Source organism: Castor canadensis, chromosome 10, assembly GCF_047511655.1.
Source record: "Castor canadensis chromosome 10, mCasCan1.hap1v2, whole genome shotgun sequence".
In the NCBI taxonomy this organism is placed as follows: domain Eukaryota; kingdom Metazoa; phylum Chordata; class Mammalia; order Rodentia; family Castoridae; genus Castor; species Castor canadensis.
Window position 1 is genome coordinate 58941974 of NC_133395.1, and position 72089 is coordinate 59014062.

General features: G+C 42.6%; 1 protein-coding gene across 1 annotated transcript; it reads right to left on the reverse strand.

The window, feature by feature from the left end:
- Nucleotides 1-891: 891 nt before the first annotated feature.
- On the reverse strand, nucleotides 892-38951 carry Erich6b (glutamate rich 6B). Its single transcript, XM_074042848.1, has 9 exons — nucleotides 38606-38951; nucleotides 18106-18194; nucleotides 12867-13003; nucleotides 10638-10696; nucleotides 6704-6852; nucleotides 5211-5296; nucleotides 4346-4498; nucleotides 3647-3872; nucleotides 892-1203 (listed from the first exon to the last, which is right to left on the reverse strand). Exons 1-9 carry the CDS (start codon nucleotides 38949-38951, stop codon nucleotides 892-894), a joined length of 1557 nt encoding a protein of 518 aa, XP_073898949.1.
- Between the last annotated feature and the right edge of the window lie 33138 nt (nucleotides 38952-72089).

Here is a 72089-nt window from a genome sequence, read left to right on the forward strand (position 1 = left end):
TAAGGGCAGTAGCTTGTGGGGTGGTCTTGAGCCTTTGAGATACCTTGGGGTTGGGAGTCATGGAAAAACAAAACAAAACAAAATAATCCATGTGTCACTGGAATGATGTCACTTTGTAGCCAGGTAGACTTCACTGCCACTTATTAACATGATCCTGGGTAAGTCATCGAACCTCTCTGAGCTCCAGTGTCCTTGAGAAAAAATGCTATCTGTTTAGAACTTGTGCAGTGCTTAGCACAGGCCTGCCTGGTCCGTGGTCTGTGCTTGGGTGATGGCAATGAGTGTCATGGTGAGAAAGGCCTGAGAAAGCCAGTGGAGCTGTTCTTGTAAGCCAAGGGAAATGCACACCCCCAGCCTTACCTAAGAGGTGTACATTTGACAAATACCCGCCAGGAGTCACCCAGGTGTGAAAGAAGGGACCAAGCTAACAGTATTGGCATGTCACTCACCCAGTGGTTTCTACTGGCCATACTCTGCTCCAGAGATGCATACACTTATCCAAAACTCCCAGCTCTGTCATGGAAGGTACTGTTCTAGGCCCATTTTACAGATGTAGAAACTGAGGCATAGAGCTGCTTACCCAAGGGCACAAGGCCTACAAAGGGCAGAGAGAGCCAGTCTGTGTCCCCAGTGAAGGCAGGTACTGAAAGCTGAAAAAACTTTAGCACAGCAGTGACCAGGAACAGCAAGCAGACCAGCTATGGATGTGAATTACTTACTGAAATGACAATGTACCTCCAAAACTGTTAGGGCGGGGCTGGCCACCAACTCCTCTGTGCCTGGCCACAGATTCTGTCAGCCTAGAAAAACTTGCTTTTTTTTTTTTTTTTTTCATCCAAGGAGCTTGGACATATCCAAAATCACAAACCAGCCTTCAAAGATTGCACATGTCTATGGGGTTTTCCCCGGAGCTCTGGAGGACTTCACCTTCCCTAGACGCTCAGCAGGTGCTCGATAAGGCATGGGACAGTATGGTGACCGGTCCTCTGAAATATGACTTGAGATTTCATGTACTTTGGATGTCTTTTTCATTAGCAATGTCTTGGCGTTCTCTGTGAAGTTTTCCAAATCAGGAATGGTCAGGAATTTCACCATCCTACTAATTTTTCCCAGAAGGACCTGGAGTTTCCAAACTGCCTGGCCAGGTTCCACCTCCAGGACTGCTTTGCTCTTCATACTATCCAACGTCTCAGTATTTATGAACTGTGGGGTTCATAGAAGGCCAGGTAAGCTTCCACACTCCTGGGAACAGCCCTCCTACCCCAGAATGGGGCGACTGGTGGCCATAACCAGTCATGGAACCTCTCACCCTCAAGAACAGACCTATTTTCCCAGCCCTGGTATCTGTTGCCTGCCTGCCACTTCCCCAAACATACCCACTTGGCCTGTGCCTGTGGCCACGTGCCCGCCTGACTCCAAATTAGAAAGGAACCAGCCCTTGTTCCCACCTCCCAGTGTCACAATTTCACCTTGGGCTCCCTGGGAGTATGTCTGGGTTTTGTAGGGATGAGGCCTTGTCTCAGCGAGACCACCTCAGTGTCAAGTCCTGCTTTGGTTTATGGCTTGTAAGAGGCTGATAGTTTCCTAGAGGGGGAAATAATAAAGGATAATACCAATATGTTCTAGTTCTGTGAGCTTCTAGCTTATGAAATGTCTTCATACTTACTTAAGCCAGTGTTCCTCCTAGAGAAGACTGTGGCTGGGACAATGGACAGGCACCACCCAGGAAGTGGAGAGGTAGACTTGGAGGAACATGTTCTTCCCTGTCTCCTTCCTTTCACTCTGACAGACACGTCTGTGCTGACCTCTCCACTGGCATGGCTCCTCAGGTACCCAGCTGCCCGTGGTATGTATCTGCAGCCTTCCTGCCACTTCCCCAAACACACCCACTTGGCCTGTGCCTGTGGCCACATGGACTGTGGAGATGTGGCTGAGGCTCTTCAACTCTCTGCCCATGGTGTCTTTTCTGGGCCTGGTCTTTTTTTCCTGGCCCTCTTCCCTGAGGGAAACTCACTGCTGTTCAAAGGCTAGTGGCCCAGGTCCTTGTGCCCCATCTAGTCCCAACTGCCTCCTCTTCAGCTTGTCACTACTGTGGCAGGAGTGTGAATGGGTAAATCAGGGCAGTAGTGCCCCTCTTTATGGGGGCAGCTGCTAGGGGAAGTCCAGGGAAGACAAGGATGTCAGGATACCATTATTTAGCCTGCAAAATGGCGGCTCTGCCAGGAAGGGAACCCAGGGTGATCATCCGGCCAGGCCAATTTTAGCCCTCAAAGTCCCATGTCCTGGGAAACCCTTTGGTTATGGGCAAACTGGAGTAGCTGGTCACCCTAAACCTACCACTTCACTGCCTTTCCTCTCAAATAACATTGCTACAGCTCAGTTTGGCCAGAGTCTGCTGTTTGGCTGCTTCCTTCAACTATTTCACCTCCCAGGAGACCTGCCCATCTGTCTGTCTCCTCTGAGGTTGGGCATGCAGAGGCCTGTATGCCTCTCTGGTAGGGTCTGTGAATAGAACCTTCCATGTGGAATGGGAAGGATATGCTGGAGCAAGAACAGGGTCTTGTTTAAGACTAAATGGAATGCTAAGGACACCTTTATTCTCCTCTTTGTCTCTGGTCCTCAGGGAGGGTCTGAAGAGTCTACCTTCTTCTCCTACAACAGAGGGTTCAGCCTTACCATCTCTAGTGGGTTGAATTATGTTTTCCCAAAAGTTATGTCCAAGTCCTAACCCTCAGTATCTATGACTGAGACCTTATTTGGAAATAGGATCTTTTCTTACTATATTCTAGATAATTAAGAATATCAGCATGAGGGCTGGAGGCATGGCTCAAGAGGTAGAACATTTTCCTAGCAAACACAAGGCCCTGAGTTCAAACTCTAACACCTCCAAAAAAAAAATCTCAGGATGAGATTGTCCTGGTTGTAGGGTGAGCTCTGAATCAAATGATGAATGTTCTTATAAGAGAAAGGAGAAGGGATTTAGCACAGAGACACACAGAAGACATGGCCATGTGACAAACAGAGGCAGAGAATAGAGTGCCACTGCCACAAGCCAAGGAATGCCTGGAGTCACCAGCAGCTGAGAGAGCCAAGGAAAGGTCTTCCGTCAGAGCCTTTGGAGGATGTGGCACCACTAACCCTTAATTTCAAACTTTAGCTCCCAGAACTGTGAGAGAGTAAGCTCCTGTTGTGTTAAGCCACCTGGTTGGTGCAATTTGTTATTGCTGTCCAGGGAAATGAGCCCACAGTTGCGACTTTCCTGCCTGGCCTGGTGGAGCACACCAAAGTTCCAGTTGGCCATTTGTTTTGGGGCGAGTGCACGAGGAGAGGTGGGAAGAGGACAGGTCCCCCCTTGTATTTGGCCCTGCCCTCTCACAGGGCTGCTCAGAGTCGAGTGAGGCAATTCATTGGCGTCTTCTTTTTCCTGCAGCTCATAGTGAGCGCGTGGGGTTGTTGTGCTGTCTCATGGCACTGGGAGTTACATGGGTGAATGTGCATCTGGTTAAGCATCAGGGAAAGGAAGGTGGCCTTTTTGTTCTAGGTTGGCCTGGTACAAGAGCTAGCCCTGTAGCATGGACCAGGCTAAGCCAGTGCTGCCTGTGTACAGGTAGGTACCCAGCAGAGGATGGGGAAGTCAAATACTTACCTTATACCTGGTACCCAGGTTTAAATAAATCTTCTTCTTTTTGTGGAAGAAGCAGAAGATGATCTTATCCTGGCTCTTTATTTCTACCTGGATGTGCTGGTTGATTTTCAGGGAGATACACTTGATAGGAGGTGCGTGGACATGGATACTCAGGTTCCACCAGTTCCAGGCCTTCTGATGTTTGTCTTTGGGGAAGTAGTAGCCCAGGTTGATGCCCGAATTGGCCCTAGAAAGAGAAGGCATGATAGGGAGCTGCAGTGCTGAGCTGTCCAAAAAGTCAGGACCTGGATACAGGAATCACAGGGTGGGCAGTGGTGCAAGGAACTCAGTTAATGATCTTAAATCAGATCTGGTACCGGCATGGCCCCTTCCCCCTAATGACACTTGAGGCAGTGCAGAAGTGAGGGTCTAGGCCCTCAGGGAGAGAGATGCCTCTGAGAACAAAGAGTCAATCAGGAAATTGTGTTTATAAGACCCAGAGTGGAGAAAATAATCTTAAAAACCAAGGCTTGGAGGGTACCCAAGCCCACTCTAGCATAGGGTGGTCTTACTGTTCCCTCAAGGTACCACTTCTGCTGTTTCTACCACGTACCAGTCGAAAGACAGGGAAGGAAGAAGACGGTGGGGCCTGGGAATCAAACCTCCACCATGCTGCTCCTCTGTGGCCAGGGGTTCTGGGGACTCATGACTCAAGCTTACCAGATATCCCCATTGTCATCATAGAACGTTGCGTGGCCAGAGTTGTTGATGAGGGCCCGGACTCTCACTTCTGCCCTGTCTTCCAGAACAATGTATGTAAATGTTGTAGCATCTGTGCAGAAGATGAGCATAGCCAGATTTCCTGATGGGTAACTGGGAGATAGTTAAGGCACAAGTCGTCTCTTGGGAACCCATGGAAAAGGTGGGGCTGCAAAAGACCAAAAATCGTATGTTCTCCCTCATATGTGGACATTAGATCAAGGGCAAACACAACAAGGGGATTGGACTATGAGCACATGATAAAAGCGAGAGCACACAAGGGAGGGGTGAGGATAGGTAAGACACCTAAAAAACTAGCTAGCATTTGTTGCCCTTAACGCAGAGAAACTAAAGCAGATACCTTAAAGCAACTGAGGCCAATAGGAAAAGGGGAACAGGAACTAGAGAAAAAGTTAGATCAAAAAGAATTAACCTAGAAGGTAACACACACGCACAGGAAATCAATGTGAGTCAATGCCCTGTATAGCTATCCTTATCTCAACCAGCAAAAACCCTTGTACCTTCCTAGTATTGCTTATACTCTCTCTACAACAAAATTAGAAATAAGGGCAAAATAGTTTCTGCTGGGTATTGAGGGGGTGGGGGGAGAGGAAGGGGGCGGAGTGGGTGGTAAGGGAGGGGGTGGGGGCAGGGGGGAGAAATGAACCAAGCCTTGTATGCATATATGAATAATAAAAGAAAAATGAAAAAAAAAAAAAGGTGGGGCTGTGCAGCGGATGTAGTCCTCGGTGAGGACCCATACCCCAGCCTTGAATCATAGACTTTTATGTGTCGATATGGGTGTCCCTTCTGCTCCAGAGGATACTGGATCTGGCCTGTCCCATCAGGAAAGAAAACATGGAAGACACGGTCATTGGGGTAGAGAATTAATTTTCCATCACCTTGATGTACCTGGGAAGAAAGGACAAACCCATGAAAAGTGTACAGGGCCAACTGTCCTGCAGAGAAGGGTGTGGTCACGAGAACACTTGGATGCTGCAGGTACCTGCCCTCTGAGGGCCCACACCCCAACTTGTTGAGAACTCCCAGGGCCTCCCTCTACTTGCCTATTACAATTAGGAGGTTGAACTGGATCTATGGGGTGTGTGTGTGTGTGTGTGTGTGTGTGTGGTGTGTATGTAGATTTTAAGCTATCATTTCAATCACCCCAATGCTTATTGGTTGTATTCATTTTCTAGGGTTGTAGTAACAAAGTACCACAAGCTGGGTAGGTTAGTTCTACATAAATAAAACTGGCTCACCATTGTGGAGGTGTCAGGTGCCTTGTTTTGGTTGATGGAATTCAAGCATGGGCCCTGGCTTCACTTACTGTCCAGGCAACTGGACACAAAGAACTCCATGATGGTGGAGACCCTTCACAAAAGGTTCCATATCACTGAGACCCAATGGCTTGGAGAAAAGCCATTCAAAAGAGCTACAATACTGAAAACAGTACACATAATGTGAGCAAGAAACACAAAGTTCAGTGCTTATTAAGCCACTTAACTTTGGGAAAGAACGTTTATTTCCAAAACTCATAAGCACTGTCCTGATTAATACAAGTTTTGCTTTGTGTCCTCGAGACCAGCGCTCTGTCCAATTAGCTGGTTCTATGATGTGGATCTTAAGGTTGTTTTTTGGTTTTTTTTTGTTTTGCTTTGTTTTTGCGATACTGGGGTTCAAACTCAGGCCTTTGCTCTTGCCAGGCCCACATTCTACTGCTTGAGAATTCAGCATTATGATTTGGACCTTAAATATTCCCCAAAAGCCTGGGTGTTGAAGGCTTGGTCCCCAGCTGATGGTGATATTGGGAGGTGGTGGAAACTAGGAGATGGGGCCCAGCTGGAGGAAGTAAGTCATTGCAGGTGTGCCCTTGAAGGTCTGTGGGGACCCTGGATCCTTCCTCGCCCTTTTTCTTCTTCCTGGCTGCCCTGAGGTTCATGGTTTGCTCAACCATGTACTCTCTTACCATAGGCCCAAAGCACCAGTTTATCTATTCGCTGTGTAATTGATTCTAATTTATTAGGGGAGGAACCTAGGTATTATAATATATATTTTCTTTATTCCACCCCCCCAGGCATCCAATTGCATTGTACAGATGTGTAGGGAAAAAAAAATCTCCATAAATCCCAGTAAAAACTCTTGTCAACCTGCTGATAACCCGCATACTGAGGTGGGCCTTCACATATGAGATACACTTTTCTTGTTTGTGTTCACATTGTGTATTGGTTCTGACAGCTCTCTGGTGGTGTGTGTGTCATACTTGAGCCAAAAGAAAAACAAGCAAAAAACCTGTGCAAAGTGCACTGTCATTTTTACCTTTGTCCTCTTCTGTATCCATTCTGTATCTAGTTCTAATCCCATCTTAAAAGTAGAATACTGTTTTCCCATTTCATACTCATACTCTTTGAATTTTGGTTCATCTGAGAGACGAAATGAACAACCAGCCAGCTCCTTTGACCTTTGACCTGCCAATGATCGAATAATTGCATTCAGTTCAATGATTGGATGGAACCTGATTTTGGTGGGAAAGAGAGAGGAAACAGATCTATCTGTCAAGGTGCTAAAGGGAGCTTGAGGGTTTGGGGGATCACTTTCCAAGTAAGGAAAGCAGTAAGAAGAGCAAGGCTTTGGAAGCAAGAAAGGTAGGGGCTGAAATTCCAGCTTCGTCTGTTTTCTTTATTCTTTTGTTCAACACATTTTTCTAAGGGCCTAATGTGTACCAGGCCAGTGCTAGGTGATGTTATGAGACCACCCAGTCCAGACATGGGCACCTGTGGAGTGACACAGCAATATGCCTACTAGGAGCAATGAGTGGAACCTCATCGAGCAAAAGGTGTGGCTGCTAAATGACAAAATAGGTGACAGTGAAGAGCCAGTTAAAAAAAGGGAGGAGAAGGAAAACGTACCTTATACATACCATTTTATCTTAAAACATAAATGCATATTGACATGCATTTCAAATCCTCCCTCCCTCTCTCCCTCATGCTTCCTAAGCACGTGCTCTACCACTTGAGCCATGCCCCCAGCCCTTTTGGCTTTTCAGATAGATCTGGAGCTTTCGCTTGGGCTGGTCTTGGATGGCGATCCTCCTACCTCCACATCCCAAATAGCTGGGATTACAGGTGTCTGTACCATTGTGCCTGACCCCAAAAGCTATTCTCTTACTGAGATTTTTAAAAAGTGTTCTACTTAGCTTTATAGCAATACATTTTTAATATTAACTTTGGTTCATTTTTATAACAATTGAAATTTGTGTGTGTGTGTGTGTGTGTGTGTGTGTGTGTGTGTGTGTGTGCTAGGGAAGCACTCTATTACTGAGTTACACCCTCAGTCCATAGCAATTGAATTTTGGAACCAAACTAGTAAGGACAACCATGGACAATCTCCACTCCCCATGCCTCTTGACAGCCGTTTAACACAGTGGAGCCGCTGTGGGCAGAGCTGCAGAGAGGAGCTGCTATCTGTGGTTTTGGCCAGATGCTCTTGGTGAGAGTGAAGAGCCCAGCTCACTCAGCATCTGGATTAGGGAGAGGTCAGTTAAGAGAGCCCAGGGTGTCCACCACTGGGGCCAACATAGGAATGTCACCAGTACTCACTGGGGGATCCGAACCAGGGTTTGAAGCTGAGGTCACTTTTGGCAGAAGGTAAGTCCCTACCATGCAAGAGGGTGTCCTAGCATTCATTGTGTGGTTGAATCTCTGAGGAATGGGTTACTGGTGACAGGTGATTCAAGAGAGGCAAGCAGGTGTAGATCGTTGGTTCATTTGCTCATCCAATAAATATTGTGACCCTGTGTGTCAAGAACTGTCATAGGTATCAGGGATGCTACAGTTCCTGCTGTCTCAGGAGAGACAGATGCTATTATATTTTTACAATGAAATGTAATATAGCAGACGGTTATGAGTGCTATGAAGAAATATTAAACAGTGTAAGAAGGATGGCAGTGTTGTATGTGTATGTGTGCGCATGAGCACGTGTAATGGCTCATAAAGGGTCCCCAGTGACGTATTTCTGAGAGGGTGACTTTCAGCAGAGCTGGGGATGAAGTGAGGGAGCCACAGGATATTGGAGCCCAGCGTGTTCTAGGTAGAAGGGGCGGTGATGACAAAGTTCCCACAGCAGGGGAGGCCTCACCCATTCCATGAATGACAACAAAGCCAGTGTTCCTGGAGAGGAAAAGTTGAGAGCCTTATAAGCCATATGAGGAGTGTGGACATTTTCTTGGAGACCAGGGAGATCCAATGAAGAGTTTTAAAAAGAATATGCTGGAAACAATGTGAAGAAAAGACAGAGACAAGAAGGTAGCCAAGGAGAATAGACTTTTAGGGAAAAGGTGAAAGTGTCTGAGCCCTAGGTTCCTTACACTGGGAAAATGCTGCCCACAACTGTAACAACCTATGGGATACCATGAAATGATGCATACAGAATGCCTGCCACCTACGAGGTCAATGTCTCTGTCCTTCTCAAAAAAGAGCTGTGTGTTTTGATTGTTCATGATACAAGTTGTGTTTCTTGGTCACACTAGATAGTTCTAAACAGAAATGCTACCTCATTTAAGGATTTCCAGTGCAAAACAAAAATGCAGAGATCCTTGTTCTAAAATTATCTAGAATTTCAGGACAGTGATATAAAGATTCAAACCAAGCTTGGGGTCCCTTCTAGGTGTGTAGCCTGTGTGACTGTGTATGAAGCCAACTTTAGCTGGGAAATTGCAGGGTTTGAGACATGGAACTGTGTGCCAGCTATAGGGAACAATGAGTTGGACACTGGAAGTAAATAAGTTGCATCTCAAAGGCCACTGGAGATTTCTTTAGGACCTTACAGAGAAGCATGGAGGGGATTCTACTTATCAATTAGGAAAATGCATTTCTACATAAAAAGTGCAAACCTCGAGGCTTCAGCTGAGTTGGGCAGGGCTGATGGTGGTGGCATTAGGGGAATTTTATTTTCTGATTAGAAGTCTTTTGGGCATGTGGCAGTAGTGTCCTGAAAACCCTTCATTCTCTGAAACGAGCAAGAAGTCATGTGTGCATGCATGTATACACCCATTCAAGAAATACTTTCTGAGTGCTTACTGTGTTGCTTTGCTAAAGTGCCAAGGAAAAAGAGAAACCTAGGCAAGTGTGACACAGTAAGTATAATAGACATTTGCTGTGTTTCTGGCTGCTGAACCCCCTCCTTGTCTTGGGGTACCCCACCATGTGTCTTGGTGGAGGGTAGGTCCCCCCTTTAGTAACTGGAAGGTAACAATTTCTCCTATTCCCTGCCCCCTCACTCTTATGAGGACGTGAGACCTAGGTTAAGATGGCCCCTGCCCCATTCTCTTCCATAGATACACTGGCCTGAACATTTTGGGGATGAGCCTTGGGTTTTACCTGAGAGGCCTTGGGCATGAGTGTGGCTTTTCTATTCAAGGGCTAGGTGATCTTGGGCAAGCTGCTTAGCTTCTCTGAGCTTTAGTTTCTTAAATTCTGTTTCACATGGTTGTGGAGATTAGTTTGAAATAGTGTATGTGATAGTGAAGTACCAAGCCCACAGCAGTTACTCCTTAAGAGTTAGGCTGGGGCTTACATTGCTATGGGGTTGGGGGGATGGGCGAGCATTTGCTGGCACCAGAACTTGATTGAGGCTGTGACCTAGCTTGGAGAGAGAGAGTACCATAATTGAATTGCTACATCTGCCATGGATATGGTTGTCATTTCTGTGTTAGTTGGATCTAGTAATATGAAAGCTATCCCATATTGTGGTTTTGAGTTTCTCAACTAAGTAGTCTGATGAAATAGCCCCTGACACAAGCCTTGAATGATTAGACTCACAAAGTTGGTATCCACCCCCCACCCACACACCATGATTGGCAAATTTTAACAGGTGGACCCCAAATGCCTTCAGTATTCTGGCAAAGGTATTCTTTCTTTTCTAAATTTTGCATTGATATTGCCTTCCTAGAGCCCCTCTCCCCACAAATCCAGGGTTAGATCCCCTCCTCTGTGACACCACAGCATCCCTGCCTACCACATGGCTTAACCAGTCTAGATGTAATTACCTACCCACTGCCTATCTTCACCCCTCTCCCACCAAGGGATAGGTCCCTAGACTGTGTCTGTCTTGCTTGCTACCATGTCCCCTGCAGCTAGGACTTCCCTAGCCCAGAAGGGACTTGAGTGAGCAGTCGTTTCTGCCTCCTTTATGGCACACAGCAGCTAGGAGTGGAAGGAGTTGGGTGGGTAGAAACTGACAGGTCAGTGCTTACCTTCATGTTTCAAAGGACACGGGATGGATTCTTTGCATCTGTCCAAAGTTTTCTTCATTCTACGAGGATAAAGATCATGAATCATCTTTAAAGACTGAATGCAATGCATGCTAGCATGTCATGATACACGTGTGGGTGGGCTACAGCCTGTGGTCGTTTATATCACAGGAAGTTGGACAGATGGCTGTGCTGACCCAGAGTCCCTTCCAGTCAGTACTTAGGAATAAAAGAGGGTACAAGGCATTGACTCAGTGCTTCCACCTGGTCTCTAACTGTTCTTCAACCTGGATACATAGGTTGACCCCAAACCCTTCAAGATGAATTCAACAAGGGTCATCTTGGGGTCAGAGACAGGCAGGGATGTTCATATGCCAGTATGGCTCTATGCGTTAAGCTCATAGAATTTGTGAATATACTAGTGAGGATTACATCTGAAATGACTTGAAAAAACTGTGTTGTCCATGAACTGGAAAGAATCATTTGAAAACCCTTGCATTAACAGGAAACTTAGAAGTAGATTCACTCAACACAGATTGTACTGAAAGCCACATGTAGGTTTCTAGACTTTCAAAATGAGCAAGTCCTTTATCCCCTCCATGTCAATTTACGAAGCAAGTGAGCCTGGCATTTTGGTGGTTTGGGTTGTTTTACTCCTAAATAGGAGTGGTCTCCAGGGTAGCTGTGTTTCCCAGTTCTGAGATCAGAGTCCCTTAGAAAGGGAAGGCGCCAGGAAGGATGAGTATCAAGGCTTAATTGCATCTGAGAGGGAGGCCTTTGACTTGACAGGTTTCAAGTTCTTAGTTCAGAGTTCTTCAAGAGAGCATTATAATTTAACCCAGAATAACTCCGGGAAGCTGACATCCTTTGCTGGAAAGGGCTACACTACTTACCTAGCAGAGAGCAATGGTTTGCTGTTTGTATCCAAGGAGCAATAGAGAAGATCTTCCTGACCCATTTGAGGCAAATGTTACTTGTTTTATTTGCAAGCTCTCTAAATGGAATTGAAGCAGTCACATAGCCTACTAGCCCAAGGAGCTGGGTAGGATGGGATTTATCCTTTGGGCTGATGCAAGATGCCAAATGCAGATAAGAGTTAAAGTCCTAAAAGGAGTCAGCCAAAGGCACCCATAGCCCTCTTGGGAAGGACTGGATGTTCCTCCTTTGGCTTTTTTCCCACCTTTGCCAAGGCGTGGAATCTCCACCAGTTCACTTCTCAGTAGCAGAGGCTGTGGGGTGCAGAGTTCAGTGCACAGCAAGTACTGGGGAAGTAGTTGTTGAGTGTGACCTGGCTGGAGGGATCCTCTGTGTGAGCTTACATGGGAAGAAGAGGGAGGAAAGGGCAGCTAGGGAGTGGACGGCTTCCGCAAATGTTGTTTGGTGTTTGTTTTTCTTAAGCTCTTGTGTTTTGCTTTTCTCTTTCCTGGAGAAGCTCAGTGGAGATCCATTGCCCATGACCACTGAGCACACATCGAAAGTTGCTGGCAGGCCATTTGATCTTTTTCTGACTTGGTGAATGCCCCAACTTACCACAGTGATTACACAGGGCACCCTGTTCCCATAGCCTGTGCTACTGCCACTGCTGGAGAGTCTGCCACAGACCCTTGGGGCCCTTCCACCAGATTTAGCCCGTGGATAAGGGGAAGTCTGGAATTCTACACCAAGAGCATGTCTTATACCACAGGCAGGATGTCCTGAAACATTTGTGACATGATGCCAGCTAGAAAGACCTGGTGCCAGAAACAGATTTGTAATAATTTGTCTGTGACCCTCAGGTCAGTGAAGTGCATGGCTTTTTCTCCTTTTGGAAGTGTAGTAAAGCATTAGTCTGTCTGCGAGGAAACCAGGAAGTCTGTAGGCAGATGTCCAAGATCTTTATGCTCTCTTGCCTCTCTTTTAAAGGGGGTCTGAGCCTTGTTCCCTAGACTTTTCTATAAGTTCATGTTCCTTCAAGACTTTTCTAGTCCTGGATCTCCAACCTCTGCCACTGTCTGCCTTTGCTCCCATCCTGGGTCTCCCATGCTCATGATATCCTTGCTCTTGGTTTTGATGTTGGTCTGCAGATGGATCATTCTGTCCATTTGATCCCTGGTTCTCATCCTTGCCCTTGAGCTTGGCCTTAGCCTGCTCCTTGGCTCAGGGGACCATGTGCCTGGTTCTGCTTTTTCCCTGTTGCTACCTCCGGCCTTCCTGAACCTACTGATCACCAGCAAAATTACTCTAGTTACTCACAGGCCTCCTGGCTTCCTTCTGTTTTCACCTTCCAGCAGCCGACTCAGGGAATTGCCAAAATCATCTTCCAATTCACTTTGAGCAGTCATATCACTGATTATTGTCCTAAACACTGTCGTGTAGTTATTGTTTAGAAACTATAAAAGAATCACAAAATAAAATATTCAGAAAATGGGAATTAATGATTTATTAATCACTTTTCTGACTTCCAAATGTGCATGATGACATTTCAATGTGTTATTAAAAAAACAAAAACAATGGGAGTATAGGGTGGCTAGCATGTATTCTTTTAAAAAAATGTTTTCTGTTATTGGCATACCCTCTTCTTGCCCCTCAATTCCTCCAAGAATTGTTTTTTAGTATCAGTATGCCAAGAAATCTTTTGAGAATATAAAATCATCTTTTTTCTGATTGTGGAGATATCTATAGAATAAAAAATACTACGATGTTTTAAGAGCATAGCAGACTTTCTGTGTCCCAAAAATGGCCGAGCTCCCAGTGGTGGCTAGTTTATTCAATGTCAAGGCCAAGTCATGGGAAAAGCAGTGTAGCACCTAGTACATCATTGTATCAGAGTTCTGCATTTGAAGATCTTTCCCAAGTCATGACATTACAAGCTACCTTTGTATTTTGTAAATGTGATTTCTACCCTTGGACGTGCCTGCATATAATAACTGACCCAGATGTGGGGCTTCACAAGAGTTTCTTTTTTGGATCCCTTTTGATAGAAGGTGAAGGTTGGCTTCCTAGAGAGGAGAGCCAGAGATTGGTCATGCTGCCTACAGGTTGAGGTTGGTATGGTTGTTATACAGTGTGCTGTAACGGATGGCATGCCATTAACTCTTCAGCCTCCCACAGTACATGAAAGACCAAATCATCAAAGTTGCATGTGACCTGGGACAAGTACTAGAATAAGACTTGTGGTTGGTGGCATTTCTAGGGTGTGGGAGAACACACAGCCCCCTCCCAATTGCTCTAATCAGTGCTTCAGGACAGTGCTACAGCCCTTGAGGTTGGATTTCCTGCCTGTAAATTCTTCACTGTCGACAATCCTTCCCCAGGGATGTGATGACTATCTGTTTGCCCTGGTCAGTGATCTGTCACCATCCCTTGCATTCTATGTTCTGTTCACTAGAAAAGGCAGTGTCCATCATAGTCCATCAGACAGTAGACTCAACTTGGGGGGTTCACTTGAGGTTCTTATACCATGTAGACTGTGCTGCTCCACTCTATTTAGCAAGCATATATGACATTTTATGGGATTTGTCCCATTTGCTTGCCCAGTCTATAAAGTAGAATTATTCTCATTGTCATGACAGTCTTATTACGCAACTCGTGATGGATTTCCCATGCTTAGAGGCTTCTCCTGGGTGAATCTCTGGTTATTATAACCACATGGTTCTGCACACAAAGGCTTGTGATGCATAAGTGTGTCATAGAAATAAAAGTGAATGTATGATAGTGAGCTAAAAATAACAAATTAATTAAGTTGTCAGAATATCTAAGTGTAGTTTGTTAACTTCCTTCCAAACAGGAGGGCTCTATGACTATCATCAAAAAATAAATACTGGTGAGGATGGGTGGCAGAAGAACTCATTCACTGTTGGTGGGAATTTAAATTTGTCTATCCACTATGGAAATCAGTATGGAGATTCCTCAAAAAATTAAAAATAGAACTCCCATATGATCTTTCCATACCACTTCTGGATATATAGCAAAAGAATAAAAATTATCTTACTATAGCAGTACCTCCACCATGTTTATTGCAGCATTATTCATAATAGCCAAGCTATGCAATGAATCTAGGTGCCAATCAATGAATGAATGGATACAGAAATGTGGTAGATATCACAACGGAGTTTTACTCAGTCATTAAGACAAATGAAATTACATCATTTACTGGAAAATGGATGAAACTGGAGATCATCATGTTAAGTGACACAAGCCAGTCCTACAAAGACAAGTATCACGTATTTTATCTCATTTGCAGAAGCTAGGGAAAACAAAACAAAACAGTCACAAAAGTAAAAGGGGCTCCTTGAGGGGTGTAAGGGGGAGGGAGCAAACAAAGAATAATAGAGGGGGTGATATGATCAAAGTACATTAGATGCATGCATGGAAATTTCATGCTAAAACCCCTTACTGTGTATAATTTTTTAAAATATGAGGGCTCTAGCCTCCTCTCCTGAGTTGTACCCCAGTTGTTTCTGGTATTCCCTTAAAAGGTGCTTAAGAAGTTCCCACAAGCAAGCCTGGTAGCTGCTGGTACCACGTGACATTCACTCCTGTTCCCTCTACTGCTTTGGTTCTCCTTGTCCACATCTGTTGTTTACCTTATTTGGAGAAGTACTACTTTGCCAAACCATGTTACTATCTGCTAAGCTTTGGAAGTTAAATGTCCCCCAAAGGCTCATTCATGTGTTAAGGTCTTGGTCCAAGAGTAGTGCTACAGGAGGTGGTAGAACCTTTAAGAGCCAGAGCTTAGTGGAAGGGTCTTAGGTCATTAGAGGCATGCCCCTCCAGGCGATTGTGGGACCCTGGTCTCTTTCTTTTTCTCTTCTACTTCCTGGCTGGAGATGTGACAGCTTACTCTGACATGTACTCTGGCCACTCTTGCCAGAGGCCCAAACCAATGGTGCTGTCGATCTTGGACAAAAAAATAAATGTCTCTTTACTTCATAAATAGCCTGTTATAGAGATGCAAAGCTGGCTAATCTTCTGCCCATCATGAGAATCCTGGTGTCTGTGTCTGGATGCTGCCTCAGTATCCTGAGGAACAGGGTGGCACAGAAATCAGAAGGAACAGATTTGTTCAGGGATGTGCCATGCTTTGTCAGGTGGACTGCAGGGCAGTACTCCTTGTGTTAAGTTTCACAACACAAGTTTTCTTGAGTGACTGGCCTTGGTACCCTAACCATATGGGCTCAATTGCCACCTATGGTGTTTAGATAAGAAACAAGACTTGGTACCATCTTCTCTCACTGCCTTTTTTTTTTTTCTGGGTTCCCCCTCACTCACCAAAAATCCTTCTCACCAACTGAACACCAAAAACTCTTAGGCTTATGTAGGTAAACCAATTAACTCTTTTATATGTTTTGGGGCAGGAGATATTGACTACCTGCAATAGTAAGAAAAGAATGCCCTATTGCCTTCTGCATTTGCAAGGCTTCAACTATATGCTAAGGATTCTGTTGTGGGTTGAATTATTTTCCCCTCCCCAAATCCTATGTTGAAGTTCTGATTCCTAGTACCTTAGATTGTGACCTTGTCTGGAGATAGGATCTTTACAGGTATTCAAGTTAAAATGAGGTCATTAGAGTAGGCCCTCCTCCAATATGACCAATGTCCTTAAAAAGGGGGCTGAGGATTTGGACAGAGAGACTCACATAGAAGGAAGCAACACAGGGAGAAGATGCAATCGGTAAGCCAAGGAGAGAGGCTGGAACCAGATTCTTTCTTCACAGCTCTCAGAAGGAACCAAGCCCTGCAGATGCCTTGATTTTGGACTTCTAACCTCCAGAACACCTCTGGTATTGAAGTCACTTAGTTCTTGGCATTTTGTTACAGTGGCCGTAGTAAACTAATACAGATTTCACACTAAGATTGTTAGCCAAGAACTTTCTCTATGATCTACGTGGGCTATTCCTGATTTTCAGCTGGAATTCATCTGGATATCTTACAGATACTTAAGACTCAGAATGTTCTAAATAGAACTTTTTACCTTATCTTAAAATGTGCCTTTCTTCTCCTCTTCAGCTCCCTAGTCTTCTAAGTGTTAATTATGTCCTATATTGTGGCAGGTGTATTGAGCATGGCCCTAGCACCCAAACTTTATCATTTGTTCATGGGTACTGTATTACTCTTCTCCCTGCCCTCAGTCTCCACTCCAACTCATCATCCATGAAGCCACCAGAGTGACCCTTCAAAATGCTAAATTGATCCTGTCATTCGTGAAAGGACTCAGCCAATATTGTTGAGGACTTTGGTTGGATGCCTATGCCATATTGTTTTCTCCCAATACATTCCAGATTATATATATTTTTAAAAGATCCCTTATAGAGCTAGAAAAGAACACAAATGAATTATAAAGTATTTTGAGAGTGAGAGGGCCTTTAGTAAACTTACAACAATACTTGGTAGTCATAAGAGAAAAACACTGATCGATGAGATTACCTAAAAATGAAAAACAACCATGGTATTTTCATAGAAAATACCATGAAGAAATTTGGAATATAAAATACAAACTGCAAAAAAATTGCAACATAGATGTCAGAAAAGGGACTAAGTTCTTTCATACATAAAAAGTTCTTATAAATCAGAAGCAAAAAGAAATAAGCAACATAATAGCAGAGTGGCCAAAAAACACAAGCTGGTTATTCAGAGAAACACATGAAACTGGCTAAGGTGAAAAAGGCCCTACACCTTTCATAATGAAGCCTGAGATGCAAAAAGCCACAAGGAGACATTATTGTTTTTCACCCAAATTATGACCCTTGGTAGGTGACCTCTTAGGGAAAGGAAAATGGCAGTACCTTTTAGGAAGAAATCTGTCAATACCTTTTGAGTTAAGGATGCAGATACATTTGGGTTCACCATTCAGTTGGTAGGAATTTATTCTTCAGATGTACTTTCACATGTAATAATACATGTACAATTAATTACTCTCTCCTTTCCCCTTCCCCCTCTGTATATACTGAAAACAACATCCATTGATATTAAAATTATGCTATAAAGATATAATGGAATACCATAGAGTTCCAAAATATACTATTAAGGGAAAATCAAGCTATATAGAATGTATATGTGATTCCAATTATGGATATGCATGTTTTTAAAGCACGTATATTTGCATATGCATTGAAATTTCTAGAAGACTACCTAAAGAGTGAGCATAGTAGCTATTTCTGGGAAGCAAGATAGTAGAAACTTGAAACATTTTATAGACCTTTTGCCAATTCAATATTGAAAGATCATGTGCATATGGTAGCTTCAGAATTCAAAAGCTAGGTTAAATATCTAAGCAAAAAATTAAAAAAAAATCTGGTGTGTCACACCCCTCCCTGAAATCCTTTAGTGATAAAGCTCTGGACTGGGACTTGTGGTGGGAGCTCCCTGCTCACATACCTTGGAAGGCTGTCAAGTGTGTGTGTGTGTGTGTGTGTGTGTGTGACCTGTGAGTGCCACCTGCTCCAATATTTGGAGGCAGGGCATCTTAGTCTCACATCTTTATCCAACTTACCTTTTCATTGTAATGCTGTCCTTCCTGCTCCTCAACAGACTCATTTGTTAAGACATTCCAGAAGCTCCCTTGAGTAAGAGACTCCAAGGCTTTCAGTTTTGGAAGACAAATTGAAGGGAAGGGCATTTTGAAGAAAAAACAAAAAAGAAAAAGAAAGAAGTTTTTGACATTACCCCTTATCCTCTTAAAAAAATGCAAATGTCACCAATGAGACTAAATAAATTTATCAAATTACCTAAAATTCAGTTTGAGGGTACTAATAAAACAGGAATAAAAGGTTCAGTTTCAGCTGTGATTCAAGAAGCAAGGGTGTGCTCCTGGTGGCTGGTGAATTCATTCTGACAAAGCGATGTTGGAGTGAACTTTAAGTGAAGTAAGGGAATAAGCAGGAAGAGATCTGGGGAACAGCATTCCCAGCAGGGGTGTAGGAGAGATAACGGTCTGAGGTCAGAGAAGAGAGGCATATTAGACATGGTGACAAACTGTAAGGGAAGAGTATGCAGGTGAGGTAAAAGAGGAAATGGAGGGTGAGGGGCCAGCTCTTGGAGGACCTTGTAGGCTATAGGAAGGACTTTAGATTTTATTCTAAAGGGAGATTTGTTCTCCTTAATTGTGGCTTTTCTCTCAGAAATCCTAAGAAATAAAGGCTATAATCCCTACTTGGAAGGTAGAGAAAGGAAGATTGAGGTTTAAGGCCAGCCTGGGCAAAAAGTTAGCCGGACTCTATCTCAAAAAACAAGCTGGATGTGGTGGCACACACCTGTGGTTCCAGCTTACTTGGAGGGTAGAGATAGGAGGATCATGATCTGAGGTCAGCTCGGGCAAAAGCGTAAGACCCTATCTGAAAAATAATTAAAGCAGAAAAAACTGGGGGTATGGCTCAAGTGGTACAGTGTGAGGCCCTGAGTTTAACTGCAAGTACCACAAGGGAGGGTGGGGATCCCAAGAACTTTCTTCCCCAGTTTTGCCAGAAATTGGCAATGTCTACAATTGCCTATTGCTAGTCAGTACAAGAAAGGACTCCCCAACCAGTGAGCTAAATAAAGTCTACCATAAATATTGAATGCTCTCACTCACCAGCAACAGGCTGGTGACTCTCAGGACAGAGAAAGGGCTTAAGGTCTCCAGGGCGACAGGGGGCAAACTGAGTTGTGGAATTGATAATTCGACTTGGGCCTCTCTTTCCCACGCCTGGGAAGGTGCAGCTCTTGAGGGGAGAGTTTGGAGGAAGTGGCTCTCACAAGATAATTGGGCCTCAGGGAAATGACGGTGACCTGTTGCCCAGCTTCAGAGTTACATAAACTCCTACAAGCTGGGCCACCTGCAGGGCCTGGAGACCTGCCAGGCTGGCAAGGGCTGACTTATTTCATCTGATTCTGCGTCCTCATTATGCCTTGGGGGGCTGGAAGGGAATATTCTCTATGATCTCACTAGTGTTAAAATTGGTGCTCTTTTCCAGTTTGGCTTCAGTGATCAGAGCTCCGACCCTCCTTGGGTTTCTGACAGGACAGAGAACTCCACTGAGTGAAATGGCCTTCACCCACGCAAGGCCCAGGTCCCTTCTGTCTGCAAATCTCCTACTTCAGACTTGGTTTGCTCCTGACAGAAACTTGCAGCTTCTGGGAATTCCCTGGAGGATTCTTTCCCATCTCTTCCCACAAGGGTATACACCCCACCACCACTGGGGTACTCCACACAGCAGAAGCCATAACACATTCAGTATTGCAAATGATCAGGTCTCAAGGGTAGGGGGTTCTTGCTAAACTGACTTCTTGCTAAAACTGGATTTTACAAGGAGGTGCCCAGATGGGCCTAAGAGAATGTTAGGAGCCTCACTAAAGTTTGGCCAAGCAAAGAATCTTTGTCACTGTAACAAATATATGATTCTACAGGGCAAATATATGACGCAAACATTTATCCTAAATTCAGGAAATGCAGTTCTATCAAGGAAAACCTTGGAGGAGAGGCACTTAAATGAGGAAGAATTAAAAATATATTCCTAATCAGTCCAGGGAACTGATAAGGTCCACTTAGGGTAGGCATTGACTGACAGCACCAGTTCTCTGGGCATCCTAAAGATGACTCTAGTCCCCATTGCACAGATGAGAGGCCAGGGTCCAATAGGAATAGGTGACATGTAGAAAGTGGCCCAGGTTTTGTAGGACAGGGGCCACCTCTCCCATCCCAAGCCTCCCATCTTTCATGGGACATTTCAGGAGGAGATGGTCTTAGTATCTTTCAGAAGTAGAGGTGGAGAGAATCCTCAGAGGAGCAGCTAACTAGAAGAAAGCTTTTCCTTCTCATTCAGGTATAGGTGTTCTTCTCTTTCTATACACCTGGGCGATGCCCAAGGATGTTAATAAGCTTAATGGTTATGCTGACTTGAGCACTGTTGAGCACTGCCTTCAGGAATGCCAAGTTCACCCTTGAAACCTGATCATTCTTAATGTCTGAGCTGATCTCATCTCCACCCCACAGATGATGTCTGGTCATTGCTTGTAAACTTTCGAGTAGCACCTCTCCAGACCCCACACAGAAATGTAATAAGGTTAGTAGTATGCTTAAATCACAGAGGGGTGGGTGTGACGCATAGTTCAGATTTTAAATAGTTTGTTGGATAATCCATGGGGTGGTGTGGGGGGTAGAATCAGGTGTGAGTGTACTTAAGACCTGAATCCTAAGATGTCAACTCCCAGGCTCAAGAGTAACAGATGGTAGTTCCTAAATTGTTTTCTGATGACAATGACTCTGGCTCATTGCAGGGCTTTTGTTTTGTGAAGAGGTGCTATGAAAGTTGGGATTCTGTCACTATAAAGAGCCTCTTCTGTTCTTCCCTCTCATAGGCTTCAACTAACCATCTTTAATAAACACGTCAGAAATCTTTAAGGGAACCATTTATAGGAGCTCCAAGTTGTTTTCTGCCAAGGTGCCATTGGCTGAGCCTGTGGGGTGGGGATGTATCCAGACCTCAAGAACCCTGCCTCAGCCTGGACTCTCTTTAAATGCGGAGTCCCTGTACCAGGGCTTTAGATATAGATTTCTGGCCCTGCCCCAGGTCATTCTGTGTCTCTCTGGAGACTGTCTAGTTCTGGTATTATGGTCCTTCTTCAGGAAGTTCTGAGGCTACATGCTCAGGTCCTCTCCAGAACTTGGGGCAGCTGGAGCAGCAGGGATCCATCATCTGGGGCAGGGATCTTTGGATGGATTATGTTAGACTCTTATCTACCTCTGTGTTTGTTTCTTGCTGTTTTAGTGGCTGTATGCACTGAAAAAGAACAGGAAAAATTATTACTAGTTTGTATGGTATGGTGAGCTAGCCCAGATCTTTTAATCACTGAAGGAATGGATTTAAAAATCACCTCCTAAACAGCAAGGGGGGGACACAGGGTAGAGATCACATATTTGGGGAGCGTGTATCCTTGATCTTCAGCATATGGAGCCTGCAGCATATTCTCATTGAGTATCTATTCCCCCACCCTTTGTTCTATTTTATCTTGTCCACTAGAGTTCAAGTTCTGAGAGGCTTTTGTTTAGCTTTATATCTTGCCCAGTATATAGTGGGTGCACCATAATGTCATTAGATGAACTGTGGATGGATAACTCATTACCTCCCAGCCTAACTCCTGTCATGAGCATTGCTTTCTTCCCTTTCACAATTTGCTCTGATCCAGTGTCTTACCTGAGCCTTGAGTCTGAACACACTACGTTCCTTGGCTAATGCTTTTGCCTTGACTGAGATGACCCTGGTCTAGCGTGGTCAAAGTAGGGGGGTTCTCCTTGATTAGGACCAGCCTAATTCTATGCTTCTGATATTTTTGTTGATGCAGTGGTAACTTCTACAGGTCATTTAAAATCAGCATAAATTATACCTTCCGAAGACATCTTGGGGGATGTCGAGGAGATTTCTTCATCTAGTCTTAATTTTGATCTTTTGGCTGTTCTTATAGAAAGAAGAGGGTGGCCATTATGATTTTAAATGTATGCTTTCTAAAGGTTTCACATGGGACACTTGGAGTCTGAGGTTCTTTCTTGGAATCCAAGGTTGATCAAGGGAGGGGAGGAACAGATGCTGAAGGGCATGCTGGCATGTATTGAGTGTCCCCTCTGTGACTTTGGTAACTTACTCTAGGACTGCAATAAATCAGTGGTCACCCTCTCTGGCTTTTCCTTCTGGTCACCATAGGGCTAATTTGTGTCCCCAGGATATCCTGGGTGGCTGGGACTAAGGGAGGCCTTAGAGATACTACTCTTGCCATAAGAAACAGAGTCAGGTGGCTCCAAGGCTGGGTGGACACACAGTGGGTTGTCCTTGTCACAGCAGCAAGACGGTATCTCTGGTGTTCTCTTGCCAAGAGCTCCCTGAGAATGCAGGGAAGAAACAAGGCTTGAGCAGCACACATCTGCAAGTACTCCTCAACATGTGCACACATGCCCCGCGCCCCCCGAAGCACACACACTATTCCATTCTTAATGGCAGAAGAGAAGAAGGCCCATGATGCACAGCAAAAGTGAACTGCTGCATCTGCTAAAGAGAGCATCAGCATTTGTGTCTGTCCTGTGTGCTGGCATGAGAGGCCCCAAACACATGTGCCATCAGTACCTACTGGGTCTTCAGCATAGGATCCAACACCTCCACAGGCAAGGGATATTCTTTTTTTTTTTAATTTTTATTTTATTCATATGTGCATACAATGTTTGGGTCATTTCTCCGCCTTCCCCTCGCCCCCTGTCTTGCCCTTCTCCCACCCCCCGCTCCCTCCCTCATCCCCCGCTTACCCCTCTCTACCCGGCAGAAACTATTTTGCCCTTATCTCTAATTGTGTTGAAGAGAGAGTATAAGCAATAATAGGAAGGACCACGGGTTTTTGCTGGTTGAGATAAGGATAGCTATACAGGGCATTGACTCACATTGATTTCCTGTGCGTGTGTGTTACCTTCTAGGTTAATTCTTTTTGATCTAACCTTTTCTCTAGTTCCTGGTCTCCTTCTCCTATTGGCCTCAGTTGCTTTAAGGTATCTGCTTTAGTTTCTCTGCGTTGAGGGCAACAAATGCTAGCTAGTTTTTTAGGTGTCTTACCTATCCTCACCCCTCCCTTGTGTGCTCTCGCTTTTATCATGTGATCAAAGTCCAATCCCCTTGTTGTGTTTGCCCTTGATCTAATGTCCGCATATGAGGGAGAACATACAATTTTTGGTTTTTGGGCCAGGCTAACCTCACTCAGAATGATGTTCTCCAATTCCATCCATTTACCAGCGAATGATAACATTTCGTTCTTCTTCATGGCTGCATAAAATTCCATTGTGTATAGATACCACATTTTCTTAATCCATTCGTCAGTGGTGGAGCATCTTGGCTGTTTCCATCACTTGGCTATTGTGAATAGTGCCGCAATAAACATGGATGTGCAGGTGCCTCTGGAGTAACCTGTGTCACAGTCTTTTGGGTATATCCCCAGGAGTGGTATTGCTGGATCAAATGGTAGATCAATGTCTAGCTTTTTAAGTAGCCTCCAAATTTTTTTCCAGAGTGGTTGTACTAGTTTACATTCCCACCAACAGTGTAAGAGGGTTCCTTTTTCCCCCGCATCCTCGCCAACACCTGTTGGTGGTGGTTTTGCTAATGATGGCTATTCTAACAGGGGTGAGGTGGAATCTTAGCGCGGTTTTTATTTGCATTTCCTTTATTCCTAGAGATGGTGAGCATTTTTTCATATGTTTTTTGGCCATTTGAATTTCTTCTTTTGAGAAAGTTCTGTTTAGTTCACTTGCCCATTTCTTTATTGGTTCATTAACTTTTGGAGAATTTAGTTTTTTGAGTTCCCTATATATTCTGGTTATCAGTCCTTTGTCTGATGTGTAGCTGGCAAATATTTTCTCCCACTCTGTGGGTGGTCTCTTCAGTTTAGAGACCATTTTCTTTTGTTGAGCAGAAGCTTTTTAGTTTTATGAAGTCCCATTTATCTATGCTATCTCTTAGTTGCTGTGCTGCTGGGGTTCCATTGAGGAAGTTCTTGCCTATACCTATTAATTCCAGAGTATTTCCTACTCTTTCCTGTATCAACTTAAGAGTTTGGGGTCTGATATTAAGATCCTTGATCCATTTTGAGTTAATATTGGTAAAGGGTGATATACATGGGTCTAGTTTCAGTTTTTGCATACTGCTAACCAGTTTTCCCAGCAGTTTTTGTTGAAGAGGCTGCTTTTTCTCCATTGTATATTTTTAGCTCCTTTGTCAAAGACAAGTTGGTTATAGTTGTGTGGCTTCATATCTGGACCCTCTATTCTGTTCCACTGGTCTTCATGTTTGTTTTTGTGCCAGTACCATGCTGTTTTTATTGCTATTGCTTTGTAATATAGTTTGAAGTCAGGTATCGTGATACTTCCAGCATTGTTCTTTTGACTGAGTATTGCCTTGGCTATTCGTGGCCTTTTGTGTTTCCATATGAATTTAATGGTAGATTTTTCAATCTTTTTAATAAATGTCATTGGAATTTTGATGGGAATTGCATTAAACATGTGGATTACTTTGGGGAGTATAGACATTTTTACTATGTTGATTCTACCAATCCATGAGCATGGGAGATCTGTCCACTTTCTATAGTCTTCCTCAATCTCTTTCTTTAGGAGTTTATAGTTTTCCTTGTAGAGGTCTTTCACATCCTTTGTTTACACCTAGGTATTTGATTTTGTTTGAGGCTATTGTAAATGGAATTGTTTTCATATATTCTCTCTCAGTTTGTTCATTATTAGTGTATAGAAATGCCAATGATTTTTCTATGTTGATTTTATGTTCTGCTACCTTGCTATAGCTATTGATGATGTCTAGGAACTTCTGAGTAGAGTTTTTTGGGTCTTTAAGGTATAGTGTCATATCGTCTGCAAATAGGGATATTTTGAGTTTTTTTACCTATTTGTATTCCTTTTATTCCTTCTTCTTGCCTAATTGCTCTGGCTAGGAATTCCAGTACTATGTTGAATAGGAGTGGAGATAGTGGGCATCCTTGTCTGGTTACTGATTTTAGAGGGAATGGTTTCAGTTTTTCACCATTAAGTATAATGCTGGCTGTAGGTTTGTCATATATAGCTTTTATAATGTTGAGGTATTTTCCTTCTATTCCTAATTTTCTTAGAGCTTTTATCATGAAATGGTGTTGGATCTTATCAAAGGCTTTTTCTGCATCTATTGAGATGATCAAGTGGTTTTTGTCTTTGCTTCTGTTAATGTGGTTTATTATGTTTATTGATTTTCATATGTTGAACCACCCCTGCATTCCTGGGATGAAGTCTACTTGGTTGTGGTGAATGATCTTTTTGATGTGTTGTTGAACTCGGTTTGCCATTATTTTATTGAGGATTTTTGCATCAATGTTCATTAAGGAGATTGGCCTATAGTTCTCCTTTTTTGGAGGTGTCTTAGGCAAGGGATATTCTAAGAAAATTCATCACCATGGCATGTTTGTGACTGGTTGGAATAATCTTCTAAAACTGTTTCCCTGGATTCCCTGAGTGGAAGAGCCTATTCTAGTCCCTCAGGGCAGACAGGAAGAGGCAAATCTCAAATTTGTGTGACAGAACACCAAATATTTGTAGACAGTATCTCTTCCAGACTTGACATCCCACTTGCTTCAACAATTCTTTTAATAACAGAATCTCCAAGTCTGCTTCACTGCAGTCTTTCCTATGAACTCCAGTCAATCTGCTTCTAGCCCTCTTAGAGTGTGGTGTCCCTCAAAATAAGCATGCTATCTAAATAGCTGGCCCTCCAGTAAAAGACAGAGCAGGACTAATGACCTCTTTGTACAGCCTTTTAGTTATATTAGGTTGTATTAACTTTTTCTCTCATACTATTGACTTACTGTGCTTGGGGTTGAGTGAGGCACCTGGCAACACACAAACAAAGTCACCCTGTACCTCTCTATCCTATTGTTTACATCTAATATAAATCACCAACATTATAACTCTGGCCCCATGTTTCTGCTTATTGAAACTTTTTAGAGTATGATTAAGCTAACCCCATTGTCCAATAGCTTCAGCTTCAGGTCACCTAAAAATCCAAATATTCCCTCGATGCCAGCATATAAACCTGTCATTAAAAAGGTTACACTGGGCAGAGCACAATAGTTTCCTCCACTGGAAACTATCCAGTAGATAGTGTCTCGGGGTGACGTTCAATCAGTCACTGTCCCATCCTCTTACATTAGCATCCACCTCACACTACTCTATCTTATCCAGGAGCAGAAGGAAGCCTCCAGAAATGAGATGCCTTGTGGAATTTGGCTCTATGGAGTTACCATAGTTGTCTGATCTAATAACCTTGTTAATGTGACCCAATGTCCAGGTCCAGGATTACGTGATTTGCTCTGATTCACCCTACACTGGTTTCTTGTGGTTGTTTTTCTCTCAGCATTTGCCCCAGAATGGTCACAGACTCATTTCCCCAATTTCCGACAATTCCTCAAAACCCAGAAAGATGATTAAGCTATTCTCCCTCTCTGTATATTTCAGGACGCATTTTATCTAGGTCAGAAGACAGCAGTTATCATTCTCATCTGATTCATTTTTTATAAAACCAATCTTTGCTTTTCTGCTACTTCTTACCTAATTTTGTTGCTTTTTCCAATCCAAGGATAATTTTCTTTCCCAGTGAAGTAAAAATTAGACAGCAATTGAATAACTTGATTCTCTGAACCATTCATCAACATTGTATTAACAGTAGCCTTGTCTGTCTTAACCTTCTTTTTGCTGCAAGAATACTTTAAAAGGGCCCTTGTCTTTTGTGGCTGCCTGTATTATCACTGTTATTACGATTTTTACTTGATTAGAATGTTTACCCTGGGATTTGGCTTTCTTGACACAATTCTTAAAGTTCAGAGCTATTTTCCTATATTCATTTTCAGGAACATTCTCATCTTTTTAACCTCTGCAAGTGATCTTTTAAAGTCCAAGTCTAAAAAAGGAAAATCTGTGCAAACATACTAGCTTTCACTTTGGGGAGGTTTTGTTGGCAGTACTGGCTGGGGCTTGAACTCAGAGCCTTGTGCTTGCTGTACTACTCCTTGCACACCCCACTTCTTTCTTTGGGGAGTTTTCTAGCCCTTCTCCCTCTTTGCTAAATGGCTTGAAAAATTGCTTCTTCCCCTTCATTTAGCCACTCACATTTCTCTACATGTGCCTCTGTGTGCATGTTTCTTTGTCCACCCTCCTTCCTTCTAAAATTGTTTCTCTGTCAAAAAGAATTAACCTAGAAGGTAACACCCACGCACAGGAAATCAATGTGAGTCAATGCCCTGTATAGCTATCCTTATCTCAACCAGCAAAAACCCTTGTTCCTTCCTATTATTGCTTATACTCTCTCTACAACAAAATTAGAGATAAGGGCAAAATAGTTTCTGCTGGGTATTGGGGGGGGGAGAGGGAGGGGGTGGAGTGGGTGGTAAGGGAGGGGGTGGGGGCAGGGGGGAGAAATGAACCAAGCCTTGTATGCACATATGAATAATAAAAGAAAAATGAAAAAAAAAAGGAATGATGGGAAGCAGGGAAGGGATTTTAGGTAAGGCACTGATATGATCAGCTTTGCACTTTCTTTTGCAATGTTTTTAATTGAAATAAAACTCACTATTTTAACCATTAAAAAAAAATAAAATAAAATTGTTTCTCTGGAGCAGAGTCTGTCTTACTACCACCACAATCTGATCTTGAATCAGAGGGAGGTTTCAACAATTTTAAAAGTATTTAACAAATATTTATAGTTGCTTACTAAGTACGAGGCACTAAGTCTTCAAGATTTCTGTGAGCATGGAAGTAAAGCTGAGTGTTAGAATTTCTGGTTCCTTTGTTTATGGCTCTGCTGTGTACCTGAATGGATGGGTACTTGGGACTGTAAATAGTCTTTTTGGTCCTCCCACATGCCTCCTCATATGGCTCACGAGGCATTTCCTGTGCTGTTAGCATTCTTTCCATGTCACACCTGCCACCCTCCAGAGTAATAGGTTTCAAGGATTTATCTGGGTAGTTTTGCTCCATATTGAGTTCAAAGTCTGGCCTGTGCAGAAGGGTTGTACCATGCAAAACACTGAGATTCCCCTGAGGTTGAACAATCCCATAATGAAAAAATGCCTTGGAAACAGAAGCCTAGCATCCATGAAATTTATTTAAGCTAAGGTTCTCTGATCTCCATTGTCTAGTTCCCTAGAATCCTCTAGAGGTTTTGTTAAGAACAGAGATTTCTATCTGTCTCTGGCAAGGATTCTGGTAAGAGTCAAGAATCAGAATCTTCGTAAGTGCCCAGTGACAGGGACATGCAGCCCTGGTGCTCTTGGAGGGTGTGGATAAAGCCAGCAAGGAAACATCAGAATAAAGCCTCTTCTGGTATCCACTGCTCTCTAAGTTCCTTTGACTTAAAATATACAGCACACAAGGGTGCCATATTTTAGGGTGACAGTCTCTGGACTCCTTCATGACCATCATCCCAAGTTACTGCCTGGCTTGGAGGATCCAATGCAGTCTACATCTTTGGTTCAGGCTGCCAATGTCACAGTATTTGATCAATGGATATTTGCTGTGAGAGGTCAGACTCTTACTAACCTCTGAACATGTGTTGACTTTAAGAAAATCAGTTTTAGGGAAGACATATGGCTGTGAAATATGCCTACACAGAACAAATATACGTGATGCTTACAGCCTAAATTAAATACAGACATGACTAGCTGTGTAAATCAAGCTTAAATACCGAAGGGATGGCTGTTGAACAGGGCATGTAAAGCAATGACCTTAGCAGGACAGGTGGGTGTATAGTAGTCTGTACAGGCTTGATAAGTCTTTCCTTCCTACACCTGGTCTCTTCCTATCTTCCTTCTCTCCCACATCCTTTCTAGCTTAGCATTGGCACTTTATAGGCAATTATAAATGACTTTCAGAGTATTGATTATGAATATTTAGGCAAATGTTCAGATTTCTTTCTAGTTGTTACTGACTTTAAATGGTCCCAGTTCTTGGTGTTCTATGAGAGTACACATGTGGACAAAAGTCCCAAACAAACCCAGTTAGCCCATGAAACACTCCTATGTCATGGGTCAGGCAGGCCTGTCCTCTGCCTTTCTATCCTCTTTCATAGAGTTTCTGGCTCTTAATTTCATTTAACCACATTTGAGCTACAAAATTTAGCAGGCACAGATAGGGGCAGGGGGGTGAGGCAATGAGGAATCTAATTTACCGCTGCCATGACTATAGATGTGAATAAATCTGTAAATCAATGATGGACTGATCCCTGAGGCTAGACTTCAATGATTAATAATGGTGAGAAATGCTGTTCAGTCTTCCATCCCCAGGACCCTAGAGGAAAGGGCCTTTGGGCTTAATTGGGTAGAGAATTAAGACTCTCAATGCAATCTTGTTGAACTCTCTCCTGTGAGTCTCCAGTTATGGCCAGAGAAGTTCACTGTATGGAAGGTTTTTGCCTGGACCTGAGTCAGGGCTGACTTCAAATGCACACTAAGACAGAGTTTGAGGTGGCCTGAGTCCAGTTTGTCCTTTTTCACGTGATTCTTTGGATATGGCCTACGGCCCCAGGAAACTAGATTGTAATCTGGGAAGGAAATGACTTGTGTCCCTGAGGGAAACAGTGCCTGTGTTCATGTAGAAAAATGACAGGAAGACTAATGAGGAACAGGGAAGAGACAGGGAAGCTTGAAAAAGATACCTGTGTCAGTGCTTTGCTGAGGCCTTTCTCTGAGGGGTCTGGGATAAGAGGAAAGATGTGTCAGGACTGGTGGCAAAGTTAACTTCTTACCCAAATATGAGTTGGGATGGTCCAGGAAAGTGTTGAGACAGTACTTGAGCTATAGTACTTAACACACACACACGCACACACACACAGAAACATTGCAAGGTCATTGGTACCCCAGTAACCAGGGGAGCCTGGTCATGGGAATCCAGGCAGGGTGCAGCCTTTCTTACCTGACTTGCCTTCGTAGGCCCATTCCGTCTGACTTGACTTGTTTTTTAGGGAGACAGGAAACATCATACTACTGTGAGGAATCATCATGGTAGACTCTGTGGCAAGTTCAAAGTCAGGAGGTAGGGAAACACAGGTAGGTGACATAGAAGGGACATGAGTCTCCTGAGAGGTGCTGGCAGTTGGGCTCCTGTTAGAGTAGAGCACAGGGGATAGTCAACTTCCAGAAGCCAGGTTAGGAACCCAGGTCTATGGCATAGTAAAAGATTGGGGAAGTGGTGGATGCCCTTCAGCTCCTCAGACTTCTGCCAGTCCCAGGTGGTGGAGGTCATAAGATTAGAAGGACTGGCTTGTGGATCATGGACAGCACTCTGGACAGCAGAGTCACATGTTGCCAACTGCCACTTTACTAAACAGTGAAAGGATCTATGGATTCTCTTAAAGCCCACTGGACAAGACTGCCATCACTGACTGCAGAATATTCTAAAACATTCCCCCTCCTTCTTGGTTCACAGCCCTAGTGATTCCAGTGGCACTTTCTGCCTCTCTGTTCTCTCAGGCAGAGTGGAAAAAACATTGATACAGATGCCACACCAGTTTAAAAGCAAGCACTGGGGTCTGTCCTTAGAGGCAGCCACCACAAACACCACCACCATATCATGGAAGCGACAGGCCTGATGTCAGGGTGCTATGTGTGAGGTGTGGACCCTGCTATCTGTAGCTGAGAGTCAAGAAGGATGACCCAACACCCTGACCCACACTGGGTCCTTTCTCAGGAACATCTGGCTTTTAACCAGGGCCAAGAAACTGTCATTCAAAGGAATGAGAGGGGTCCTTGAGGTATCATGGAACCTGGCCCAACTGGCAGGGACAGGCCCAATGGAAAAAGCCCAACATATACAGGGGGTAGTGACTATAGCTGGTAGAAAAGAAACATAGCCTTTGGGGTCAGAAGATTTGAGCTTACATTACTCTAGTGGAGTGATCAGGTAAATTACTTGTTTGCTGTTGTTGATCGGGAAATCAGGCAAGGCCATTCCCAATGTAAGGGCAAGTAGGAAGTGAGGGTTGGACTCTCAGGCTTGAAGTGAGAAGAGGTTGCCTGTTCTAGCAGGTGGGTACCACGAGAAAGCGGTTCTCCCCTCAGAGCCTATAGTAGTTCAGGCAGTCTTGCACTTCCTGAGGGCCAGGTGGGAGGACCTGGCTCTGTGGTGGTCTTGGAGACTAGTGCAAAGACATTGTGTTCTCAGGATGCACTACTGGAAAGGGAGCCCCAGGTCAAGTGGTAAGTTGATGAGGCCCTACGTAAGGTACCTGAAGTGATCAAGAACAGGTGGGCACAGTTGAGCTCCTTAGGCAAGTATAATGGTTCAACCTGCTCCAGGCCTCAAGGCTATATCAGTAGACTCCCTGGGCCTCCACTGTCTTGTGTGAGGAAAATGCAGGGGACTGCCCTGAGGGCCCTAGGACCTCCATGGCCCGCAGAGCTCTCTGCAGGAAGTGGGAACTGCAAATATCCTTGCTGAAATATGAATGTAGGATGGGATGGGTGCGTGTGTTTGGACTAGAGCTGACCTGAAATCATGATGTATGTTCTACGCCAGCTAAGTCTCCACCTGGTGGCTTTTGGGGAGCAGAATGGAGAACAATGACCTCAACAAATACTTGCTGAGCCTGTCCTCCATGGACTGAGTGCTTCCTGCAAGTTAGCATTCCTCTAACCCTCACCACAACCCAGTGAGGATGAATCACTTCCTCTTACCATTTTACAGGTGAAGAAACAGGTACCAGGAGATGAAGTAGCTGCATGGCTGGGTGGGCAGAGGAACTGAGGTTCAGACCCTGTTCTCAATCACCCTGTAGGGGTCTCTTCAGTATCACCCCCCCTCACTGCCACATCTCTTATCTTGCTTTGGGTGTTAGTAACTGAGGTGAAGTGAGCTTTCAGAAAGCCACTCCCTTACGTGCACATGGCCTTTGTGGGAGAATTACCTGTCAGAGCTGCCTTGCTGAGTCTCTGAATTGTGGAGGGTGGGCCAGTGTGGAGCAGGAGTAGGGTTCACCTTGCCAGGCTGAGGGGAGGCCCTGTGTGGGAGCCCTGTGCTCTCAAACTTTTAACTTGTGACTTCCTTATTTGGCAAGGCTGGGACTTCATTCCTACTTCTCATCATAATTAAAGTGGCTTTGTGTTTCTCTAGAGCTCATTCTGTCCCCTGCAATCCTGCTTTGGGGAGGGACTATAGACCATGAGACACAAGGTTGAGCTCTGTGGACCAGAAAGCTTGTGCATGCCCATACTAGTTTCATCAGAGCTAGCCACACAGAGGGCATTTGTTTGCTTATTCCATGGATATCTTATCAACCATCTAGGGTGTGTCAAGCCCTGTTGTAGGATTTTAGTGAGTGTTTACTGAATGCAAGTTTAGACCTTGGAAACATGCCCCAGCTTTTTCTTCCCCTGGATAGGCTGCAGGCTCCCTTTGGCCATCCACTCTTCTATCCACCCAAGAACACCTCCCAGGAGTCTTTTGCTGTCTGTCCTCAGTTGAGACCTTCTCAACTTTCATCTTGGAACCTCCCCCTGTGAGTGACTGAGAGGCAGAGGTGGACAGGGTTATGGCTTCCTGGAACCTCTCAATCAATCCCCCTCTCCAGACGAACACCTATTCCACCCTCTTTTCATCTCTAGTCTTCCAAAGACTTCGAGAACATCATCCCTAAATGTGGGCTTCCACCTGATATATCCCCAAAGAAAACTATTACCTTGTATCAGGAATAGGCATTGCTGCTGGTGAAGTAGTCGCCTCGGGTTCTAGTGAAAGCAAAACATAGAAGAGTGATCTTGGCAAAAACAGAGGCATCTTTCTTCATATTTAAAAATGTCTTGTTAAGTCCCTGATGCTGAGGTTGAGGTGGAGAGGGCCTGAATTACAGAAATTTTATATTTTTACTTTACCTCAGTGCTATCTCTCTACAAATATTATGAGGTTTAAATTGTATAAAATTGGAGAGAACTGAAGAAGATAATTTTCAAGCAATGGTAGAGTTAGGAAATTCGAGTTTGCTTTGCTAATTTCTCAAGTGATCAGAAGCACCTCCCTCTATCAGGTGAAGGACATCTGTTCAGCTAAGGTGGCTAAAGGGCAGAAGATATAAATATTTTAAGAATTACTTTTAAATTATATCATTGAATTTAACCTGATTGTTAGCCTGAATGCTATGACATCTGGAATTTCATGTACAGTTGGCATAAAATACACAATCAGTTTAAGTAAGAGAGTTGGCACAGGGAAGGCAGCCAAGAAATGAGAATCCAAACATTCAAATTTGAAACTTAAATGTCTAACAGTTACACTTATCTATAGTTAACCATGGGACAGAGTATTTATCGAGGAACATTACTTGGCTACAGAAATCATATCTAGAAATTTAAACAACAAGGGTAAATGGTGAGTTGTAATACTCAGTTATGAAGGTAAAATACAAACTGTGCATACAGTATGTTTTAAACAGTAAAAGACAAAATCACCAAACAAGAACCACTTCAAATATGCAGACAGTAAGATCAGAGGGACTGAAATCAAAATCACTAAAATGTGTATTTATCCATTTTTGGACGTTAGTAGGTTGGGTGAGGTTTTTCTACTTTTTCTTTACAGTTTTCCCATTTTTAAGGAAATGAATAAGAACAGAGTTTTTCTTTTAAGATTAAAATATGCACATAACTTATTAAAAAGCAGAAGCAAAGGAGGAAAGGAGGAAGGAAGGAAGAAAAGAGAAGTGACCAGAAGAGGAGAGAAAGCTTGGGAGCCCGTCCTGGCTCTTTTATTTTCTATGATCTTGGACTAGTCTCTTACCCTCTCTCTAACTCCAGGTTCCTCATTTGTGAAATGGGGGTAGGGGTTAATGGTTGGGAGAACTAAAGGATTTAGAGATTGTGAAATGTATGATATGCACCTAATGTCATTGGATTGTGCTGTCTGACCTTTTCGGGACAAGACACATGAATTCATGATGCTGTTTGTAGAAAGCACAGTGGTGGTTGGAGATGCCTGGCTCTGGGAGTCAGTCTTCTCCTCATCAGTTGCTAACTCACAGCTATCAACTGAGGGCCTTTCAGTATGAGAGGTCTTCTGGTTCTTCCATCCTACCTTTAGAGCATCCATGGCTCCTTTCTTTTGAGATACCCAGAATTGCTAAGTTCCCTGATGGGAATGGTAGCACTTAGGCAAACAGCAATAGGAGTTGCCAACAGGGAGGGAGAAGGAGTAAAGAAAATTAAATTCAACACATTCTGTGCATCAAAATACTGTTAGGTAAAAACTGAGTCAAAAAATCAATCAACTATATGAATTAAAACTAATGTACTGTTGTCTCATTACCTGCTACAGAACAGAATTCATCTTTAGGAAGGCCTTGGATTAAGAAACAAAAGGTATCTTCAACATGAGCTCCTTTCACTCTACAGCATGTTCTCTGGAGCAGGAGAACAACATAGGTTGTCCTCCTTCCTTTCATCACCTTCCTTCTTGTGAGAGCAGGAGAGTATTTGCACATGCTACAATTCATGTGCTGTAGGAGAGCCTTCAAACTATTTTTAGATACATTATTTCATTTAATCAAACAGTCACACCTTGCAGAAAGGTGTTTTGGCATATGGGGACACTGAAGCCCTAGAGAGGGTGAGTGACACACCATCATGGGCCCTTCTGACCCAGACACTATGGTGTTCACACTTACGTGCTACGTTCAGTACTCAGAACCTCCCTAGGGGGTCAGCTAGAGGCTCTTCCTTGGCAACTGATGCTGCAATCCGTTCAAGTCACACATCTAAAAGTATTGAATTTCTCCACAAGCCATGGGGGAAAATATGCCTTCAAAGAAGAGCCTGGGTGAGGGTTGTTAGTCTGTCCTAGCATGATTTGTCCAGATCAATGGGAACCTCTGTCACAGAGTACATGGATGGAAGGTGTAGACCCCCACACCATACCCTTCTTCATTTATTCTCTTCTCTTGTCTTTTTTTTTTTTCCTTTTTTGTACTACTGGGGTTTGAACTCAGGGCCTCACACTTGCTAGGTAGGTGCTCTACCACTTAAGCCACTCTGCCAGCCTGTCTTCTCTTGTCTTTTGGTTATATCCATTTCATAAAGTAGAGAAATGTGACCAGAGAAATGTGGTCAGTCATAAGCCAATAGCGGGGGAATAACAATATATAATACTGATGATAGCTAACATTTATATAGACTTAAAATGCTATGTGCTTGGCATAGCTCATGATGCTTTATATAATTTAACCCTTTAATAACTACACACATCCTATAAGTTAGGCTGGCTGCTCATTCCTAAAATTAGTGAAGGAAACCAAGATGAGGAGAGATAAGTGACTTGTTCATATTGATGCACTAGTACATGGGAGAGAGCAGTCAAGCTCCCAAGAGAGAAAGAAAAATGTGCTCTTTGTGAGAGACTCCTGGCTCCCATTGATAAACAGATAAATGCTCCCCTCTTCACTGTCTGATCTCGTGGCAGGCATTGCTAGTTGATCACAGCACTCTTTCCTGCTGAGCCCAGATAGGACCTAGCAATCCTGTTCACTATGGTCGATCCATCATTAACCCCTGGTAATTAACCTATCCAAGTGAGAGATAGGAGCTCATTTGTCATTTCTAGGGCTCATTTATACGTGCTGATTAAGTCATAAAGTTTTTTTGTGTGTATGATACGGGAGTTTGAACTCAGGGCCTCACACATGCTAGGCAGGCTCAGGCACTGCTCTACTTGAGCTACTCTGTCAGTCCAAATGTTGTCTTTTAAAATAATTGTGTGTGTGTGTGTGTGTGTGCACATGTATATGTGTGTGTCTGGGTTTAATTTGCATGGACCACGCATCTGCTAGGGTCTGGAAGGGGCTTTTGTTAGGCATCAGGATTCAACACAAGAACCATACAGTGCTATATCTTGAAGATATTAGGAGAATATTTTACATTAAAAATCTTGATATAAATTCTTTTGAAAAGCTAAGAATTCTCTTGTAAACCCTTTCTTTATCTGTTTTGCATAAACTGGCTGGGTCCTGGGGTTTGTATAGCTCAAGGCATTCCTCCATGTGTGCCTTTAAAGTCATTTTAGCATTCTCCTACAGTTTTTTCAGTGCCTTTCCAATTTTTGGTAGCAGATAATTTATTTTCAAAGCTTTTGCTTTATACACAGTTCCATTCACTTGACAGCCTTATATTTGTCCTACTCTAGCGGGTAATATATTTACAAAGATCCAACACACAGAAGGGACATGTTAAGAATGCTCAATTCATACTGTGCAAGAGAAAAGCCCCGAGTGCTATTTTTCAGTAGTAGAATTACACTTGGCACTTGAACAGCAGGGATATTAGGATCCCAAGAGAGAGCTTAATAGTAGAGACACACAGAGAAGAGTTTCCTAGCAATACAACAATTACCTCTCCAATACAACAACTAAACTTCTGTGATGGTCACAGGAATTTAGGATGGTACATCTGATTAGATAGAGAAGGATGTGAAGGTAAAATACCTGTATGACTGCTGAGAACATCCAGCTTTTGGATTATAGGCTGTGTGTAATCAGATTTTTAGGAACTTAAAATTCAAGTTGCCTGGGATACGTGTAGTTGGTGGCAGAAATAGATACAGAAAAATAGTTTAGTTCTACTTTTAGGTCAATATTAAGATGATGCAGATCACTTGGGTTTTTAAATTTTTCTGCCTGGCTGGATATGGCCGTGCAGTCATGACATCAAGTGAAGCTACTACGTGGGCCTCTGCATGAGTGCACATTAGCACCCCACTAGCAAACTGCATAAGGAGGCTGCTGCCAATAATAAAGCCCAAATCAAGGAAATGTTTGTTGCCAATTGCAAGAACAGTATTGGAAAAATGTCAGCCTTAGGATGACAGCCATCAATGCAAAGTCAAATTCTCAGCAGCATAGTAGGATGCAGGGGGAGAATGGGCTCCCTGGGAAGCATTCTAAGGTCTGGTGACCCAGTATCAGATTATAGGGCTATATTCTAGCAAACAATTAGAGACCATTGAAAAAACTTAGGTGTATGGCTGTTCACCAAAGTACTGTTTTAAAAAGTAACAATAAAATCAGAAACAATAAATGACCAAAAATAGGGGATTGGTTAAAAACATTGTGGCTTAGCCTGGGAAGGGGGAATGAAGAGAGGTTGGTTAATGGGTAGAGGAGTAAGAGTGGATAAGAGGAATGACTCTTAGGATAACTATGATGACAACAATTAACTGAATGATTCAAAGTAGTTAGTAGAGAGGCTTTAAAATGCTTCCAACATAAGGAAAGGATAAATATATGAGATGATGGAATTGCCAGTTGCCCTGATTTGATCATTATGCATTGTATACAAGTATTGAAATGTCACACTGCATCCCTTAAATACGGTCAATTATTATGTGTCAATTAGAGATAAAATGTATTTAAAAAGAAAAAAATAACATCAAATTGATAAATATAAAATTATATTCATATAAGTATATAATATTTATATATGATTACAATATATAAATATATAAGTATAACTTAAAAAGCAGGTTATAAACTCTATGTAAAGTGGTATCCTTTTATAAAAGATAGAATTTATCATTCTGGTCACCAAAAGGACTAAAATAAATCTGTTAATAAATTACGTATATGTATAAATTCAGTCTGTCTCTCATATATATGCATATATGTCTCTCTCTCATATATATGTATAAAATCTCCAAGTAGTAGTGACTTGTTTTTTTTTTTTTTTCTGGTGTGACTGGGGTTTGAACTCAGGGCTTTGCACTGGCAAAACAGGTGCTCTACTGCTTGAGTCACACCTTCAGCCCATTTTTCTTTGCTTATTTTGGAGATGGAATCTTGTGAATTATTTGCCTGGGCTGACCTCAAACTCTAATCCTTCTCATCTCAGCTTTCCAAGTAGCTAGGATTATCAGCGTGAGCCCGAGAAATGTGGATATTTTCTTTCTTTCTATTTTTTTTGTGTGTATTGTACATGGTTTCCACAATGAACATGTATTACTTGTTAAGGAAAATATGCAAATTATGTTTTTTTTTAAACTTTTTTTCCTGGTACTAGGGTTTGAATTTAGGGCCTCACACTTGCTAGTGCTCTACCACTTAAGCCACTCCACCAACTGTTTGTTGTTGTTATTGTTGTTTTAATAAATAGGAACTTTATGCTCATGAAGCCTCCCTGTCTCTTCTTTCCACACAGTGCTTTGGGGGGGATGAGCAGAACTCATTGGTGGCTATTGGAGTTATGAGCAGAACTGGGTCAGTAGAATCTTCCCCGTCAGCACCATGGACAGGGCTAGAAATCTGGGCTGTATGGGTGTCTTTCTCGGGTGGGTTCTTTCTTCCTGGGCATTGTGTACACTGCACCTATCATCCTTTGGAAGGTGCTCTTCCAGATATTCACCCTCTTCTAGAGCTCTTCTTCATTCAGATACTCTGTCCCTTCCAGACATTGCTCATCTGGACACTCTCTCCCCTCTGGATACTCACCATCTTCCGCATGGTTTTTCTTGTCCTTTTCTTCCAGATACTCTTCTTTTTTCAGATAGTCTTCGTCAAGCAAATATTCTTTTCCTTGCAGATACTTTTCCTCTTCTAGATACTCTTCCTCCTCCAGTTGGTCTTCCTCTTCCAGAGATGACTCCTCCCCTAAAGACTCCTCCTCCTCCCAAAGCTCTTGCTGCCCCTGAGGGCCTGCCTTTTCAGTAAGTGGAGACTCATCCTGCAAACTCTTCTTCTCTAGCCCTGCTTCAGTGTCCTCTCCCTTTGAAGGTAAGGGAGCTGTGGGAGTGTGAGGAGGTAAGGCTTCTGATGACAAAATCTTTTCAGCAGACATGTGGGAAAAGCATGAAGTAGCAGCAGCAACAGCAGCAGCAGCAGAAGCAGCAGCAGCAGCAGTCCAAGTCACTTTACCATTCTAGTAACCAAGAAAGGAATAAAATCCCATTAGTTGGTAGTAGCCCACTGCATAGAGATTTAACCCCTTTCTGTTCACTCATTTCATTCATAGCCTTTGGAGGTCCCATTAAGGGTGTAGCTCAGTAGTACATGGTAGCTGTGAAAGGACACAAAAAAGAGGACAGAGATTTCACCCTGTTCAGTGTTCAGTAAAGTGATCACTAGAGAATGTTTGTATTTCTTTGTCAAGAACTATTCATTGCCACAACAAACAAAACAGATTGTCTTCCAGGAACTTGGAAGGCAGGGGGCGGGGAGGAAGAAAGAATCATGCAAAGAGATGTCTACACAAGAAAGATATTCTCATGGCCGCCACATATGCTGTCTTCTCTGCCAGCAGCACCACAGTGCTAGTTCACTGGGGAAACCCTTACTTATGTTTCATCCCAGCTTCAACACTACCCATGAGCATCTTGGCTCCTCCAGGAAGTCTTCTGGGCTTCATCCTGTGCTCCATTTGGGCCGTCTGTATTTTTACTAAAATAACCATTTTTCTATATTAGTTTGTTTATGTATCTGTCTTTTTAACCATGAGAATTTTTTAAAGATAGGAAAGGTTGATTCTTTTTAAAAAATGTATTTCAAATCCTTTCAGGCCTCCCTCTATATACCCTGACTCCCCACTGTGAGCCTGGCATCTCTCGTGTGGATTACTGGCTACCTGAGATCATTGCCACTACCCTGCTAGTTCTTTCCCATGAAAAGTGTTGTAAAAATATAAATTGGATCATGATATTCATTGCTTAACTACCCAGCATCCCAAGTGGCTCTCTGTTGTGCTTAGAATCCAGTATAAATCCATTCCATGTTTTTTAGGGCCTCCCTGTCTCTCTGACCTTCTCTCTTCTCATCCTTCCTCCACTGCTCTACCCTGTTATTCTCTCTTGAAGTACTTCTCACTATGTTTATGTGTCTATTTCTGTGTTTAACTTGCTCAGTCTTTCTCTTTGACTAGGCATTGGTATTTCAATGGCAGTGACCTTGTGTGAACCATTCCCCACTCTACTCCAGTGGTAAACCAGAGCCTGATACATAACACAGATCCAATATGGTCAGTGACTGAAGGATGGTCCAGGAAGAGGTGACTCTAGAGCCATGTATCCCAAAGTTTTAAAAATTATATTTATTATGCACAGTGGGATAAGTAGAAGTGGTTGCTCATTGTGGAATCAACTGACCCAGAATCCTTCTGTTTGTTCTGGAGACTGAAGAGGACAGCATCTTGGCCTACTTTTCCCAGCTCTCTGATTGAGGAGCTGTGTCCTAGGTACCCATCCAGAGAAGATCACGTCTCACTTTCTAGCATATGCACCCTGATGCTCAAGATGAGAACCGTGATGGGCAAAGACATGCATAACAGGCCAATAGCACATTCGTCTATGTACAGGGTTGCTGCAGCTGCTGGGTTGTTGGGTTCTGATAGGATTAGCCAGTGTGATAAATGTACAGATGTGCCATTCAGACCCCTTTCAAAGACAGACTTGTGCCCAAGCATCGGGAGTGTGGTCAACTGACAGCTCTTGTCTGATAGTGCCTTGAGGACCTGCTTCAGTACAACGTCTCCTTGCAGTAAACAGGCCCTTCTTGGGATAGCCAGCATTGTGACTAAGGTGGGTTGCCTCAGAGGCACTACTTATCCCAGAGTTCTCCAGCAGGCTGGCCAAAGCTTCCCTAGCCTGTTCTACCAGTACCATCCCTGGACCTGTCCAGCTTCCTCCTCTTTTCTTTTTCAAGAGATGAGCTCAAGAAATACTTTGCATCTCAACAGGTTGTACCTCCCCAGTTTGAATCTTACATTTATTTCCAGAGAACCCACTTGGTGGTAGGCAGCTTCACAAAATGTACATCTGGAAAAGAATTGGCTCTAGGGGTCGCTAAGGAGAAGAGAAAGGCCTTACAGGTAGCTGGATAGTTTTTGGGGATAGGACAGGGAAGAGGAAGCCATGCAAGACAGGGAAGAGATGACAAAGACTGCAAAAGTAAAGATGGAGCTTTAAAACCCATTAGTTAGCATTTTGGGTGGAGTGATATCAAAAGATTAAATTATAGCACATTTCATTACAGATCTAAATTGGCTTTTATTTATCATTTATGAATCTGGGTAGCCTCCATTTCACAACACAGAATGAAAGCTCCCACTGGACAATTGCAAACAGTAGGTTTTGTAAGATGGTAACCAGGAAACAAAACAATAGAGGGACAGCTGACTGGTTAACATCAGTTTACTTCAGGTTAGTGGTAAGGGTTAAAGCAGAAGAAACTTCCTCATTATGCTTTCTTGGACAGACTGGAATCTCCTGTTTTCAAGAAAAATTGGTCAGTTTAGAGATCAGCCTCCTTAAAATGCAATTCAATTATGCATCACTTAGCAAGAGTGACTCCATTCTGGTTGGTGTGATCTGTTGGAGACTAGTGCAGGAGCTCAGTTCACAGCAAGGCCTGTCCCCTATCATTTTTGTTTGACAGTGGCAACTGAGAAAGTGTCATACTTAACTGAACTCTAGAGCAAGAGGATTCTTGTGGCAATTTCTAGGCAGTTAAAAAATAGCAAGTCCTGGGGGCCTCGCCTGCAGTTGACTTGCTCTTTGACATATCATTTTACAGCTCTGTGCTATGTGTGTGTCTTTTCAGGTCAGCTCCCTCAAATGGGGAAGATGTGAGGTATAAATAACACATGAGTGGCAGTGGAGTCAGCTGTCTTTGGGGCACAGTGAGTTATGGGGAAATTTTGGGACCTAAATTTATGTCTATAAAAGCCTCTTCCATTAAATTAAATTCAATTAAGTTTTTGACAGTATTGGGGTTTGAACTAAGGGCACCTTTTGAGTTACACCCTCAGTCTTTTTTTTTTTCTTTTGATATTTTTCAGGTAGGATCTTGAATACCTGTGGCTGGCCTCTTTCCTATTCCTACCTCCTGTTATTTTTTCTGTGTAGCTGGGATTATAGGCATGAATCATCATGCACAACTGTCGCTTTCATTTTTAAAGGAAGTCACTCCAGTTTTATTTTGACTTAAAATCAGTCTCTGATTGCTGTCTACTTCTGCCTTCTTGCTCATGGTTCCTTCCCCATAAGCCAGAGTCAGGGATGGTCAGATCAATTGGAGAGGGTGACAAAGATTCCTTGCTTGACCAAAGTTTAGTCAGTCTCATAAGCCTTCTTCCAGTTCAATCCACACACTTCCTTATAAAATCCAGTTGTAGAAAGAACTTTGCTAAGTCAGGGGTTTTGTTTGTTTTTTTGTCAGTACTAGGGTTTGAACTCAGGGCTTCAAACCCTGTTCTAGGTCTGCTCAGCCCAGATGATGACTAAACTCCCTGGCCTGTCTTCAGCAAGAATCCTGTCAACTAGAATGCCCCCTCCCTCTGATGTTTCTTAATTTTCCATCCTTCCTCATGACATCCTGAGGTTCCCCTTTGCTAATTTTCAATGGAGAAAATTTATAGCTCCATGGCTATAAATTCCCATTTTCCTGTGTTTGGGATTGAGCTCAGTTTTATACTAAGCCTCTTTTCTCCTACTGCAATAGTCCTGAATAAAATCTGTCTTTACTGCTTTAATTGCTGTCTAGTTTTGGTTTTCTCTGTTAGCAGGTTTCTCTAGATATGTGAGAGTATATCTAGTCAGGTTCTCTCCATCAAAGGCTTGCACTTCGGGGCTCCTTACCTTTCAGATTTTTTTAGCTGCTTAAGAGATCAAAATCAGCTGGGCTTCTGGGCAGACCAGATTGCATTTATCAACTGCATGCTGTCATTCAGGGTTATAAGTCTTTTCTTTCCATTTTCTCATCAGGCCTTGTTAAAGACAAGGGGTGGGGGGGTCTGGGTAGCTCTATTCTCATTTGAAAGATCAGAAGAGAAATAGCATTCTAGATGTCTTTCTCTTAATTTTCCTAGACATTTATAAGAAAAGCTTACAGCAGAAATAAATAGTAACAGCCACCTGATTTCCAGTGTCTGAGGCAAGCCTCCTTGCTCTGATTTGAGATTCGGATCTTAACCCATTTTGAGCATGGTTTCTGATAGATTGCAGGTTAATTTCTGTGATTACAAGACAAGCAACTTTTTACCAGATGATTGTAGCCCACTAATCACTAAACTAGCACCCAAGATGGTGGCTTCCATCTAATCAGGCTGGCAGACATTTTTTTTTTTTTTTTGTCTTTTCTTTTTTGGTGCTGGGATTGAAGCCAGGGCCTTACACACACTAGGCAAGCACTGTACCAGGGAGCTACATCCCAGCCCAAACACTTTTTTATTCAGTTTGAGTAACTTTCTTTTTTTTCCTAAAAATTAGAACAACTATTTAGAATCGGCGGAATTCACAAAGAATTGAAGGTTTGGGCTTTTCTTGGACATAGTCAACCTGAGGCTGGATTTCCCTCATGGAAACATTGATGTTGAATCAAGGTTGTGGTCTTTGAATGAGATGGACTTTTTCCATTTTTCTGCCTCTGTTCCCACCACTGCCTGCGGTTACATAGTTAGTGGCAGGCTTATCACAAGTGTCCTGTTTTGTTTTGTTTTTAATAGTAGAACATAGTTCTGTGTTCTCAATATCTCAATCAAAAGGGAGAACACAAAAGATAGGATAAGAGGACTCATTCTTCTCTCCCTTTGCCTACTTGTGCATTGGTTTTATTTTCCTGGGCCTTGGGGGGCCTTTGGTCCAGGCTTTTCTTTTGGTGGTGGCAAGTGACGTGGGCACACAGTTCACCACCAAATACCCATTTGGTATAGCATGGTATAGCATGGTGTTTGGCATTCACTAAAACCTGCTGAATGAATAAATGAATGAGTAAAGACAGTGTTAGTCCTTAGCTATATGCTTTGTCTACTTGATTTACTGATGTGTGCGTACACTTAGTGAAGAGGGTGAAACTTTATGTCAAGGTCAATATATTATTCTAAGATCTTCCACACAGCATAGTAAAGGAGAGGCTGATAGATTTCCCTGAGATGAGGTTTATTTGTAGATCCTAGTTTTTATTCTAAGGTGAACATTCTTAGTCAAAATAAATGAAGAAGATGTAAGTCGCTAAGATCAACAAAACAGAATGCCTTCTGTAAATGACTGATTTAATGATAGACTAAAAAGAGGAAGAATATCTTTGGTTTCCAGCAAATGGCCTAAGAAGGCTGCATGTTTTGACTGTAGTTTTTGTAGGTAAGGGCGATCCTAGGGTCACTTTTCTGGTTTCCATGAATTGAGAGAGGAATTTTTCCTCAGCTGTTCTTTGTGTCTCTTAGAGGTCCGTGGCCCTAATCACTTGCTGAAAAGCCTTGTGCTTTAAACAAAACAAAGGCAAAAGGCTTGAAATTGAATGTGAACAAAGACCTTGGGTAAGGGAAAGGGGCAAGAATCAGCCTTCTCCCTAAGGATGAATGGGTTTACTTTCTATAACTCATGGAGCCCTATGACACTGGGTTGAGAGGGACAGCAAGACAGACAAGGACATGGTTTGCCCACTGGTCAGCACAGCTGTCCTTCTCTCATGCCTCCTCCTGGACCCTCCTCTCCTTCCTGACCACCAGAACTGATATTTCTGAGGAAGCAGCCCAAGGATTTCATTTGGTTCCTGGTGTCTTGGCAGCAAGAGGCAGTTTGTTGTTATTACCATGCTCTGCTGAGTCCCCTAGGCCTGTTTCCCCAGGTCTCTGTCTGGCTTACTCCCTTACCTCCTCCACACTACCATCCCAATGAGGCATGCCCCTACTGCCCTGTTCACTGTCACCTGCTCAACTGCACACTTCTGATCCCTCTTAACATGCCCAACTTTCTTCTCTTTTCCCAGAGCACTCTCACCTTTGAAAATAATAAGGAGGTTATTCATTTGTGATGTGGGTTGTCTATCTTTAGAAGGTAAGTTCCCCGAGGTCAGGGATATTCCTTTCATTCACTGGTGTAGTCTTAAGTGCTTGGAACTCTGCCCTGCCCTGATTATATATATATTATATATATATATATATACATATATATATATATAAATATATATATATATAATATATATATGTATATATATTATATATATACGTATATATATATATTAATATATATATATATTATATATATATAATTTTTTTTGCAGTACTGGGGTTTGAATTCAGGGGGCTACACCTTGAGCCAGTCCACCAGCCCTATTTTTGTAATGGGGTTTTTTTTTCAAGATATGGTCTCGAGAACTATTTGCCCGTGTTTTTCTCTGCTTCCCGAGTAGTTAGGATCATAAGCATGAGCCACCAGTGAACAACTAAATAATATTTATTGGCTGAATGTGCGAATCATGACTGTCTCTTCCAAAGATCTTCTACCATTCACTAGATGGTGTGGTTTCTAGGGCGTTCCCCACCATTTTGACTGCCCTCTGGGTGTCGGTCTCCTGAGGGCTCCTTAACACTCCTGGCCTACAACAGAGCTGGATCTGGGACCCAAGTGACTATGTAAAGACAAGGGGCACAGTGTTGTGTTAGAACTGTGAACTCTATTGACTCTGTTACAGGATTCTCAGCACCTACTCCAAAAGGGCCAGAAGGGTCTTTTTCCATCTTATTGAGATGTTTGGTTTTCTACAACTAGTTCTACTAATTCTTTATTGAACTGCCAGCCATTTTCTTCTATCCACCCAGATTCATCTCACCTATGGCCTCATTCAAATCACCAGCATAAATGTCAAACCAGAGTACCCTGAGGATGCTGGCTACAGAACCCCCTTTTGCTGATCATCATCCATCAGCAGATGCTGTGGGAAGGGTCTGCTGTTTCCATGGCAGCCACAGTGCAGGGCCCATTAGCTCTCATAGCCAGCCCTGATGTGAGCTATTTACTCGCACAATATAGATGAGGAAATGGGGCTCAGATTTGTAGAAAAACAGAAGCAAATACAGTCTTTATTTACAAGTAGCAAAAAAGTAGATTGAGGGAAAAAAATTGATTTCTTCCTGAGCATCAGAAGCAAACCAACATGGGGAGGAAGAAAATCTTACTTTAAACTTTTGCTGAAAAAAACCCCAAGAAAGTCTTTAAGAAAACAGCTCTTTGATCAGCTGGTTAAGCCAGGTTTTGTAGGTAGGCTCCTCTCTTTGGCTCTCTAAGGCTCCTCCTTTGGAATCTCTGAGGCCCTTCCCTCTCAACCCTTTGACTTATTCCTTTAGGTTTCCTGAGGTTCCTCATCTGCTCCCCTCAAGGCTTTCCCTTTCTCTATAGGGTATCAAAGAAGTCCAGTTGCATACGACTTCCTGTCCAGGAATCCCTGCTGCCTGTTACCTCACCTGTTCCCAGTCTACCACACTGACAAGTCCTAGAATTCTGTCCATCATCAGTATCACACTGTCTGGTCTTTAATTTGCCAAGCCTGCCTTTTCTTCTTCTTTTTATAAATCAGGAGAAGGTTCTTCTGTTTCCATATGTGGCTTCTACTCTATGCTGTAGGTGATTGTATAGTGCTCTGAGTTGCATGTGTCCTATTTAATGTGTGCATCTTGACACCTTGGGCAGAAATCACTATTGTCAACCTTTTACAGTGATAGCACAAAGGATTAAAGAACTCAAGAGACTCCTCTAATATTAGACAAGTAACAAGTGGCCACACTAGGGTATAGACCCAGGCTTCTGTCTCCAAGTATGGAGTTGTCAACTATCATGGGGGCTGACAAACAGAATCTTTGGAGACACATTCCCTTCTTAGGAAATTTCCTTAGGGTTCCCTCCTGGGCAGTGGCTTCACTTGGCCTGTACTACACACACTAGTTAATAAACTTCCTTCATAAGGGCAGTAAACAGGCTGAGAAGAGGGAGAAGAGGCAGCAGTGGGCTTCTGTCTTTTACTGAGAGCTTACTATGTGCTGGGAATAGAATAAGGTATTTTGCCAGAGCTCATAGAAATAACTTAACTGGCCTTAGGCCACAGCTACTAAGTCCTAATTTTGGGATTCCATCCTAGATGTGTCTAATCCCCAAATTTGAATATACCACTCTGCAAAATGTTCAAAATATGTCTTCTTTTTAATCTTTATACCTCAAGTTTTTAGGGATATCTTCAAATATTTAGAGACTTTCATGGCCATTATTTAAAAGAACAAAAAAAATATATCTATATCTATATCTTACTTACTCAAAGGAAATTCACTTGTATGAAAAGATAGCTTCAGTTAAAAGATTACTGGACTAATTTTCAAGAGTCCTTTGGAGAGTCTTCTAATTAACCTTTTTCAAATATTCAAAATTTCAGCAACAAAGTAGGATCTTTGATAATGCTATAACAGATGGCATATTCAATTTCTGACAACTCAATTTTAAACTTCAGTAGAGGGTATTTTTGAGGTACACCTACCTACACCCTCAGTGTGCTAAGATGCCAGTGTTGAATCAACCACAAGTCAATGCATAGGCCACCTCCTGGCAGTGGTGGCAGGAGAAATCCCACTGTCTTGCTAAGCTCTGAATCAAGTATGTGATTTTGAACATGTTCCTTGATTTTGCCACACATGTCTATAGGCTTCTTTTATAATATTAATATTTTGACTTATTTATAATATTAATAAATTGACTTAGAAGATCTCTAGGTTTATTCCTACCCTATGTTTCTAAGATTGACCATTCCTTCATTCAAACCCTTGGGGCTGGTTGTGCTGTGAAATTCAGATATATCAGGCATATTGTAGACATAGAACAAAAAGACTCACTCTATGGTGAGTATTTTTAAGTATTTCTGCAGCAAAGATGAGGTACCCGGGGCTCATGCCTGTAATTCCATCAATTCAGAAGGCAGAGATCAGGAGGTTCGTAGTTCAAAACCGGCCTGGGCAAATAATTCACGAGACCCTATCTTGAAAATACTTAACACAACAAAGGGCTGGGAGAGTGGTTCAAGTGGCAGAGTGCCTGCCTAGAAAGTTCAAATCCTAGTACTGAAAAAAACAAACAGACAAAAAAAAAAAAAAACCATACAAGAAATGGGATAAAGACATTTGCAAGTAGATGGGTGGAACTGGAGAACATCATTCTGAGTGAGGTTAGCCAGGCTCAGAAGACCAAAAATCAAATGTTCTCCCTCATATGTGGTCTTTAGATCTAGGGCAAGTGCAGCAATGTGGTTGGACTTGGGTCACATGACAAGGGGAGAACACATACGGGAGGTATGAGGATAGGTAAGACACTCAAAAAACAAGATAACATTTGTTGCCCTCAATACAGAGAAACTAATGCAGATACTTTTTATTGACAGAGGCCAATAGGAGAAGGGGACCAGGAACTAGAGAAAAGGTTAGTTCTAGAAGAATTAACCTAGAAGGTAACACACATGCACAGGAAATTAATGCGAGTCAACTCCCTGTATAGCTATCCTTATCTCAACTAGCAGAAACCCTTGTTCCTTCCTGTTATTGCTTATACTCTCTCTTTAACAAAATTAGAGATAAGGGCAAAATAGTTTCTTCCGGGTAGTGAGGGGTAAGGAGGGCTAAGGGGGGGGAGAAGGGAGGGGGTGGGGGGAAGGGGGGAAAATAAAATCAGTTGTCTAAAATCCACTATCTCATCATGCTGTTTTAGTTCATCATGACATTTGTCACTCCTGAAGAGATCATTTTCACAGGACTGTTCATTTAGGAAAAGCAATGTTGCTTTCTTGTTCATTATTATATTCCTACCACCTGGAAAAGGGCCTGGCATTTAGTAGAAAGACTAAATGAGTGATTATCTCTCATATGATTGGGTGTTTGGATCATTCACTTGCGGTTCCTAATGGAAATGAACCAGAAGTGCAAGGAGAGGGAAGGAATCTGTAATTTTATTTGACTGATGTGTGTGTATGTGTGTTTGTGTATTTTGTATATATATAAAAATATAAAATCTTGATTGATTCATACACACACACACACAACATATATTACAAACTAGGTAATTTAGCCAAGAACAAAGTTTTCCTATGTTCTTTGGGAAGACACAACAGATAGTTACCCTATATAAACCCCATTTTTCTGAGCAATACTGATGGTTTATCGTAAGAGATTATATTGAGTTGGATAGTTAATGAAGAAACTTTATCATATCATTTGTTATTCTTCCTATAGGCAAGCTCCCCTTGCTCTTTGCCTTTCTTTGAGAAATTGAAATAAAGACTTAAAAGGGAGCATTGCTATAACTTGGACTTTAAGCCACAATGAGACTCTCATTGTTCAGCCTGAACTTGCTGATGTGTTTTCTTCCACAATACTGAATCCAGGAAGGGTGTGCAGTAAAACGGCAATAGGAACAGATGCAGAATTATTCAACATCTCTGGTAAACAGCAGTGGGGATTAAATAGAGCTTTCTTTAATAAGATTAATTCTGAAATACGAAGAGCAGTTTGGCATATCCCCACAGATACAAGGCATTTGTATCTATATAAGATTAAGGGAGCTTTCATACAAAGCAATTTTCTTTTTCAGCATCAAAGAGATGCTTCGAAGGGTTGCTTGAATGAGGCGCCACAACAAATGCAGACAGTGCAAAGCTTCTTTATGGAAAGATGGTTTGCTCAGCCAGGAATTGTATCTGCAGCTTTCACTACCAGGACATGCAGGGAATTGTTCCTAAGATCACAGGATTATGGAAAAGGGGAAATCATAGGTTACGGATCAAGTCGATAAACATCCCAGACAGGTGGTTTCCTGGTGATAACCTTGGATTTCCAGGGATGGACGCTCAGTGCCTTCTGAGGCATGACTCTTGGGCAGCTCTAACAAACAGCAAATAATGACCACAATGCTGGAAATAACTGTGATAGCAAAGATCACACCCACCATTTCTACGTGCCAGGCACTGTACTTAGTACATAACAAATGACCACTAAATCTTCCCTTGGGCTCACAGCCAGCCTTCCCAGATCTGCTCTCTGGAGCTACACACAACAGACTTGCTCTATGGTGAGCTGCAAATATTTGAAAAGAGCTTTTATGTTCTGTATCTGCTGCTTTTTTTTTTCCTGTGCTAAACTTATGTTTAATTTTTTTTGAACCCTACACAGGCATTTACCTAGATTGGTATTAAATTTCATCTTGCTGGTTTTGCTTTACCCTTCCAGACTGCTCAAATATTTGAGAATTCTGATTCTATTATTCACTATTATACAGGCCTTATATAATATGCTTTTGAAAATTATAAGCCTCCAGGTTTCCTCTTATCCTTTTCCTCTTTCTTCTTTCCTTCCACAAATACTCATGTATTTTCATGTGCCAGACACATAAAAACTTTCTTGACATAAAACACCATCAGGCAACCTGTCTGATGTAAGTTTGCATATGGCATACCTATGGATTTCAAAAAGCTTCTTAATTAAGCAGGGAGATAGAAACAGAAATTACAGTATAGTGTTATGTAGTAGATGGAAAAAGAGGAGAGTGTTTTTTTCTCTTTTCTTTTCTTTCTTTTTTTTTCCCCGCTGGAGCACGGATGCTGGGCCTTACACTTGCTAGGTAAACACTCTACCATGAACTACATCCAGCTCAGGAGGAGAGTTTTAACGTGTGTTGAAGAGTAATTATCTGTAAGAGGAAACAATAGGGAGTCAATAGAAAGTCAGTGCCACCCCAGCTCTTGGGGCCTAGAGCTAGCGAGGCACATGGGCTACACCCACTTAATTAAAAGTTAGCCACGAACTGTTTCAGAGAAGCTAATTTTCTGGAGGGGGCTGTGCTGTCACTGCCCAGTGTCGCATCCTTTTCTTTTGCCTCCTATCTGCCTGGCCAGGGGGCTCTTCTCCACATGCTACCTCCCTACAGAGTCAAGTGCAGCTCCTAGATTGGAGGGTCTAAGTTTTCACATGGTAGGTAAAGAGGCAGAGACCATTCTCTGCTGCAATGAAGAGACCAGGGAGGGCAGAATCAGAAAGGAAAGGGGTCTCTTATGACCTGAAAATCTCCAGCTAGTCATTGAGAGGGTATCAAGTGCAAAGGGTCTTTGTGTTTATGACTGCTCATGGGTTTCTTCCAAACGAAATTACCCACGTCACATAGACGCTATTCTCAATGTGCAGACTGGCATCCTGTCTTCAGAACTCCACACAGGGTGGATGGTTTGCACATGCTGCAGAGCCCAGTGTCGTGCAGGAGCCTGCAAAGTTTTGAAGGTTAAAGAATAGGAAATCTTGATAGATCCACTATACTGTGTACTTGTTTAATGAGTGACACAATTGTGAGCAGTGGGTCTTCTTTTTGGCAATATGGGGTATGAATTCAGGACCTCATACTTGCTAGGCAGGTGCTCCACCTAGCAATCCAGGTAGAATCATTCTACCTGGGATTTTTTGTATTGGGTATTTTCTAGATAGAGTCATGTGAACCATTTGCCTGGGCTGGCTTTGAACCTTAATCCTCCTGATCTCTGCCTTTTGAGTGGCTAGGATTACAGGTGTGAGCCACCTGCTCCCAGCCAGTGAGTCCTTTTTAAAGAAAGAAATGTTTGCAGCCAAGAGGCTAAAGAGTTCTGGGAACTAGTGGGTTCTGACTAGGTGCCTCATGTCACCAGGGTGCTGTCCCTGAATCTCTCCCTAGTGCCTACTAGGATCTCAGAGACCCTAGAGAAAGCTGGCTGCACAGACTAAGTTGATCAGTGCTGCTGAGCTCCACCTGCTTTCAGGAGTTCAGTAAATTAGACCTGAATGAGAAGTACTGATAGTGTGACTGTGAACATGGTCGAGTGTAGCCCCTGGGGCAATGAATGCTGCCCATGGATGAGTGCAGACCACACACACAGCTGAGTTCTGAAAGCATGACTTGAAGCTGCCAATCTGCACAGAGCTGAAAATTGTACCATGAAACAGAACTGAAGATCCATGGATTTGAAGCTGAGAGACAGGCTCAGGACTTGGGGTGGGCTTCCTGAGCACCCCTTTTCCCTGAAAGGTTAAGGCACCAGTATAGAAAGGCACAGATTCTTGGTTCCACATTTGGAATTTAGAAGGTATATTATTCAGGGTTCTCCAGAGAAATAGCCAATAGAATGTGTGTGTGTGTGTACAATTATGTATGTACACATAATACAGTTATAATAAAATAATTATGGAGAGAGAGAGGAGTTGGGGTGCCAGGTAGTATAACCTTCAGAGGCACACCCCTATGACCTGCTTTCTCCAACTAGGCCCCCCCCTCCTAAAGTCTCCAGAACCTCCTAAAATAGCACTATCAGCTGGGGGTCAACCTTTCAACACATGAGCCTGTGAGGGACATTACATATTCAAACCATAACAGCCCATTATTTCTCTCACTGCTCTTCTGCCTTCTTGTTTGCATATCTGCCCTAAGACAAAAGCCGAGCACAATACCTGATACACAATGAGATTTCACCAGAACCACGTGCACTGATAGATGATGCATAGGAAGAAAAGACTCACAGAAGACTGACTGCAAGTCAGATTTCTGGTTTGAATGTTTCATCTGCTTAATTTACCCTCCCTCATTGGGGGGAAACCCAAGGATGAGTGGTAGTTGGGTTCAGACAGCAAAGGGGCATGGTGAAGAGAATGGGGGTGGACCATGGGACCCTTGGCTGTCAGATTTCCAGAAATCCTAGCTGGAGCAAGGGCAGAAATCTTATTTTTAGAAAAGGTCCCAGGGAATCCTACAGTGCCCTACAAATGCAAGGCATTCTTGTTACTGCTGCTACTGTCTTTCATAGCTGTTTAGAAGTCCTTTAATTCACTAGCAGGATTCTTGGTGGAAGGCAGTTGCCTTTCCTGTGGAGGTGAGCAACTGATGACCTACTTCTGTGATTTCATGGTGCCATCCCTGGGCTGGTTTGGGTCACATTAAAACATGCCAGTGGCAAACAGTGAAGTTGAGAAGTTCTCTTGAAACCCCTTGGACCAATCATTGCAGTATGGACACCCAGTGCACTTGTTAAAAAGTAATTTCCTAGGGCCTTTTTTATAAATCGAATTTCAAATGTATTCAGGTTTGAACTTTCAAGGAGGGTGACTTTGAGCCAGCAGTTGGCACAGAACACTTGTAAAACAGCACCATTAGTCTCTGCTCACCACCTCCCTGGACTGCGGGATAGGATTGCCTTTTCCATCCCATTTTACAGAGGGTCACAGGAGTAGGTTTGGACAGGGCTGAAATTTCAGATCTGGGGGACTTTTTCCTGGTTGATCCATGGTGCCATGTGGGCTAAAAAGAAGCCATACCCTTCACACCCATACTTTTCTTTTCAACTCAGGGCCAGGGGTTCTCTGGAGTGGAAGGAGTCCAGTCTCCCTTTATTTGTACAAGTATCATGAGTACAACAACAGGACAGTGTTGTCCTGTGACACTGCCCTTCACTGGAGAGAGTGCCTCGACCACTGGGTCGAGGTGGGCAACAGAAAGGTCAAGGCAGCGGAGAGGCAGAGGAAGGGAGAGAGGAAGAAAGAGGTCTGAGTGCTTGATCTGAGTGTTTTCCAGACCCTGGCCTCTGCTCGCCTCCCTCCTGCCTGGCCAGGCGGGGCTCCGCAGGAACACAGGGTGGAGCCTCGCAGCCCTTACCTGAGCAAGGATCCGCCTCGCTCTCCCAGGCCCTCTCAGTCACCATGGGAACGGTGCACAGCATCTGCAGTGTCCTGCAGCTGCCTTGACCTCCCTCTCCCAGCCTCTCTCCTAGCGGGGAAAATGTTGGTGCCCACCGTCAGTGGTTGCTCGCGGAGTTCTCATTGTTTGCGCCAGGTGGAACATGGAGCCCCGTGGATTGTGTTTCTCTCAATGAGGACTCCGGGTGTCAGACTGCCAGCACCACCAGCTTCTAGAATTCTGGGGCCCAGCGCTGACCTTGTGGGTGGCCGCGGCCGTGAAGAGTGGGGCCACATAGTCCCTGAGCACCCACCGCGTGGACTCACTGGAGCTGGTCCCCAAGACAAGCAGTGTGGATGTCAGCCCCTTTGCCTTTTTGGGCACTGTCCAGAGAGAACAGGAACAAGAAGGCAGAGTCCACACGCACAAGCCTTATCTGCGGCCAAGGGCTGCAAGAAGCCAATGAAGTTCACTGGCTCTGGTCACTGTGAACGGACCTGCTGAGTGGTGGGGGTGGGGCGGGGAGGCCACACTGAAGTCCATGCTTACGTGGGTGTTTCTGGCCAGTTTTCACGGAGATTTGAGAAGAAAAGGAACTGGATGACTGCCACTATTCTCCTGGGAGTTCCATTCGACATAAACGATCACATTTGCACCTAAATTTGTAACTACAATTCTTTACTCTTTTTCTTGAAGACATTCTACCAAGTTATATAAACTCCAGGTATCCATAAAACCTGAAGAACCATACTGTGTGTGCCACGTGTACTGTGTGTGCCAGGCTCTTGGAAAGGGAGTGGGAATGATGAAAAAAGAGGCGGCCAGTGGAGAGATGTGGAACCCTCATGGTGGTCCCATTTGGAGACCAGATGACTATTCTGCCTCTCCAAATCCTGGTACGGCGAAAATTGGAGAAAAATAGAGAGGCCAAGTTCAAACCAGTGTCTTGGGGTGCAGTGTAGGAGCAGTAAGAAGACAGAGGCTGCTAGGAAATGCTCAAAGAGCTCTTCAGACCAAAGGAAGAATTTGAGGATATGTTATTACAACAAGCTTTGCTGGGGAGGAGAGTGGGGAATTGATCAGACTTCTGAGATTTGAACTCAGCTATACAGGAGCAATGCCCAATTAGCTTGAGGAACTTTTGGGGCCCCCATTAACCTCACCTGAATCTAAGCAAAAAAAAAAAAAAAAGCAAAAAAAGTTACTTGAAATGCAAACACGGCTTCAGGATAGCTTCCTAGCCCACCACTTCTGGTAGTCCATAGCTCTTCAGCCCCTGTTACAGAAATTTCAGTGTCCACTCCCCCCAGTCTGGTGACTGGAATCTGTGATGTTGTCATGGTGAGGTCTTCCACAAGATGGCACTAGGAAGTTTTGCTTTTTAGCTTTTTTATGTTGACAGATTCATTCCTTTGCCAGTATTTTACTGGATACCTACTATGTGCTAGTATTACTCTAGGAGGTGTTAGGTAATACAAATTAAGCAAGACTGACTAAATTCTTGGTTTCAAGTTATTTTAAAAGTTTGTGATTTTTATACTCTCAGAGGCAAGACTGAACAGTGCTGTTTTCCAGTTTATGTCACGGATATATACTGTTGGCAGTTCTACATTTCTGACAGCTGCATGCTTATTTCTCTGCATTGGTGTGGCTGGACTCATTGTTGACTGGGGGAGGAATTAACTTAAACTTGCCTGTGTAAGCCACTGTGTAATGTCTTTCTTTTTGCCATAAAAACATCAAATCTTAACTTGTGTAATTTCAAATTGTTTCTGAGTACCAAATCATCATTCTGGGGTTTTAGCTCATTTGAGTAACTCCATGGCTTTTTTTTTTTTTTAAAGAAGAGTCAACTAGGTCTTTCAGATATCCAACTGCCTAGCCTGCAAGTCAGGGTGAGTTGGGCTTTGGTCTGGGTGAGAATTTATCAGACTCTTTCCCTTTCATAGCAAAATGTCAGCCCTGCTACCTAACTGTCTGCTCAGAGATGGTCATTTTTGCTAAAGGGAAGCTTGAAATCAAAGTGGTAAGAGGTCAGCCAAGGTTGGTGTGAACTGCCTACTCTTCTGGGTTCAATAAACTTCCTCTTTGTCTAAGTTAGGTTCCTAAGGGCAACATCTTTTAGGACACTTGCTACACTACCTGGCTACCTCCAGAAATGCCATTGCTTAACTCTGGTTGACTTTTATTGCAGGCTGACAGGAAAAGGGTCATAAAACAAATGTTTCTGTAGTTTTCCCATAAATATCTGTTAAAGATAGTATCCATCTGATCATTCCATGCCCTTTATGGAAGGATTCCTGAGAACTCCAGACTCCTACCTGACCATCTGCTTGACATGACATTTCTATGTGCATGTCCAACAGGTAGATCCCATTCACCATGGCCCAAACCAAACTTTGATCTTCCCTCAAACTGCTCAACCCTCGGTCTTTGTCTTTTTAGTAAACAGCTGCTCCACTGCTCAGATCAAGCAAGAGACATCTTGGATTCTCTTTTGCTCTACATGTAAATGGCTACCAAATTGTTTTGCTCTACCTTGAACACACATCCAGAATTAACCATTTCTCACTTCTTCTTATCTGGAAAACTTTACAAGGTTCTGAACTGGCCTTTTCTTCCTCTACATCTCTACTCTGCAGAGCAGCCAGAATTATCCTTTAAACTATGATCGGTCATAATACTTCACCATTCAAAATTTCCTTATGGCTTTTCATCTTCTTTGGGAGGATAAAACTCAAGACCTCACTTCCTCTTTGCCCTGATCCTGACTTTATGTCTTCATAATCTGCTCCTGATTTGTGTCACTAGACCCATTCTGGTTTTAGGCATCAATGCATTTGCTTTTTTCTCTGTCTGGAAGACTCTTCTCAAGGTGTCCCCATGACTGTTCCCTTCTCCTCTTCCTTAAATGTCACAGTCTCAATGAGGGATCGCCACATAATTTTATTAAAACTGCAGTCCCTCTCTGAGCTCTCTCTATTCTCTGCTTCATCTTCCTACATAGCACTTATTCTGTATTTTATTTGTTGTCTGTCTTGGCCTGCTAGAATGTAAACTCCCTGAGGGCAGAGATTTTCTATATGATTGATTGTTCTGGTTGGTATCCTGGCATGTTGGACAGTGCCTGGCACATGGGAAATACTCAATACATATCTGAGTACGTGATCACATTCTGTACAATTTAGTGAGAAGAGAGAAAGCATCTTTTGTTTCAAACTTGCATGTCCTCAGGCAACAGGATCACTGTCATACATCATGCAATTTAAAGCTCAAGGGAAAATACTGGAGTTAAAACTACTGCCTCATTCATAGTCTCTGAATCAATAATCTCTCCTCACTGGATCAGTTTTTCATTGCCTTTTAAAGTTTAATTTGGACAACTTTGTGCATATGTATATCCTCAGGTACTTTTATTCATGGAAACTTTTATTTTTTGAAACAGAGTCTCACTGTGTAGCCTAGGCTGGCCTTGAGTTGTTGATCTTCCTGCCTTTGCCACCTGAGTATTGGGATTACAGGTGTGTACTACCACACACGGCTCATGGAAACTTTGACACTTCCAGTAAATATTTGTCAAGTGAATACATTGTATACCACTTTAATCCCTTTTGGAAGTAAGTGCACTATAAATAATAAATTATTAATGATATGGTGTGATGGAGAAGTAATGGGCTGGAGAAGACAGGAGGTTATTAGGAGAGGGGAAGCTAGGGAGGAAGGAAGCTTTACCTGTGGTCCATGGCTGGGTAAGAATATGATTGTGATCCAGCCTGTCAGGAACAGGGGAGAGAGGAATGATCATGCTTAGATGACAGGCACAAACTGGCATCACCCCAGCAAACTAGGGTAAATGGCCACCTTAGCAATGGTTAATATTCATCAATCACAGTAAAAATGTATTCTTTTGTTCCACAGTTGAGTTTATTCAGCTTTGCATATGAACAAATCTCATTTAGAGTTTGTTAGACACTCAGAATATAATTGTCAAAAAGTTCATTAGTTAGACTCAAGTTCAGAAAAATAATCATGAATAAAATTGACTCCAAAGTCATCATGAGGTACCACCAGCCCTGGATATTAGAAAAGAGTTAAATTAAGCAGATTGACTGTTTTTACATTTTTAAATTATCATATTATTGTTGTTGTGGGAGTACATTGTAACATTTACAAAAGTTCTTACAATATATCACAGTTGAATTCACGCCTCCATCATTTTCCTTTATATACCTGCCCCCAATCCTGGAATAGTTTCAACAGGTCTCATTTTTCCTTTTTCGTACATGAATCTTTTTTTTTTTGGTGGCACTGAAGTTTGAACTCAAGGCCTTACACTCTTCATCAGGTGTTCTTACTGCTTGAGCCACTCCATCAGCCCTGACTTTTGTTGTTTCTTCTCTTCTCAGCATTGACTTTGGCAGAGCAACTATAAAACTGAGGATAGCAAATACAGACAGACTCTGTATCTGCCAGTACGTAACACCTTGAATTCCCAGGTACTTGGAGTTAGGTCACTGTTCACGTGGCCCTGAATCAGCATGGATGTGAACTGACCTTCCTGCCATCTGTGCCCCATCTCTCCTCCTTCATTCCCTAAATAGGACTTTCCATCCTCTCCAGCCATTGGCCCCTCAATTACTCATTCCAAGGCCAATTCCTTAGGTTGCTGGTGGCAATAAGAGAACCCAGAGCCTGACTGAAGTTTCCAGAGACAACATCTATTGCTTCCTAGCATCTGCCTGCCACTCTAGCATTGAGCCAAATGAGGTCAGGCCGATAACAATTGTTTTCATAAAACCTGGCTGGTGACTCTCTTTACCACACATTGTTCCAGGTGACAGCAAATGGACTCATTCAGAATCCATTTGAACATCTTTCAGAGATTATAATTTTGTGAGTGCTCTGCAAATGCCAGGGCTGCCTTTTCTCCTCACAAAGCTAGGTACCATATTTTCCTCCTTTAGAGACCAGGTGAGGGACTTTGCTTTAACCCTTGCCAGGGTCTTAAATCCTTACTGAACTCTGCATCATATTTGCCTAGTGCTTACTGGTTCTTATTCTTATCTGGATTTCTACCTTCTTCTTCCAAGGGCAGCTAGATCTGATGATCAAACCTCAGAGGACTTTTTCTAATGGACCACAAGGGTGAGAAAACATTCTGAAAACACTGCCTTTTCATATATTAATGCTCTGCTTTTCCTTTCCCTTGGGTCGATCTCTAATTGAAGAATGGAAGAACACCTTTGATTCCGGATATTTCCCTTATTTATCATGGAGCCCTTGTTCCCACCTGGCCATAAGGAATTGTAGTCCAGAGTGATAGAGGCCAGGAATTATCTTCAGGCCCAGAAATGTAGGAAGAACCAACAACTTGCCTCTACTGTATAGAGCACTTGACAACATTTGAGGGTCTCACAAGGAAAAAGTAATTCCTGAAGAATAGAAAAAAAAAGGTGGGGGAGAGGGATCTCTCATTATGATAGCTCTTTGGTTGTAGAACAGATGTAATTCCTGCTGTATGTGGTGGCCCATATGAAAGATTTTTTTTGGTCTTCTTGTGTTACATCCTGCCTGGGAAATTTAAATCCTTAATAAGCTAGAGGGTAAAAAGGTATGGTCCAAGTTCCTTCACTTTATTTTTAGCAGGATGGCTGCCTTGTGTTTGTGGTACTCATCCATTATATCTACTCTTGTGGGAGGCCAAGTACAATAAGGTCCCTGTGGCTGGTGAGGACAAGGTCTCAGTCAGACACCCCACTGTGGGATCATTGATGAAGTTCCTTGAGCAGAACAGATAAATGCCAACTCCAAGGACATTTTTCTCTGGGACATTGGATGCCTGGTCTGTAGCAAGCTCCCCCACATCCCAGCCTAAGAGCCCTCTGCTACCTTCCTGGATGGACCAAGACACACATGCTACCAGAATTCCCAATCCTGCCCCATTGCTGGGTGGCAGTTGGTAGCAAGCCTTCTTCACAGTTCTTCCCAGATCCCTTAAAAAAAAAACTCCCTGGAAACTTCTGAAAGAAACTTCTTTTTGCTATACCTGTTTCTGTAAGACTCTGGCTCAATTTATAGTGATTTGGGTAGAGGTGGACTCACATCATTGACCTTATCAGCAAAACCAATGTGGGAATTTAAAAAAGATACCTTTCCCTGGCCAGGCATAGTGGCACATGCCTGTCATCTCAGCACTCGGGATGCAGAGGCAGGAAGATTTGGAGTTTGAGGCTAGCCTGGGATATATTGGGTGACCCTGCCTCAACAACAAACAACCCCAGAGAATTGTCTTTTGGGAATCAAGAAATGCTTGTACTTCAAGACAAACCTTTGCTGTAATAAAAGGATGCTTAGGCTTAGGTTGCCCTTGGATATGAGGTCTTTGGGGATGAAAGCAGAGTTCTGTTAACTTGAAGCTGGTCTGCTGCGGGGTGTGAACGGTTCTATGGAACTGGGAGGTGCTATTTGTCTACTTGCTCACTTGGTTCACCTGGTGCACAATATAAGAGCCTTTGAATTATTATCTCAAAATATGAACAGTTTTTTATAATCTGTTCTAGGGGATGATGAGCTCATCAAGGGAAGAAAGTTGCCTGACTTTGAGAGAGCTGGGTTGTGATTGGTGATCGAGCTCCAGTGATTTATGGTCCCTTTTAATGCAGTTGGGATTGGGAGCGAAGGTCAGAGTGGGTATTTTAGTAGATGTATGAGAGTGGATTTTAGATATAAATTATGCAACACTTGAAGCTCAACACAGATACAAATTGAGCAGCTCCTTTGTGGTGTTTAGGGAATTACGACTGATTTGTGGTCTGCTTATGAATGGGAATGGTCACCCTTCCGTTATGAAAGCATTTGTCACATTAGGACACCCATAATTAATTAGGGGTTCATGTGGTGTGGTCATGAATGGGAATACTTGGTGTTTTGACCCCCGAACTTTGTGTTCCTGCCCACAAGGCCTCCATGATAGGCTCCTTTCATAGTTCACGTGGGAATCATTAGATTCTGTCTCTGAGTGCTGCACACCACACTTTCATGTGCCATTAAAACCAGAGATTGTTCCTGTTGCTGTTGGGAAGCTGATACTTCCTAAGACAAGTCTAAGACTATATTTGGTTCCAATTCAAGATTTAACTAAGACCTCTGGTTAATGATTTTGTTTTCTAAACATTTGGATAGAATTGATTTAGCTTTTCCATTAGGAGGTTATAAAGGATTCTAAACAACTCAGCTTTTATCCAGCCAAGTTAATTAAATGATGGAAAACTTAAAGCTACATAGCAGCCAGAAATTTCCCTCTGGCATTACTAATCTGTGGTGTCCCCTTCCTATGGTAGTATGGGTGCCCTGAAGCTTTGACTTGAGTTGTTTCTGAAAGAGCAGAAGCCTCAGGAACCAAGGTCATTATTTTTGCATGAGGTATTTAATGCTAAGCATAAATAAATACTGGAGTCTGGGCTCCTGGGCAAGCCAAGACTTCATTTTGAAATCCCAGGAGGCTGGCTCCCCACATCTTTTTAGAAAGATGGCAGCTTAGCCTGGGGGCGGGGCTCAGTGGTAGAGGCCAGCCTAGCAAGTGTCAGGCCCCGAATTCAATCCCCAGTATTGAAAGAAAAATAGTTGGGAGCTTCAGCCTGTGAAAGGTTGGGGAAACCATTGCAGAGGATTCTGCATGAAGACTTGTTTCTCCTCCATTCCTATGAGGATCCAGTGCTGTCTCATCTTACAGAATCTTTATTTCTAGGTCTCTGAGTGGCAAGGCCTGCCAGTTACATCCATTTGTCCCTGAAGTATTGCGAGAATTTTTCACTTACGTGTCTCAGAGTGACCTCAATGCACTCCAGGATGCAATTATTAAGAGACATATAGATTTTTGTGAGCTTTGGAGCCTGCCATTAAAGTTTTTCAGTTCATTTGTCTAAAACAGATAAATCAAAATACTGCCTTCCGTATAGTCATCACTTTGTTTTCCAGGGAAAGCTAGAAAACTTTCTCTTTCCTCTGCAAGAGGAAGGGGAATTTTTCTATTTCATCTTGATAGCCCATTCCTCTGTTTTTTTTCTTTTCTTGTCCCTTGCTCCCCTCTACTGGCTTCATGATTCTTTGAGCTCTTTATTCTCCCTCTGCTACCCAGTAGAGATGGGCAGGGTGGGAAAGGGAAATGAAGAGTAGAAAGAGATGAAGACGTCTTATTGACTGTATCTTTTTAGGTGTATGGCAATGTCCTAAGCACTTTAGATATGTTTTGTCACTCAAATTGGGCAGGCAGGAGCAGCCGTCAGCCTTGCGCCCACAAGGAACTTGGAAGCATTTGAGGGTAAGGCCTTGGAGAGTACATTGAAGCATAGCTAAGAATGACACTGGCTTCCTCTGGTGTCAACCCTGGAAGCCCAGCCAGATCACACCATAGCTGTCCCAAGCACAGGCAGAATATTAAGAGAGGGAGGAAAGGAAGGCTAATTATTGAAGACCTCTTCTCACTGCCCCACTGTGTGATGTTTTCTCGTTTGTGATCTCATTTAATCTTCACTGATGACAAATCAAAAAAGTTAAGTAAATTGTCCATGTCTGTGTCTAAGCTGTGACCACATTTGAATGGAGAGTTGAGATGCTACTGTCTACACCATGCTCACTTGTCCTCATTTTGAATGAGCCCTGAGAAGTTCATTATCTTTTCCTTGGTCTTGTGTGAATGTCTACTCTGGGCAGGTGGAGTGTGTTTATATCAAATCCATTTTTAGACTTCAGATCCAGATCTTGTTTCATAACTTCTGTTCCTATTCCCTAGTGGGTTCACATAGGCATAGAGTGTCACAATGCACAACTACTTCTTGTGGTCTGGGATGGTGATGCCAAAGGAGGTGTTCCAATGGTGGGAATGAATGGAAGGGTTATGTGTCACATGACCATTTCTTTATACTGCACTTAGATATTCTCCATTTTTTATGACCAAACATATAAGAAAAGTGCTTAGGGCTTTCTGGATGGTGGTAACACACTGCATCCTGCTTTCCTTCCATTTCTAACTAGTTCTTTTGCCCCGTCCTATAAGGCAGGTTTGCAGCTGTGTCAGCTGCTCACCTCTGATTGGCAGCATCTCAGAACAAACTCTTAAATAACCAGGAAGGAAAGGCCTGAGCTGGTTGTGTGAAATTCTGTTGACATCTTCGGAAAAAAAAAATGGTGGCACCAAAGCTATTTTTATTAATGCACAAGAATAAACCATAATATTTAAGCCTGGAAAATAACTCTTTCAATCATGATAAGTTACAAGAAAACATTATGCTATTATTTAATTGGAAGTGATTTTTGTTTCTTAGTGGAAAATAAAATGATGGTACATCTCACAATAGATGGAATCTTGGCTCCAAGGAAATGTTTTATGTATCTCATGTGGAAGAAAAGATACTTACAAGTGTGCAAATATGACAGAATATATAATCTACAACTGAAAAGAATATTTGAAAAAAATTAAAAGTAAACAAATAAAAATCAGAATAGCAAGATGGAAGAGAATAAGGAGAGAAAAAAAGGTTGACAGTGAAACTTGGTATGTAGTTGAGGGAATACTGCTCATGGTGACAGATAAACACTGAACCCTCAGAGGTTTATCATGGTAGAGACTCATTTCTTGCTCTCATAGAGCCCCTTTGCTGTGGTGGAGGTGGGGCACATCAGTACCCTTAAAGCCTAGCCTATGAAGTCTCTGCCACCTTCAGTTCTTCTCCTACAAGATTGCTCAGGGTGTCCAGTCAGCAGACTGAGAGAGAGACAGTACAGAAATTGTGAAGACCTTGCAAAATTGGAAGTCATCTTGTTCTAGACTTTTACATGAAATTGAGAATTACTTTGAACAATTCCCATTAAAATTCAACCTCATGGATGAGATTAAAGGGATGGCTTTCCCACCTGCTATTTTAGAAAAGTTGAGAGATGGAAATGAAGCCCAAGAGCCACAGAGGAAGACAACAGAGAGTTCATTCAGGGAACAGAATCAGGGCATCTGCTAGTAGCTTCCCCAATTCCAGGGACAGGCCTCACTGCTCACGCCATATGGACCTCCACAATCCCTGTGAAACAGGGACCACTGTGAGTCCCGATCCTTTTTTTTTTTTTCTTAAGTGAGTTTTTATTGTGGTTATTATGTGTTTGGACATCTTAGATTGGATCTGTATGGTGTATGTGTGTGAGGGGGACAGTTAACTTATCTTTGAATTTTGTAGGTCACTGCCATTTAGGAACATAGCTGTTCCTGACAGAGAGGACTGTATATCATTAGGGACTTTCTGGATTTTGAGCTGCATGCAATGACTAGATGACTCTGAATTGCATTTCTTGAAAAGATGTTGGGTATGACTTGATTAAATGGTCAGGAGTGACCAGAATTTTTTCATCAAGTCCATTTCTATTTCTTCCTGGGGACATAGCAAAGTCACATTTCTCCATCTTTTTTTGCAATTCAGTGGAGTCACGTAGCTCAGTTCTGATCTTATGTCCCTTCTTGGTGGAAAGGATATAGGCCACTATCAGGCAGAGACATACTGTTTTTTTCTCTGCCAGCCTGACACTAATACTCAGGGGGACCTTGGCAGCCAAGAGCTGCTGATGAAAGGCCCAGATTTCTTAGAGACTGCATAGAGAAGAGTCTTCTACCTCAGACTGGACTTCACATAAATGTGAAATAAGGTTACGTTCTCTTAGGCTTCTTATATTTCAAGATTTATCTGTTATGCCAATTGGTCTCGCCTTAGCTAATATGTTGTTAAAAATTACTGACAAATGCTAGGTTGGAAATGGGTGCTATAAATATTGAATGAGTAGTCTTGAACTGTAAGAGATAGGCTGCAAAGACAACTAATACTTTTCTGAAAAATTAAGTACTAAAGCCATCCTACAGAAACCAGGAATTGGATTGAGGAATAGCAAGGGCCTTCCAAAATGCCTTTATGTAGAACACTCAGTCCTACGGTAGCTATAAAAAACTTATTTCACTTGAAATAAAAGTTGAAAGTAAAGGAATAGAGCAAGAGATGAAGGCAAAGGCAAACAGAGGACTGGCAACACAGACAAAATGGAATTTAAGGTTGAGGCATTAAACAAGGAAAAAGAGACACTTTGTGATGATTAAAGGATAATTTCTATATTAGAAATCACACATACTAAAAAATATAGATGCTACATAGTACAGCCTATTAGAAATTTAAGAAAAACAATTAAAGCTGGAATATTTTAATATACTTTTAAAATATGATTAGACATACATGACAGATAAACATGAATAATAGAGAAATTAAATAATACAATCAAAATACTAGGATATGTCTAGAAACTTTCATTCCTTAAAAGCAAATGTAAGTTTTTTGTTTGTGAAACAAAAGAATCAAATATCTATTTGGCAACTTTCCTAAAATCAATGAACCAATTAAGAAATGGGCAACGGAACTAAACAGAACTCTCAAAAGAAGAAATTCAAATGGCCAAAAAACACATGAAAAAATGCTCACCATCTCTATCCATAAAGGAAATGCAAATCAAAACCACATTAAGATTCCACCTTTAACTATGTTAGAATAGCCATCATCAAAAACACCACCAACAACAGGTGTTGGTGAAGATGTGGGGAAAAAGGAACCCTCATACACTGCTAGTGGGAATGCAAGCTGGTACAACCATCATGGAAAAATGTCTGGAGGTTTCTTAAAAATCTAAACATAGACCTGCCATATGATCCAGCAATCCCCTGGGGATATACCCAAAGGAATGCAGCACAGTTTACTCCAGAGGCACCTGCACACCCATGTTTATTGCAGCACTATTCACAATAGCCAAGTTATGGAAACAACCAAGATGCTCCATTACTGACAAATGGATGAAGAAAATGTGGTATTTATACACAATGGAATTTTACTCAGCCATGAAGAAGAATGAAATCTTATCATTTGCAGGTAAATGGATGGAACTGGAGAACATCATTCTGAGTGAGGTTAGCCAGGCTCAGAAGACCAAAAATCATATGTTCTCCCTCATATGCGGACTCTAGATCTAGGGCAAATGCAACAACGTGGCTGGACTTGGGTCACATGACAAGGGGAGAACACATACGGGAGATGTGGGAATAGGTAGAAAACCCAAAACATGAAAGGGTTTGATGTCCCCACTCCAGAGGAACTAATACAGAAACCTTAAAGTGGCAGAGGTCAACACAAGAAGGGGATCAGGAACCAGTGTAAAGATCAGTTAGAGATGAATCAACTTGGGTTGTAACACATTTGTACATGGAAGCAATGCTAGGAATATTTCTGTATAGCTATCCTTAACTCAACAAGCAAAAACACTTTGTCTTTCTTATTATGCTTATGTCTTCTCTTCAACAAAATTAGAGATAAGGGCAGAACAGGTTCTGCCTAGAAGTGAGGGGGGGGGAGTTGTGGAGGAGAGGGTGGGGAAAAGGGTCAGGGTGGAGAAATGATCCAAACAATGTATGCACAGGTAAATAAATGAATAGAAAAACAAAACAAAAACCAAATATCTATTTGGCTATAAGGGAACTCTTACAAATTGAAGAAAGTAGAAATTTTATATGTCACTTTCCTGGATCTCAGTCCAGTAATATTAACATTTAATAACAAAAATTCTCATCTCACTGCTGTTCTCTTCTCCCAAAATTTAGCTACTTGAAAATCAAGACTTTTCTAGATAACTTCTGAAATAAAGGAGAGATCAAAATCAAAATGACAAAAACTGACTGAAAACACAGAATACATAAAAGGAAAGAGACATTTTGGATATATACTATAGAGAAGATATAGATCAAAATGCAGAGTAAAAATGGGCAAAAAGACATAAGTAGGCATTATGAAATAGCAAATACTAATGACCAGAAATAAAACAAGTGTTTGATTCACTAATTATGGAATTGAATTCCTACCATAACTTTATATTCTCCTTTAATTCTACCTTAGACTGACAAAATGAAAAACAATGATAACACCCATTACTGGTAGGTATGCAAGGAATCCTGAATTGCTACTAGAAATATGAATTGTCATTATGTTTTTAGAAAGTGTTTTGAAAATGTTAATGTAATAAAACACATCTTCCAAAACTGCCCTCTTCAAAATGTAATCTCATAGGCAGGTACTCTGTAGAAGTAAAGAGTTTAAGTAAAGGATATTCATTGATGCATAATTTATAGCTCAAAAATGGCAAAACAAATGCACAGGAGTAAAGGAATAGTTGAATTTTATCAGTGTATCAGGATTTAGTGCAGGAAATAGAAGGTACTCTATGCATTTTAAATAGAAAGGGAATTGCACAAAGAATTAAGAGTTTGCATAGTCATTGGGAGGACTGTGACTCTTAAAACATTATAGAATGACCCACTGGGGGAGGTACTTTCTCTGAGGCCACCCCTGAGGTTACGCTGAGGTCAAAACCCTACCAGTGTTGTTCTTGTTGTGATCATCTTTGGGTGATAGCATGCACAGCTGCAATCCAAAATGTGCCTCTATTGTACTGTTGTTTCCTGATACCTGGGAGCTTATATCATGGACACTAGTGTGCTCCAAAAAGAAGAGAACCATCATGACCTTGTCTGGCAGCAGGAATAGCCCAATGGGCAGGAAAATGGCCTCTGCCTCCTTTACCTTTATAACCTCATGTGGGGGTCATCTTAACTGGTGGAAAACATTTACATCAAGAACTCTGGCAACCATAAAGGAAATGCAAATCAAAATCACACTAAGATTCCACCTCACCCCTGTTAGAATAGCCATCATCAAAAACACCACCAACAACGAGTTTTGGCAACGATGTGGGGAAAAAGGAACCCTCATACACTGCTGGTGGGAATGCAAGCTGGTGCAACCACTGTGGAAAAAAATTTGGAGGTTTCTTAAAAATCTAAACATAAATCTGCTATATAATCCAGCAATCCTACTCCTGGGGAAATACCTAAAAGAATGCGACACAGTTTACTCCAGAGGCATCTGCACACCCATGTTTATTGCAGCGCTATTCACAATAGCCAAGTTATGGAAACAACCAAGATGCCCCATTACTGACAAATGGATGAAGAAAATGTGGTATTTATATGCAATGGAATTTTACTCAGCCATGAAGAAGAATGAAATCTTATCATTTGCAGGTAAATGGATGGAACTGGAGAACATCATTCTGAGTGAGGTTAGCCAGGCCCAGAAGACCAAAAATCGTATGTTCTCCCTCATATGCGGACTCTAGATCTAGGGCAAATGCAACAATGTGGTTGGACTTGGGTCACATGACAAGGGGAGAACACATACGGGAGATGTGGGAATAGGTAGAAAACCCAAAACGTGAAAGGGTTTGATGTCCCCACTCCAGAGGAATTAATACAGAAACCTTAAAGCGACAGAGGTCAACACAAGAAGGGGATCAGGAACCAGTGTAAAGATCAGTTAGAGATGAATCAACTTGGGTTGTAACACATTTGTACATGAAAGCAGTGCTAGGAGTCTCTCTGTATAGCTATCCTTAACTCAACTAGCAAAAACACGTTGTCTTCCTTATCATGCTTATGTCTTCTCTTCAACAAAATTAGAGATAAGGGCAGAACAGGTTCTGCCTAGAAGCGAGGGGGGTTGTGGGGGAGAAGGTGGGGACGGGGATGAGGGGGGAGAAATGACCCAAACAATGTATGCACATGCGAATAAATGAAAAAAAAAAAAAAAGAAGAACCCTGGCAACAAAGGCATATGGAAATACAGATTTTTGCCTCTTAACTTCTCTTACTGGGAAGAGAGTGGAGTGGAGAGTGAATGGATCAATCTATAGTAGCTAATAGGTGCATTATGAAGAGTGAATTGGAGCTATACTGGCTGGTTTGGAAGAATTTCTGAGAGATATTTTAAATATTAAGTAAAGCATGATGCAAAGAAGGGCATGCAAAATGAGTTTAGACAAACCCCAACCCTTCCTCAGATATGTGTGCGTGTGTGTGTTTGTGTGTGAATGTGTGTGCATTTGGAGGGTGTGAAGTCATTGGACTGCTCAATTGTCATGTGACTGTATTCACATAAGTGGCCCTAGGTGAGACCAGAAGAACAATTTTCCAGCTTAGCCCTGTTTAAGTTGCTAAGTGACAGAATTATGAAGAAATAAATGATTGCTCTGGCAAAGTTTTTATTCATGGGCAGATGCACATGTTCAGCCTGTGGGTCATACAGTCTCTATCAGATCTGCTCACCTCTGTATTTCAGAAAGAAGGAGCCACATACAATTCAGAAATGGTGGGTGTGGCTGTGTTGCAATAAGATTTTTATTTGCAAAGACTGGTGGCTTCCTCACCAACTGTACTTTGGCGATTCCATATTTAATTACTCGGTTACGCAGCACATGCTAACGGATCCTCAGGGATGCCCATGATCTGATCAAGTGAAAGAGTCATGTTGCAGAATAATGTGCAGACTATAATTTATTGTCACAAAAATCCCTAGAAAACCCAGAAAACTTCCCATCTGTGTGCGTGTCTGAGGAGAAAGTTCATGAAGAATACCTAGTAGCCAGTTGGCTCTGGATTCCTCACAGTAGTGTGCCACTGGGTGTAAGAATGTGGAGTAGGGGTACGAGGAGAGCCATAGCTGTTTTTTTATGTGCTTTTATTTTTTTATGTTTTACAATGAGACCATAACTTTTTATCTTTGAAAAGATAAATAAAGAAAAAAATGAAAAAAGAAATAAATGCCTTGACATTTCTGTCCAGTATGGTCTTATAAGTGAATGATACTCTCCAGGGAAGATTGCAAAGATACCCCTCCTGCTGCACTGTCATTCACCAGCAGAGGGTGCTGGCCTTTGCGCAGGGGCAGGGGGAGGTGACCCTGGTAGAGGGATGTACATTTTAAGAAAGGCTAATTTTCTGTTTGGGTCTTTTATCCTAGGCTTGGGTTTTCTGCAGTCAGAACAGAGGTTTTCTTAAAGTCATAAAGGTGATTCATCTTGATTGCTCTAACTAAACCCCTTTGGGCCTGTGCTCTTGGGGACAGTTATCTTTGCACAGAACACCCGCCATCATAGCTGGGCCTCCAATGAGCTCCTGCTGTCATTGTACAAGACTCTTTTAGAATCTGTGAGAACCTGTCCTCGCTGGAATGTGAAATTTCTTCTTTTCTCTGCAGAAAATCTCTCTTGATTGATCATTCCAGTTGTTGTGAGAAGGAAATCATTTGCAAGAAGGATCATTGAATAGCATAGCAATTCTAAAAAAAGTACTTAAGAGCCTCCGCCAGCAGTTTCCTACCGAGTTAGTGAGTGAGGATAGTGACTGTGAGATGAACCCTGGTAGAATGTTCTGGTGAACTTTTTTGCCCTTTGACACTTAACCATCCCTTCTCATATAGACTTACTGATAATGATTTAAATCAATTTTTGGTTTAATCTTAGTTTACCTATACATTAAAATAATTTCATTAGTTGATGGCAATAAAATTTGAAGAAGTTAAGTTTTAATGGTTAACTTGATTCCTATACATTTCTCAATGGGGGTGGCAAGAAGAGACTGAGGGGGCCCATGTCCCTACGTGCTGGGCTGTGGAGCACAGAGGTGCTAGTTTTGCCAGCACAGCAGCTGAAATGGGGTGGGTGGGAGGGGGTACAGACCTCCCTTTTCTTCCCTGTGCAAACCAGAGGTAAGAATCAGGAATAAAATATACACAGGAAGTTAGAATTATCTAACAGGCATGCTTAAAGGATGTGGAACTGTAATCCCTTTGAGGATTTATTTATTTGTAGCATTTTACCCACTTCATTTGTTACTTTTCATTCATTTAAATCCTTCCTTGAGGGGCATAACATTACATGGATTCTAGTTCCAGTGACCTTGTAGGAAGGCTGCTTTGGAATTGGGCACAAACTATGCACTGTTTCCCTGGGCATGAGTTACTCTGGCTTTATTTGGTTTGTCCTGTAGAAGTCACTGTGTTATTTTTTCTTTGTATATACAAGCACATCTCTTGGCCAAGCAGAATTTGTTTTCATCTTGGGCATAAACACTTTCAATTTTAAGAGAAGCTATGTGTTCCCTTTAGTTCCCAAGACCTTGCATATAGCCAGCAAAAATGGCCTTGCAGACATTTTTGACTTTTAGAAGTCCTGTACCCCTCCCCCACCCCCCAAAAAAATCCTGTCCCTCCACAGGCCCTGGGATGGCAGAAAGAGGTTTTATATTTTTGGCACTGGAGTTTGAACTCAGGGCCTTATGCTTGCTAGGCAGGTGCTCTACCACTGTGCTACTCCCTCAACCATGAGTAAACATTTGTTTTTAAAGGGGAAAAAATAATGACACCAAAACCCAATAGGATTTTAACACAACAAAACCAAACTATAACAATTGGTTTGGGACAAGTTCTCCCACCATGTGGCAGAGGTTTGGAATCAACGGCCTTGAGGATCCTCAAAGCCAATTTCCTTGATGACCACCATGTCCACCGGGTAGCACCAGAACCCCCGGGCAGGGTGGCCTGGTGTGGTGTCTCAGTGCAGCTGTAGCTGGGCTGTATGAGTGCTCAGCACACAGCTGTGGTAATCCAAGGACATCAGTGCTGGAAACATGAAGACAGAAACTCCAGAAGTTACCAGTGTCCCACCTACGATAGGGTGCAACTCTCTTCTCAATGCTTTACAAGGATGAGTGACAACAGTGGCTCAAGTTGGAGAACAGTTTTCAGTGTGAGGGCATTGCAGAAAACATCGCCTTAGCTGGGATTGTGTAGGGAGCAGTGGGAGGGGAGGGGTGAGGGTGCCCATCTGGGAGAAGAAGACAGGTTTTGAGGGCACTTGCTGTGTCCTTTGTCCTCTACTCCCTCTACCAGCAAGTGATGTAGGAGGTCCTAAGAGGAGGCAGGAAGGAAGTTTAATGACCCTGTGAGCCTGTCTATTGCACACTTCCCCTGTGGCGCCTCGGTGTGGCTGTCTGCCTTGTTACTGCTGGCTTCATTTCCTGCAGAGGCGGCTCTTGCCCACGTGCAGGAGCAGCTCGGGGTGGAAATGGAGCACGTGGAAGTTGGAATCACACTCTTATCAGCTGTATGTCCTTCAGCAACTACCGACTATTTCGGTTTCTTTATCCACCCAAATATAAGTAGTGGTATGTCATAGGAGGATTGTGACGGTTAAGTTATAGTTCATATGAAAATAGAGCCCAGCACCGCTCCAAGGAAGAAAGACAGACAGAAAGACATATAGAAAGAGAAAAGGAGCACAATTATACAGGCATAGAATAATCCAAATATTTAATAAATCTTTTCACTCCTTTATTGTTTCTCACCAAGCATTTATTGATCTCCTTAAGCAGAGTCAGACCAACACTAACTCCTACACCAAAGAGTTCCTAGATCTGCAGCTTTAGTTTTTTTCTTGAAGTATATCCATTGGAGGTGTTCTTCCAGTTTTAGTGATTGGCGCAATCCAAAGAGGCCTGATCCTGGGGAAGAAGGAGGTGGCGGTCCCTGAGGACA

What these genes read in the sequence shown, in the direction of transcription:
- Erich6b (XM_074042848.1), bottom strand. Translation starts at nt 38,951, where the DNA reads ATGTCTGCTGAAAAGATTTTGTCATCAGAAGCCTTACCTCCTCACACT. An exon ending in GACAGCATTACAATGAAAAG is followed by an intron (nt 13,004 to 18,105) that starts GTAAGTTGGATA and finishes ATTCTTTTATAG; the next exon opens with TTTCTAAACAATAACTACAC. An exon ending in GTGTCCTTTGAAACATGAAG is followed by an intron (nt 6,853 to 10,637) that starts GTAAGCACTGAC and finishes GATCATTGGCAG; the next exon opens with GTCAAAGGTCAAAGGAGCTG.